General features: G+C 35.3%; 1 long non-coding RNA gene across 1 annotated transcript; it reads right to left on the bottom strand.

Moving 5' to 3' along the window:
• Window positions 1–28,719: 28,719 nt before the first annotated feature.
• Window positions 28,720–58,950, bottom strand: LOC118978651 (uncharacterized). Its single transcript, XR_005064766.1, has 3 exons — window positions 58,883–58,950; window positions 33,760–33,857; window positions 28,720–28,892 (listed from the first exon to the last, which is right to left on the bottom strand). It is a non-coding gene; the product is annotated as an uncharacterized LOC118978651 (long non-coding RNA).
• Window positions 58,951–72,089: the final 13,139 nt, after the last annotated feature.

The following is a 72,089-nucleotide window of genomic DNA, read 5'->3' as shown; positions in this document are numbered from 1 at the left end:
ATAAAGGTGGCTTTGGATCTATCTATGTCTATATAAATATTATTTTGGAGTATGTGTGTATACACACACATGCACACATATATATCCATACGAATTTTAGAATTATTCTATTTCTACTTGACACAATTGAAATAGATTTTATTTTTTCCTGAGAGCTTTTTATTAGTGTACAGAAATACAACACGTTTCTATGTATTGGTTTTGTGTTCTAAAACTTTATTGCATTTGTTGATTAATTCTAAAAAAATTTTTGTGGAGTCCTCAGGGTTTTGCATATATAATACCATGTCATTTGTAAATAGTTAAAATTTAATTCTTCTTTTTTATTTTGGTTGACTTTTATTAATTTATTTTCTAATTGCTCTGAGTAGGACTTCCAATACTATGTTGAATAAAAGTGGTGAGAGTGGGCATCCTTCTCTTATTCCTGATCTTAGAGAAAAGCTTTTAGATTTTTTCATCATTGAATATGATGTTAGATCTGGGCTTGTCATATGTGGCCTTCATTATGTTAACATACATTTCTTCTATAGGGAGTTTGTTAGTTTTTATTATAAATGATTGCTTACTTTGGTCAAATCTATTTCTGCCTCTATTGAGGCCATATAATTTTATTCTTCATTTTGTTAGTGTGGTCTATCACATTGTTTCATTTGTAAATGGTGACCGATCCTTGCATTCCTCTAATAAATCCCACCTCATCATGGTGTACAATCATTTCAATGCATTGCTGAATTCAGTTTTCTAATATTTTGTCAAGGATTTCTGCATCTATATTTATCAAAGACACTAGGTTGCAATTCTTTTCTTGTGGCATCCTTGACTGGTTTTGATATTAGAAGAACACTGACCTTAACAATTGAGTGTAAAATCTTCCTGAAGGAGACACTGGTGCTAGGGAGCATGGCCGGAGTGAGCAAGAAGATGGTGCCTGCTAAGAAAAAAATAAAAAAAAAGATGCTCCCACAGCGTTAGCAAGGTAGTTGGAGAGTATGAAAATCTCACCCATTCAGAGTTCTGTTTCTGGAGAATATAACAACAGTACCCTGGCCCTCCAACCTATGCTTAAAAATAAGTAAATAAGTATATTTCTTAAAGAAAGTCCAAGTACTTTTTTAAATGGTTGCTTCTGTATTGGACCCTGGGGCAAGTGAGACTGTGTGTGAGTCCTTTAAGAGCTGTTTCTCAGTTTGCTATAGCCCTTTGTGTCCTGTGGACAAAATTCTTGTTGGTTTTCAAAGCCAGGTATTTTGGTGGGGGTGGGGAGGCTTTTCTCAAGTGCAGGTCTTAAAGTTTGGCCTGCCTGATATGGAGTGCAAACTTTCACTTCTCAAGGAGAAGCTCTGGGTTTGTATATTTTCTTCCTTTTGCAGGTCATTGTATTCATGGTGAGGTTTTTAGCAGGAATTCATCCTAACCTCTCTGCTCTCTATATTGTGGGCCTTGTCTTACTTACTGATGTGAAGGAACTATTCAGCTAGTTTTCAGGGGGAATTTTTTCCATATGTATCTATAGACTTGGTATTACCATGGGAGGAGGTGAGTCCAGGGTCTTTCTTTGTTGCCATCAGGAAATCCCTCTCACCATTTATGTTTATTATGTTTAGGACAGGCACTCCATAGCAGAATTTAAACACTAAACAAAGCTTTATCAGACAATTGTGTTCAGAAATTTCTCTTGAGTTTAAATCTAAGATTTAGAAAGGTAGTAAACTTTCCTCACAGAAGTATGAAGCTTGCATATAAGAGAGTGGCACTATCATGTAGGAAGGTGGATATCTCCTATAGTTTGAGCTATACACTATAGCTTACGAAGAACAGTATGGTTTCTTCCCTCAAGGTCTTACCTATGTCTGTGGGAGAACCCTGTGGTCAACCATCCTGTGGATTCACAGGTAAGAAAATTAGATAAGAATCTGGCTTTCATGTGCTTATAGCAGGAATGTTTCAGATTACGGTACATTATCTGTATTTATTGGCCATTTAACAAGGCTTTTAAGTAAGTGTTCTGTTTTGTAATTTACCATTCTATTCTCCTTTGCAGTTTGCTATTCATGAGCTATAGGTGCCTATTCTTTGTCTGGAATCTTGCATTTTCTGCTTGTAGCATAGATGAGTAAATAAATATTTGGTGGGCCCCATTAGGGTTTTTGGTTAGATACACCTCTTGTCTCTTGATAAATAACTGCGCAAGAGGAATTAACAAAGGAGACTAGTTAACAGTCATGTGTACATAAACTTTGAATTGTTCAAAACCTTAGTCTATGTTCCTATACCTATAGAAAATGAAAATAAAAAGGGGTAGTCTAGAATCTTCTGTGCTTCAAAAAATGGATGAACAAATGTTGAAGTTAATCATCCTTAGAAATTGGGTGGAAATATTAACAAGAGACAGGAGAGCAAGTCTTCTCTATCTTGTTCCTTATTATGCTTACAGCCCTGAGCACACACTTTTCTCATAGTAAGGCCTTGCAAGTTAATTATTTAGTGGTTGACTGAATAAAGGAAGACCCTATGTACTGATTTGGGGAGAAATTTCATCCATGGAATAAGAGGCATGGTATTCACAGTTTGTGGGCTGGGAATACAGGAATTGGGAGTTCTGTCAAGAAGTTAGTATCAGTGAGATCTTAAAGTATGAAAACACAGCAGATTTCCAGCTTGTAATGATGGGATGCTGGTAATAGGCTACAAATACGGATATAGATAGGTCTGTAGCCATCATAAAGGTCTTGTAAGGTTTAGATTTTCCATCAAGTGGTGATATATTAAAAAATAGAATCAGAAATTTTAATTTGCTAGAGATATTGTGAGTATAATTTCTGAAGTAAGAAATCACAAGTTTTGCTGCTTTCTGGCAGTACAATTCTGGACAAGTTACTTTTTTATAATTCTCAAAATATGATTAATAAAATACTTTATACTAACACAAGGATTAGATAAATTAATATATCAATTAAAACAATTCTTAGAAAATAAAAAAACATTTGTTAGAGATGTTATTAGAAGAAGAAAGAGAAGGCAAAGAAGCAATAGAATAAGGCCAAGCTGGAATTCAGTGATGATGGAATTGAATACTAGACTGATTACCATTACAATGATTTAGATTCAGAACCACTAAAAGGATCCAGTAATTGTGGTAGCAAATGTAATAATCTTGGTTACAATAGTAGGTCAAAGCTTATATTTTGGAATTGGATCCAGATATCCGAGTTGGAAATACCATCAATTGTAATGAGTCATGTAAACATCAAAGTATATAAATGCTTCAGGATTTTTCTAAATTAAAAGAAAAAAGCTAAAGCAAATACCAGCTCTCAGTACTGAGGAACTCCTCAGTGGAGATCCAAGCAAATTATGCAAACAAGAACACTAACTAGACAGCAAAAAGTCATGTATAATTTAGTTTTGACCTCCAGACATTTTATTTTATTTATTTTTTTGATAACAGTAGGCAGTATTTTTATTTTTAAATATATTTTATTGATTATGCCATTACAGTTGCTCTATTTCCCCCCTTCATTCCCCTCCACCCTGCACACCCCCTCCCCCACAATTCCCCTCCTTTAGTTTATGAGCATGTGTCTCAAGTTCTTTAGACTCTATATTTCCCCTACTATTCTTGCCCTCCCCCGTATCTATTTTCTACCTACCATCTATGCTACTATTTTCTGTACCTTCTCCCCTCTTCTCCTCCCACTCCCCTGTTGCTAACCCTCCATGTGATCTTCATTTCTATGTTTCTGCTCCTGATCTAGCTGACCTCTTAGCTTGCTTTTGTATTACGTGTGGTTGTTAATAACTGTGAGTTTGCTGTCCTTTCACTGTTCATATTTTTTATCTTCTTTTTCTTAGATAAGTTGTTTTGGTTTGATTAGTGATTATTAACTTTAATATTCCAGATATCACTTGTATTGAAAATTCCTTTATATTCTTTACATATTTAGCTTCCATCATCAGTCTGCATATGCATGTAAAGTAACATATATGTATATAATTGGACATAAATATTAATTGTGAACATTTTTAAATTTTATGAATACTTAAATATAGAAATACTAAATATTTTCAAAATAAAAGAGTGATGACATTATTAAAACAGTATTATCTACATATGTAAAGAAAATATTCTCAAATCCATAAATCTCTTTGATTTTTTAAAATATATTTTCTTGACTATGCTCTTACAGTTGTCCCATTTCCCCCCTTCATTCCCCTCCACTCTGCACACTCCCTCCTCCACCATTCCCCCCTTTAATTCATATTCATGTGTCACAAGTTCTTTAGATTCTACATTTTCTATACTATTCTTGCCCTCCCCCCTGTCTTTTTCTACCTACCATCTATGCTACTTATTCTCTGTAACTTTTCCCCCTCTCTCCCCCTCTCACTCCCTTGTTGCTAACCCTCCATGTGATCTCCATTTCTCTGGTTCTGTATCTGATCTAGCTCTCCACTTAGTTTGCTTTTGTTTTAGGTGTGGTCATTAATAACTGTGGGTTTACTATCCTTTCACTGTTTATATTTTTTATCTTCTTTTTCTTAGATAAGTCCCTTTAATATTTCATATAATAAGGGCTTGGTGATGATGAACTCCTTGAACTTGATGTTATCTGAGAAGCACTTTATCTGCCCTTCCATTCTAAATGAAAGCTTTGCTGGATAGAGCAATCTTGGATGTAGGTTTTTGGATTTCATGACTTGGAATACTTCTTTCCAGCCCCTTCTTGCCTGTAAGGTCTCTTTTGAGAAATCTGCTGACACTTTGATGGGCACTCCTTTTTAGGTGTCTGTCCCCTTATCTCTTGCTGCTTCTAGAATTCTCTTCTTCATTTTAATCTTGGCTAATGTAATTATGATGTGCCTTGGTGTGTTCCTTCTTGGGTCCACCTTCTTTGGGACTCTTAGTTTTCTGGACTTCCTGGAAGTGTATTTTCTTTGCCAGATTGGGAAAGTTCTCCTTTATTATTTGTTCAAATAAGTTTTCCACTTGTTGTTGTTCCTCTCCCCCTTCTGGTACCCCTATAATTCAGATGTTGAAACATTTAAAGATGTCCTGGAGGTTCCTAAGCCTCTCCTCATTTTTTTTTCAAATTCTTGTTCCTTCATTTTTTTTTCTGTTTGGTTGTTTCTTTCTTCCTTCTCGTCCACTCCATTGATCTGAGTCCCAGTTTCCTTTCCATCACTATTGGTTCCTGTGCATTTTGCACAAATTAGATGTAAAAATTAAGGCTACACTAAATGAAATGAAGCAAAATGCACAGTAGTGTAGCCTTAATTTTTACATCTAATTTGTGACTAAAATCAACCAGTTCTGTGAGCATCCTCATCACCAATATTTTGAACTGTGTATCTGATAAGTTGGCTATCTCTTGGTTGCTTAGAAGTATTGGCTCTGGAGATTTGAGCTGTTCTTCTGTTTGAGCCATAATGTTTTAGTCTGGTTGTGTATGAGGTTATGTCTGGTTATGTATGAGGGGTGAAGCCTTAGGTGTTCACTGAGGTGGAGCAACCAAGGTTGCTGGGTTGTGATGCTGTATGTAGGGGTGGGGTCAGAGAGGGAGCAATGGCATTTGTTCCACTCTCTTTGAGATTTCAGTCCCCTCTGCTGCTTCCCACAAGCAAATTGGGCCCTTCTGATGCTGGTTCCTAGGTGAGTGGGCTTGTATATTTTATAGAACCTTGTGGGTCTCTCTAACAAACTTTCCTGTGAGGCTGGGAGCCTCTCCCCACACCTCAACCCCCGAAAGTTTTTCCAGTTGGTGCTTTTAGGCTTAAATTTCCATCCCTGGGGCCCCAGTTTGCATGATCTGTCTCGCTGCTCATTCTTTTACCTGGTTTATCTGCACACGAATGTGTGATTGTGATCAGCCAGTTGCCTTACACCCTCACTGGGTCTGCCCATTGCCACCCCATGCCTGGGATCTTCCAGCTGCTGCCTTTAGGCCTGGGTCGGTCCAGCTGCTTTTTCCTTCTGTGACTCTGCTACGCCAGCTGCCTACTCCCCCTCTCTTACCCATCTGGATTAATGGTTCACTGTTGTCGGACTTCAGTACAGTTCAGTTTTCTGTCTGTTTTGGTTGTGTTTTTGTTTCTAAATCTTTGTTGTCCTTAAACTTGGTTGTGCGAGGAGGTATAGTATTTCCACCCACACCTCTATCTTGGCCAGAAGTCCTGATTTTTAACTATTAATACCAGGCAAGATACAGTGACTATATTATATTAAAGTGAATTTTAGGTAATTGTTTGCAATATTAGTGTTTCTACATCAGAATAATTGTTGAAAATGATTCATTAAACTACACATTTCATGTAAGCTCTAAGCATTTCAATAAAAATCTGTTTAGAAATTCACATCTTATACGAATGTTAATTTTTTGATCTATGCGTTATTTGGAAAATCCCAATATCAATCACACATGCAAAATGGGAAAGAAGGGGAAGGGTCTAGTCTAGGAAGATGTATAAAGGACCCATGGTAATGGACAACAGGGTGGGGCTGACTGAGTGATGGGGTGAGGGGGCAGAGCTGAGGAGGGCAATGGGGGAAAATTGGGGCAACTGTAATTGAACAATGAAAACTAGCCCCAAATAAAATGTAACAATAATATGGAGAAAAATAGTTAAAAGAAATACTTTTCCAAGCCACATTTTATTCTCACTAATTAAATTTCAAGTAATATTTTAAATGCTTAACTTAAAAAGATATTTCTCTTTGAGATTTTGAAGATCAAGATTTAAAATAAAATATTCAAATAATATGCCAAAAACTGCTAATCATTTTCAGCAGTTTAAGAAGAATATTTAATATTTGCCTAAGTTATGGCCCCTAGGAAAGTTACTTTAAAAATGTTACGAGAACATGTTCTTTAATTATATGTTGCTATACCCCAAAGAGTTATTGAAATCATTAAATTTTTTACTTTATTCATCAGCATCTAGTCATATAGAACATATCAGAATTCTGCTTTAAGTCTGAAAGATTATTAAGTCATTGATTTTACTTGCTTGCTACAAGTTGTTTGGGCATAGCAAAGAAAAATCATGGTGACTCTGATTGAATAAATATTGATAGGATGGGAAGTCAGTGAAGGTAGTGTTTATGGATGTGCCAGTAGCAATGTAACAAATGTGGTGGTAGTTAAAATTTATTAAGTAATCAGAAAGGTAAGTTTTCCCCCAATACACTTCAATTGAATATTTAGGATGGAATCATAGCAGAGCAAAATATAACAGAATTCTAGACTACATGCAAAAAATTGTTGGCCACTTCCACTTTTCTTAGTCAACAAATTTTAAAGATTCTTACCAAGTACAAGTCATTTAAAAGTTGAAGTAACGGCCCTGGCTGGTGTAGCTCAGTGGATTGAGCGTGGGCCTGCAAACCACACAATCGCAGTTTGATTCCCAGTCAGGGCACATGCCTGGGTTGCAGGCCAGTTCCCAGCAGGGGACACATGAGAAGCAACCGTACATTGATATTTCTCTCCCTCTTCTTCCCTTCCCCTCTAAAGATAAATAAATAAAATCTTTAAAAAATAATAAAATAAAATAAAATAAAAGTTGAAGTAACTACCATTGGGGGAGATGGTGTGGGGAAGAGCATGGGGAAAAAGTCAGAACAAATGTACCTGAATTATATATATACACCATTTTGCTTATAAAACCAACCAATCAATCAATAAAAATAAAATTTTGAAGTAACTAATAAATCTGTAAAAGGATGCTTATAGCAAAGAATATCTATATAGTGTGAGATGAGATTAGTACTAAGTAGAAAAATGTTACCAATAACAAATTCTCTAAGTTATTAATCATGACTACTAACATTTTCAATAAATAATAGGGACTTTAGTGATTAATAAAAATAGTTTGCTAATAAACTCTTAAAAAAATTGTTGCAGTGCTGGGCTTTATAAGTAAAAATAATTCTTAATTGCTATAAAAATCCCCTTTCATTCTCTTACTGGAATGTGATGCAGATAAAACTTCAGAATTATTTTATTATTTGGAATATTAGTTAAATTTATTTATTGCCATATTTCTAGATTCAAGATTTAACAGCATATTTTTGTCAAGTGATTATGTAAAAAATGGGCATATATAAAATATGATAAATATATGAGTTAGGATAAAAATCTTGGTCTGCTTCAGAAATACTCAAATTCATATTCTATAGCATTGTATAACTACTCATTTGTGCTTCAGCAAACTTGAATATCATCATCATCATCCAATCTTCAAATCTAGGAATTGAAGAGGTAATTTGTTTTTATTTTAGTTGCTATCTGAGAAGACAAATGTAGTATCTTGTTACAAGCACCTTTTAGCAAAATAATTTACATGATAAAAATCAGCCAGACTATACCTGCTCTTTTACCAAATAAACAGGAACAGCGGTTTATAGCATAAATGTGCAGTATAATGTCCAATGGAACAATCCAGCCAATTTCTAATCTAAAAACGTATTCCTGTGCAAGAAATTCAAATTTTTTAAATATATTTTATTGATTATATCATTACAGTTGTTCTATTCCCCCCCTTCATTCCCCTCCACCCACACCCTCCCTCCCCCACCATTCTCCCTCCCTTAGTTTATAACCACGTGTCTCAAGTTCTTTGGATTCTATATTTCCCCCACTATTCTCGCCCTCCCCCCTATCTATTTTCTACCTACCATCTATGCTATTTTCTGTGCCTTCTCTCCCCTTCTCCTCCTCCCACCCCCCTGTTTCTAACCCTCCATGTGTTCTTCATTTCTATGGTTCCACTCCTGATCTAGCTGTCCTCTTGGTTTGCTTTTGTTTTAGGCGTGGTTGTTAATAACTGTGTGTTTGCTATCCTTTCACTGTTAATATTTTTCATCTTCTTTTTCTTATATAAGTCCCTTTAGCATTTCATATAATAAGGGCTTGGTGATGATGAAATCCTTGAACTTGACCTTATCTGAGAAGCACTTTATCTGTCCTTCCATTCTAAATGAAAGTTTTGCTGGATAGAGCAATCTTGGCTGTAGGTCTTTGGATTTCATGACTTGGAATACTTCTTTCCAGCCCCTTCTTGCCTGGAAGGTCTCTTTTGAGAAATCCACTGACAGTCTGATGGGTACTCCTTTGTAGGTGACTGTCCCCTTATCCCTTGATGCTTCTAGGATTCTCTCCTTCATTTTGGTCTTGGCTAATGTAATTATGATGTGCCTTGGTGTGTTCCTTCTTGGGTCCAACTTCTTTGGCACTCTCTGAGCTTCCTGGATTTCCTGGAAGTCTATTTCCTTTGCCAGACTGGGGAAGTTCTCCTTTATTATTTGTTCAAATATGTTTTCCACTCGTGGCTGTTTCTTTCCCCCTTCTGGTACCCCTATAATTTGGATGTTGGAATGTTTAAAGATGTCCTGGAGGTTCCTAAGCCTCTCCTCATTTTTTTGAATTCTCATTTCTTCATTCCTTTCTGGTGGGATGTTTTGTTCTTCCTTCTGGTCCATTCCATTGATTTGAGTCCCCGTTTCCTTTCCATCACTATTGGTTTCCTGTGCATCTCCCTTCATTTCAATTAGTTTAGCCTTCATAAGTTCCTCTAATTTGTGACTTTGTTCCTCTAATTTGTGACTATAATCTACCAGTTCTGTGAGCATCCTGATAAATAGTGTCTTGAATTGTGCTTCTGAGAGGCTGTCAATTTCTCGGTTGCTTAGAGTTATTGGCTCTGGGACTTTGAGTTCTTCTTGCACCATCTTTTGGGCTGTTTGTGCTGGTTCCATAGCAGGATCAGAGCCCTAAAATGTTCACTAGAACAGATTTTTGAAAAATCTGTCTAAGAAGGTTTAAAGACAAAATTGTAATAATAATTTCAAATTTAGATTTCTTTGTATTGTCCACTAATTCAATCTATATTGTTGGTATAAAAACAATGATAGATCATTGACTTTAAAACTCAAACCCTCAGTATTTGGTCAAAATATATATTTGGCATTCTTCTATAAGTGTGCCATTTTATTAAAAGCTCCACATCAGTCATCCTAAAGTACGACTTTCCCCCTCTCCTGATACATAAGATCTATTTAACATTGGTTATCAGGATAATTTATTCATAATGGGAAAGTGTAAATGACCATAAATGAAAATGTCTAGAAAACTGGAGATCCTTTGTTTAATGCATAAAGGAAAAATATTACAACATATTCAGAACTCACAGAAGAAACATGGGTGTTTACTCAAATTTTAAAGCAACAGTGAAGTGAAGCATCTGTGGCACCTTTTTTTCAAAGGTGCCAAAGGCTTCAGAACATATGTAGTTGTTTTACTACTTAGCTAGAAATTAGGAAGTTTATACCAGGTGGCCTTGAAAAATCTTGAACTTTTTTGATGCAAGTGATTGTTCATGAATAAACCTGAGAACAATTGAAGTTGCATTTCTTGGTTTTATGTCTTATCTTTCTCAGTGGTATTCAGAAAGAATAATTATAAAATTCATTAATAATTAACATTGATAAGCTCTTCTAAATGCTAATATCTTCATTTAGTGTTGGACTACAAGTTGCCTCAAATTTGAGAAGCCAATAGAAAATATAATAGAGGAATTATTCATACTTTTCACTCATCCAAATGGACTGGTACTTATAGGGTGTTCCAGCCAAAAAAAGGCTATGTGTCTTATTATATAATCTACAAAAATGAATTAAAGTATAATATCTCAACTTTTTTTAATGAAGAGACTTTTTTGAGATTTTATTTATTTATTTATAGAGAAAGGAAAAGGGCAGGAGAAAGAGAGGAAGTAAAACATCAATGTGTGATTGCCTCTTGAATGCCCCCTACTGAGGACCTGGCCTGCAATCCAGGCATGTGCCCTGACTGGGAATGAAACCAGCAATTCTTTGGTTCACAGTCCACACTCAATCCACTGAGCTACACTAGACAGGCTCAATATTTTTAAAGAATAAAGATTGTTTTTCTACTGAAAAGAAATACAATATTAAAATACTTTTATCATTTGGAGAAAGGATATTAATAAAATTTAATTACTAGACATTTTACTTACAAATAGATACTATCAAAGCTTATTTCATGTTATATGAGTTGGTCAGGTCCTTTTCTGCCCTGTCTTTATCTGTTTTTATGACCTTTCACTGTGAATTCTTTGTACTATTTTTAATGATTAGATGCACATGTACACAAGCACACAAACACTCATGAGAACTCTCATTTTCAGAGGATCTCTAAAAAGGCAAATCGTTCCTATTTCAAGTCATTTTAATTATTATCCTAATAGCAGTAGATGCACTGTTGCAGGTAAAATTAAGTAGAAAATTGAGAAATAAGTCAGAAGGAACTGGTAAAGGAAAAGACAGCTAAAACTAATGTTATAAGGGGAGTAGTACAATTTGCTTTGCATTTACTTTTTATGGTTTTTGTTTATTATTATTTTTTAATTTATTTAATTATTTTTCAAGTACAGTTTTCTGTCTATTACTCCCATCCCATCCCACTCCCCCATGCTCCCACCTCCCTCCCATTTCTGCCCTTCTTAGTTGTTGTCCATATATCCTTTATATTTGTTCCTCTAAATCCCTTCTCTATTTCCCCTGAATTCCCTCCCCTTTCTCCTCTGGTCACACTCCTTCTGTTCTCTATTTCAGTGTCTTTGGTTATATTTTGCTTGCTTGTTTGTTTTGTTGTTTAGCTTCCTGTTAAAGGTGAAATCATATGGTGTTTGTCCTTCAATGCCTGGCTTATTTAACTCAACATAATGCTTTCCAGTTCCATCCATGCTGTTGCAAAAGGTAAGAGCTCATTCTTTCTTTCTGCTGCATAGAATTCCATTGTGTATGTGTAACCACATAAACAAAAGCAAAGAAAAAAAACACATGATCATATCAATAGATGCGGAAAAAGCTTTTGATAAGGTACAACACCCATTTATGATAAAGGCACTCAGCAAAGTGGGAATAGAGGGAGCATTCCTCAATATAATAAAGACCATATATGAAAGACCTACAGAAAACATCATACTCAATGGGCAAAAACTAAAATATTTTCCACTAAGATCAGGAACAAGACAAGGTTGTCCACTTTCACCAATTCTATTTAATATAATATTGGAAGTTTTAGCCTCAACAATCAGGCAAGAAAAGGAAACAAAGGGAATTCAAATCAGAAAGAAGGAAACAAAACTGTCATTATTTGCAGATGACATGATAGTGTACATGGAAAATCCTATAGCCTCTACCAAAAAACTGCTCAAACTAATAAATTAATTTGGCAAAACAGCAGGTTACAATGTTAATATCCAGATGTCAAAGGCACCTTTGTATACTAACAATTAATCAGCAGAAGCAGAAATCAAGAAAAAAATCCCATTCTATATAGCAAAAACAAAAATAAAATATGTGGGAATAAATCTAACCAAGGAGGTAAAAGACCTGCATGCAGAAAACTACACAACACTGAAGAAAGAAATCAAGGAAGACACAAACAAATGGAAACATATACCGTGTTCATGGATTGGAAGAATTAACATCCTCAAAATGTCCATACTACCCAAAGCAATTTACAGATTCAATGCAATACCTATTAAAGTACCAATGGCATATTTCACAGACATAGAACAAACACTTCAAAATTTATATGGAACCATAAACTACCCCGAATAACAGCTGCAATGTTGAGAAAGAAGAACAAAGTAGGAGGGATCACAATACCTGATATTAAACTGTATTACAAGGCCACTGTAATCAAAATGGCCTGGTACTGGCATAAAAACCGGCACATAGACCAATGGAACAGAATAGAGAGCCCAGAAAGAAACCCAACTCTCTATAGTCAATTAATATTCAACAAAGGGGGCAGTAACATAAAAGGGGGTAAAGCAAGCCTCTTCAACAAATGGTGTTGGGAGAACTGGACAGCTACATGAAACTTGAGAACCAACTTACACCATACACCAAAATAAATTCAAGGTGGATAAAAGACTTAAATGTAAGGCGTGACACCATTAAAGTCCTAGAGGATAACATTGGCAGGAAAATATCAGATATTTCATGCAGCAACATTTTTACTGATATGTCCCCTAGAGCAAAGAATATAAAGGAAAGAATAAACAAATGGGATCTCATCAAAATAAAAAGCTTCTAAGTGGCTAAAGAAAACAGTGTTAAAATAAAAAGACAACCAACTGTATGGGAAAACATATTTGCCAATGACACCTCAGACAAAAGTTTAATCTCCAAAATATACAAAGAACTCACACAACTTCACTCTAAGACAACTAACCCAATTAAAAAAATGGGGAAAAAACTTGAACAGATACTTCTGTAAGGAGGGCATACTTTTTATGTTTTTAATAATGCAACTTAGTGTAAATATAAAATCATATGAAAAACACATTAAGGTCTTAGAATTTCAATCTTGCACTTACTAAAAGCAGATATTTGGTAGACAAATCTTAAAAGATTCATAAGATCAAGGAGAGTGGACTGGAATGCATATGAGTGAACAGTGATGATTTCACTGTACTATTCAGTGGGGTGTGGTAGACACAGTTGAGCGAGAATGTGTGCTGTGTGGCTGTAGCATTCAAAATGACTGAGCTAGTAGAGCAATGAACCTGCATTAAATTTTGTGTTAAGCTTGAATGTTTCTCTGCAGAAACTATTTTGGATGCTTCAATAGGCTGCAGCTACGGGCAACTGGTAATTGGCAGCTTCATCAAGATAATGCGCCCACTCATGCATCTTGTCTCGTGCAGACTTTTTTGGCAAAAACTTCAAATTACTGAGTTTACTCAGCCCCACTACAGCCCTGATTTGGCACAATGTGACTTTTGGCTTTCCCCAAAACTAAAATCACCTTTGAAAGGGAAGAGATTTCAGGCCATAGATGGTATTCAGGAGAACATGATGGGGCAGCTGACAGATATTGGGAGAACTATGTGAGGTCCCAGGACATCTAATTTGAAGGGGACTGAGGCATCATTTTCCTATGTGCAATGTTTCTTGTACATTGTATCTTCTTCAATAAATGTTGCTGTTTTACTTATTACATGGCTGGATACCTTCTGAACAGACCTCACATATATGAATTTTTCCTATGAATTCTAATGTGTCCTAAAGTGGAGGTACCTGGGTGATTTTGGTGAAGGAACTAAACTTTTCTAATCTTAATTATGAGGAGTAATGGTGGTATGTGCTTATGTGACTGTGGAAGGGTGATTCTACCAGAATCCTAGGAATAGAATTAGTTGTTCATGGTTTTACATTTAGTATCTAAGTGAATTTTTCATCTATGAGAACAGCACTATATGAATTAAAGATGATAAAAAGTCTACAATAGTTATCTAAAAATTACAAGACATATAGTGTATATATCTGTACTTCAGGATTATAGACATTTTTTCCTTCTAGTACTTGAAGTTTGATGTTAACATTCTTAGTTATAAATTTTCTTCTATTCTTTATTTTTAAGTTAAATAATTTAATATATTATTTAGTTTTTATCCTTCTTAGATGGAAAAATTTTAGTATGCAATGTACATGCCAACTTCTTTTTTCCTCCAATTTACTTACCATAGTTTTCAGAGCATAAGACGCACCTAGGTTTTAGAGAAGGGAAATAGAAAAAAAATTGAAGTGAAAAATGTGGTAAAATATTTAATAACATAAATAACATAATATTTCACCAGTGTAAATGTAAACAGAACTGAACAGCAGCATTAACAACCATTATTCCTCCCAAATTTGGCGGGTGGGTGGGGAGTGCATCCTATAGTCTGAAAAATACAGTATCTCAGAAATTGTTACCACTGTCTAACCAGTTGCTCAAGTAAAAAAAAGTTATTGTTGTCATTTTTCTTTATAATATTCATATCTTATTCTGATCTTTTATCTGAATTCTAAACCAGTGATGCCCAGCTGAAACTTCTAAAATAACAGATGTATGTTCTATGTCTCTATTTTTCAGTTTGTTAGCTGATAACCTCATGGACCTGTTTACGCTCTTGAAATGTAGCTAGCATAAATAAAAACAGAATTTTTATTTTACTTAATTATAATTAATTTAAATTTAAATAGCCACATGTGGCTAGTTATAACCATATTAGACAGTGCAGCTCTGGACATATGTAATCAAATACCTAATTTATATCTTTTCTTGGACATGCTGTAAGAATCTCAAATTTAACATCCACTGGACATAGGGCTCTTGATTTTCCAGGCAACATATCAGCTTTGTTTTTCTCACTTTTCCTATATAATACCTGTCATTACCACTCTTTATCTCTTTTCATTACTAAAATTTGATGGGCAAATAACCATATTATTTGATAATCCAGTAGATTTTATTGCTCTGTTTTCTTTGGTATAAGTTAAGAAAGAAGGGATCTTAATCATCTTTATCACTATTTGATTCACATGTGTAGCATAGGGCTAGCATATAATAATTCTTAAATAACTCATGAATGAATAACATGCATTGGAAAAGAAGAATCACAAGACTAGAGTTACAGACCAACATCACTGAGATTATGGGCAAATGTTTGTAGCTAAACATTAATGTTATCAGAGCTGCCTTTTATGAGTAATCTAACCTCAGGAAAATGGCTGGTTTAGGCCTCCAAGTTCCTTACTATGCATAAATCTGGCCATTCCTCAGTACCTGTGAGGGATTGGTTCCAGAACCCCCTACAGATACCAAAACCCACAGATGCTCAAAAACCTTTAGTAGGCCCTCCATGTCCTTGGGTTCTGCATCCCTGTATTCGATCAACTGCAGATTGAAAATACTTTTCATACTCAGGTGCAGAACTCATGAATGTAGAGGCCTTACTGTAGATTATTAAAATACCTACTTTATAAAGTTATTGCAGTGCCAGAATGATAAGAAGCTTGTATATGGCATAGAGTCAGTAAATATGGGCCACTATGAAAATAGTTATCATAATTGTTATTTCAGTTCTAACTTTGATGGATATTCTTAGTCTCAATTCTTACATTTTCTGGGATCTGTTCATTCATCTGCTTTGTAGAACAGTTGGATATTTTGATCTGATTTTAGAAGTAGCAAACCTCTACAATTACAAATATGAATTCATTCTCTGGTGCTTCTTTCAAATGAACAAAAATTGTGCTAAATATGAACATAGAATATGTTCCTCATTCAGTTCTTTGATCAGTATTTTAGAAAAGTGATTTTTTTACCCCCTCAGTTTAAAATGACTCAAGGAATCACAATATTGACCATTTAAAATAACCAATTACTATATATGTTTGCTTTGCTGAGTTCACATTTTAGACTATTGGCATTATTCAGTTTTTCTTAAGATTTTATCATATTTTTGTTTGGGAAACTTCTGTCCCCTTGACAGATTTAACTTGAAAAGAAAAAGGCAAGAAGACATAATGGAATCTGCATTCAGTCTGTATGTGACTTTCATGTAATTTATTTTTTAACTTCCATCTTTATATGCATATGCAGCACAATAATGCCAACAGAACAAAATTAAAATGACCTAAAATTCTGATGCATGATGGGTGGTGTATTTAGAAAGTAATAAAAGAAAAGTAAATTGGAGGAAAAAGATAGTGACTTTGCCTTGACCTGAGCAGCAGAAACCCTAACTGTTGCACGTGTTCATTAATCATCAAATTACAGTAGCAGGATCTGGCAGTTGGGGAAAATGGGCTATTTGCATTAAAATATGTCAATTTAAAATGCAATAAAAACAAAAAAAAATCAATACTAATGCATTTAAAATCAAACAGTTATCACAGCAATGCAATAGCAATCAGTCATATTTACCGAGGCCACGTATGTAATAATCTTCCTGATCCCTATATAATTACTAGCTTTGCCTCTTGAATTATCAACAGCTCTCATGGCTTATTGCCTCGTACTTGCTTAATAAGCATCTGCAATCAATAATCTTGCCACAGAGTAAGAGGCAACCAGCCAGCCAGGCTCAGGGTGTAAATGCTGCAGAAGTGATCATTATATTGTTGTGAATGACAACGAGGTGGCTGTGCTAATGGGTGAGGCAAGCAGTAAAGAGGTAATTTCAAAAAGCTGCCTACTGGTATGTCTGGGTCTTCCCATGGCTGGTGGTGTCTGGCTATGGGGAGCAGTCAGTCACCTTAAGAACACTTCAAATCCTTCCCAGAAGTGCCTTTATGCTAAGCATCAACTCTAGCAGCTGTCTTTTCTATCTTTCTATGAACACAACACATTCAGTTTGCCTCACACACTTTTTGTGAGACTGGGAAAGCCAACAGTTATTTTCTTCATTCACATGGCATATGATGGAGAACAGGGATTTATATGCAAATTTCAGTATTAGTGGCACTTGGATAATAAGAGTTTAAGAACCAATTGTAGTTGTCAAAAATATTTGAAAACTCCTATTAATGCTATTCATGTGGAAAATAAAATTGAAAATCCATAGAGAAAATGTGTTGTCTGGATAGCAAGATCATATTGTTTATTTTATTCAGTCTGTTGAATTACAAAAATTCTCGTGTTTTTGCAAAAGGGACAATTAAACACTATCATCAGAAATGTGTCATTTAATTTGTAATCTTGTAAATATTACCTCCATTCATTATTAACTATTACTGGACATTCACCATTTATCCACAATTTAGAAGACTTTACAAAATATATATAAAGCACTGCTTTTGCTCTTGCAGTAGTTGTATTAAGTAGATAACACAGAGAAATAATCACTGCAAAAGTAAGACTCAGGAAGGCTAATTTATATTAATTCTTATTTAGAAAGGGAATTATATATACACTGAATTATATTTTAAATGCATTATAGCATAGTTAAATATTGTAAAGTATGTTGTCTGCATAGTATTAGAAGGCACCCTAGGTCTTGGGTGGGGATTCTTTCACGGATCATTATCCACCAGAGAGGAGAGGCCTGCTATGGCCTACAGCATAGATTTCCTCAGGGCCCTACTGGGGCCTTCACCAAGGAAGGAACTGAGTGTGATAACCTTTCCATGTGGCTGGGAATTAAAGGGTAGAAGTGTGGGCTCAAGTCCCACCACCAGGTAGGTATAAAACTAATAAAATAAGAAAATTAGGGTAAGTGGTTTTTGTTACAGAGCACCTCCAGGGCTATGGAGTTTAAGTGACCAAGATTTCTAGTAGTTTCTAGAATAATAGTTTCTTTTACTTGTTATCCTTATACCGTTTCATAATTCTTTGTAGTGCTCACTGACATTTTATTTTAGGAACTTTAGGAAGAGGAGACTCAGGTATAGGGTGGGCAGAGTCATTGGAAAGGGAATGGATTCTCCGGGACCCGTCGTAAGGAGTTAAAAGGAGCACAGAGAACTATGCTGGGCTCACAATTGACTGTTAGATTAAAAAAGAGATACTCACATGTGTTTTAGAAACAGAGTAGACTTAGCATAGAAAAATATTTTTTCATTACTGGTAACAACAGGCTCATTATGTGCCCGGTATATAGGGCATCTTCATCATAGTATCTCATACTCAAAATACCTAGTACTAAATTTATCAACTTTTCTGATTCAATGTTTTTTTCTTATTTTCAAAAATTAGAAGTGAGCTTTTGCTGTCAGGAAAATATTATAGTATGCTTTCAGCAATTTTATTGCCTGGCTAACTAAAATATATATAAAAGTAAATAAATACAAAGCTTTATTTGTTCAAACTGAGGTTCACAAGCATACTTTTGAAAGTGTTGGATCTCTGATTTTTAAAATTTTATTTTAATTTTATAATAAACTGGAAGAGAAAAGTTAACTTAAACATAATTAGGTATATCTGTATTATCACCTTCTAACCATTACTGGAGGAAAAAGTCTCACTAACCATATATTTATGTGTCTGTGTGGCCAATACTGTTGACACGAAATCATGCCACTTTAATTTTCCTGAGCTAGTAGTAAAAACATTGAGTTAAATATTACACCTGTGTGATGCATTCAGCCACAGTGAAGGACAAATAATGTTCTGTGCAAAATAATGAGTGAAAAATGCTTTAGTAATAGTTCAGGTATAGAAAGGAAGTGGGAGGACTGAGGTGTGACATGCCACAGAGCCATAGAAGCCTCCAGAATTAAGAGTTCACAATGTCAGGTCAGTAGCAGTGAGTGACGTTCAAATGTACCTAGTTTGATGAGCACACACGTTTTGTTAATCATTGGAAAGTGGTGGATTTTGACCAATGTGTTTTCTTTACCAATTGAGTTTAAGATGATGTTTGCTTTTTAGTATGTTAGTGTATAGTACATTGATTACTTTCTGTGTTGAACTACCCTGCATTTTTGAAATAAATTTCATAAGTCATGCTGCATAACCCTTTCATTTGTACACTGTCCTTTTATGATTGATATTTTTCTTGCACAGAAATTTAACAATACTGTCAAATATTTTACTATTTTGTGTTTTCTTCTTAGTGACTAATGTGCTATAATCTAATTCACCTTAGTAGCAACTAAATTTCACTAGCATACAAAAAAAATTATTCCATGACATGTCTAATTCCTCTTTTCTCCTTTGCACTTTTATGTACATACATATGATATCTTTATACATTGTGTTTCCATAAACACATATTTCTTATTATTGCTTTATGCAGCTATCTTTTATATCAGATAAACTAAAAAGCAGTTACAAATAAAAAACAAGAGTTATACTGTCATTTATTCTTATCCATTCAGTTACTATTACCCATGTCTTTGTTTTTTCAAGTGGTTTTGAGATACTGTTTAGTGTCTTTTTGTTTTGTTTTGTTTTACAGCCCTTTTATGACACCACATACAGAAAATTTAATAGGGTCTATTTTTCTCAGTTTCTGTTCTTTTTTATATACCTTAATTTTCCTCTTCATTTTAAAAATATTTTGGGGGATATAAAATTCTTAGTTGATAGTTGTTCTCCTTTCATTTAATACTTTGAATATGCCCCATCAATTCCTCTGGCTTTTATAGTTTCTGATGAGAAATTAATTGTTAATCTTAGCAAGAAGTTCTTTAATGTGATAGGTTACTTCTCTATGCTTTCAAGATTATTCATATATCATGTCTTTTGGTAGTGTATATGGTGTGTCTAGATATGGGTCTCTTTCAACCTATCCAAATCTTAGGCCATTGAGCTCATGGATTTATAGGATAATATTTTTCACTGGATTTCAGATGTGTTTTCTTTCAACATTTTTTCTGTCTAATTTTCTCTTCTACTTCTAGGACTTCCATTGTGTACCTATTGGTACACTTGATTTTGCACAGGTCTCTGGGAATCAACTTTTTTTCTCTTAAAAAAAGGTTTTTTAGACTGCACAATCTGAAGTGACCTCTCTTCAAATTGCTGTTTCTTTCTTCTACCTTCTCAGAACTGCTGCTGTACCTTCTAGAGAATTTTTAAATGTCAGTTATTGTAGTTAACTCCAAATTTTATTTTTTGATTCTTTTTATATATTCTACTTTCTGTGACATTTTCTATTTGCTAAAGCATCACTCTCATATCTTCCCTTAGGTTTCTAGAGACAATTTCCTTTCATACTTTGGATATCATTAAAGTAGTTGATTTAAATGTTTGTTTAGTAAGCCCAATATCTGACCTTTCATAGACAGTTTATACTGACAGTTTTTGTTTCTGTGTATGAGACATGATTTCTTGGTTCCTTGAATGACTTTTAATTTTCTGTTGAAAATGAGATTCAGCAGTTCTCCTTGAATAAGTAAGCCTCACATTGGTGCAAGCCATTAGTTAATTTCCACAATTCTGAAAAAGTGGATGTGATCATTTTTTTCCAAGTTTTTGTTGCTTTTACAGATAACAGAATTTTTGATATGAAATATTTATTTACTTACTTATTTATAGAGAGAAGGGAAGAGAGGAAAAAAGAGAAGAAGAGAAGCATCAATGTGTGCTTGCCTCTCACTTGTGCCCAAGTGGGGACCTGGCCCGCAACCCAGGCATGTGCCCTGGCTGGGAATCTAACCAGTGACCCTTTGGTTCACAGGCAGCACTCAATCCACTGAGCCATACCAGCTTGGACTGAGATTCTTACTTTACTATTGCATTCACTGACATCATTCCCAAAATATTAATATAACTGAATTTAAGTTTCTTTAATCAAGCCCTGATCAATTTGGCTCAGTTGGGTGGGTGTTGTCCTGCAAAGTGAAAGTTGTAGGTTCAATTCCCAGTCAGAGGTCAGGGCGCATTCCTGGGTTGCAGGGTTGGATGCTGGTCTGGGCAAGTACAGGAAGCAACTGATTGATGATTGTCTCCAACACTGATATTTCTCACCCTCTTTTTCTCTGCCTTCTCCAAAATGTTAAATTCCTAAGTCAAGTTTCCTAAATAAAATTCCCACTCTTCCCTATGGCCTTACGCCTGGCACTTTACTATTTCCTATCATCTGATCCAGCCTATGATGACTTTAAATGTGCAGCCCTTTATGTCAATAAAAAGATGTCAATTTCTAGGTCAAATGTGGAATTATTATTTTGATAATTTATAATAAAAAGAACTATGAAAATGTGTACCTGCTTAAAGTTTAATACAATTTTACTGTTGCATCTTTATTCATTTGAAACTTTAAAAATGTTCCCATGCTTGCTCAAATTTGCATTTATTACAAGGAAGATTGGATTTCATGTGTTAATATGTAATCTGTGGTTTGCTTGTCTTAATTACTTAATCATAGTTCTCTTTCTCCCATAATCTTTTAATTTTTATTCTAGTTAGATTTTCTTGAGTTTCATGAAAGAAATTATATTAATTAAAAGGGATTTATTGAATGACTACACAGAAAAATGTTTGAGAAGCTTCAAAATAAACTTCTTGAAAACATGATTTTTAAAAAATATTTGGCAATTTATAGGGGATCTTTGAATATGAAAGTATAACATCCCTCAGTTTCTCTGGCATATGGCTATATTTATGCTCTGCTCTTCCACTACTTAGACCTTATCAATATATTTTTCTTCCTATTCTGTAATCTACTTACTATCTCTAGCACTCATTTCTACTGCATGGATTCTACTTTTCTGTTTCCCTGTGCTACCCTTTCACTTTGGGTCATTCTCAGCAACTCTTCATTTATTCAATTTAGTTGATATTCAGACTCACCAGGATATGTATATTAATTGAAGAAGACTCTATCAACTTATTATAAATCCTGTTACATAAAGCTTTCATACTTGTCCACCCCGTACATTATATGCCATTATAGGCTGCTGGAGTTGTTAATGTCCACTGCAGCTGGTTCTTGTTAAGTTGCTATGGTAAAGTTAGGTTTAAAAAGGCAAAAGAAAAATATCAAATGTGAGTAATAAGCAAACTGATAAACTTAAGATTTTTGTCGTACAATCGTATCTTTCATAGCACTTCTAATTTGTCACTTTATTTTCATAAGATTGTACTCATGTAACACTCAAATCAATACTACTATATCGAATCTGCATTATTTTGGTGAATAGTAAACTACCACAATCTCAGTGACATAAAATAACAATCATCATTATCTCAAAGTGTCTGAGGGTCTGAGTTTCTGTGAGGGTTGGCTGGGTCCTTGTCATAAGGTCTCAACTTGGTCATACCAAGATGTTGGCTGAGGCTGTGATTATATTTCAGATTTGAGGTTCCCTTCCAATGTCAATATATGTTACTATAATTCTGTGTTTTTTAATATAGTTTCAGTATTGAAGTCTCCATTTTGTTGCCAGCCATTAGCAAAGGACACCCTCTCTTTGCCCCTTCCCCCACCAGAAAAGGCCCTCTCATACCATGATAGCTTACATCTTTAACATCAGCCAAATAACTTTTATTATTTTGCTATAACAAGTCTTATATGTCATGACCTAATTATAGACATGCCTGTGTCAGTACTTTTTTCCAATAATAAAAGCTAATCAAGGAAGTGAGTATACCTTTAAATTCACAGGGCCCACCCAGACCCCTGGGTTAAGTGGTTAAACAGAATATACACACCAGGCATCAGGAATCTTGAGGTACTACCTTAGAATTCAGCCTTCTATGTCTACATTTTACCTCTCATAAGTTATTCTATATACAAGTTTAGATCATTCCTTCCCATCACAGTATCTCAACCCTGTTTAGGATGCCAAGCACATCTTGTCCTATATGCTTCATCTGTCACCCAACCTAGTAGGAATTCCAAAAGAAGCTTTAAATCTGCTTTTAACTGCAGCACTTATACCCAGAATGGCAGGTCCTCCCAGGGCAAAATAAAATATGTGGGGCAAGAGAGTTATAAAGAAAAAATTGAGAAGTTGAATATTGTTATTTTCTATCCCTTCCCTATTGATGTCTGTTTATAAAAATATGTACAAGTACATAAGCCAAAATCATAGAACTAAACCACTCTTCAAAAAGCAAATGCACTGATATAACCAACTAAATCAATAAATACAATTCAGAATATGTACCCCAGAAACTCCTTTTGAGGCCATCCTATTACTCTATTATCCAGAGGTAGACACTATTCTAAATTTAAAAAAATAACACAGTTCATTTTGCTAGGTACTTTGTGTAAATAGAGTATGTGCTCCCAAGCGTCTGGTTTCTTATGTGCCATTAGGAATTAGTGCTCAGCATTAGGTGTACAAGAATCTTCCGTGAGGTTGTACAGTTCACTGTTTACTACTGTTATAAGAGAAAGTATCCCACTGAGAGAATATACTACAACTCGTCTATCTATTCTGCTATTAAAATTGTTTTCTGTGGATGCTTTTGAATTGTATTTTTTCTCAGTCTTACTAACGTGACTTTATTCTTTCTTTTCATTCTACCCTCCCTTCCCTCCTTTGTCCTTTCCTTCCCTTTTCCTCTCCTTTCATATCCCTCTTGTTGGAGGTTGCAGGACTCAGCTCACTGGCCTGGTGCCTGTTTTTCTTTGAATTTTTTAAAACTGCCGGCTCCATTTCTTCATGCATTGTTCCACTCAACCCTCTCTCCTCTCCATATGGGGCTCAAACTATGCATATGGTAAATATTGTCATTGTGTCCTGCTTTTCTTTTATACTCTTTCCTATGGTATAATCATGTTTCCCTATATAGAAATTCCCTGTATATTTCCTATTGATCTGTCTTCAAATTGACTAATTCTGCATTCTATTGGGAAAGTTTCTTTGCATAATTTTGTTTATTTTCTGTTATATAAGTATTCTTTCTTTACTTATCAAAAAAATTTTTAAGGTTAGCCATTGGGTTTATGGAGAGAAGTCTCCATCATTTTGGTTTTGCCTCAGACTTAGGCATTCATCTTATCCTTATTCTCTTTGAACTTACTTCCATCAGGCTTTTGCAACCACAATGACTTCCAAAAACGACCCTTAATAAACACCTCCATTTAACAAATCTAGTAGTTAATTGTCAGTCCTAATCTTGCTTGAAATACAAGCTGCTCCGACACAGTTTAATACTCTCTTATCATAATATATTCTGCACTGAACATTTTTCTGGTTGTTTTTTTCCTATCTCCTTTGCCGTGTCACTTTCATTTACATATTCTATTAACACTGGAGTCCTCCAGAGTTCTATTCTTAGTTTTTAATTGTTTCTATAATAATGTCCTAAATTATGTCATCTAATAGTATGCCATTACATGCCTCTAGGTACTGATGACTCCTAAATTTATATCTCCAAGCCAGGCATCTGTCTACAAATCTCTGCAGTTACATACCAACTGACAGCCTGAAATTATCATATGAATGTCTAGTAGACCTCTAGAACTTCCTTTTCCAAAATAAAGTTATAATTTCCAAACAATTATGCTTTTCTTCTAGCATTTCCCCCTTAGTAACTCCCTCCTTCAATTAAAAAAAAATGACTTCCCTTATTTCTCTCGGAAATGCATTTCATCCTTCAGTTCATGCTGTTGGACTTACATTCAAAATATGTGCAGTTTGACCGTCTCCATTGAAATCATTCTGTTTTGAACCAGCAATATACTTCTCATAATGTTTTTAGGAGGCTCCTAATTTTCTTCCTGACTCCATCCTTACGCTTCTTTAGTTGATTGTCAGCATAGCAGTGAAATTGATTTTATTAAAATGTAAGTAAGATCATATTACTTCTCTGCTTACAACTCTAGTTGCTTTCTTATTAAGAAAAAAATCAAAGTTCTTTTATCCTCTAACACCCTGTGGGAATTGGTTTCCATGATTTCCTTGAGCTCACCTCCTACTACTTTATTCTTTTACACTATTCAATCCACACTTGCCTCCTCCCAGTTTTTCAAAGAGGGCATGCTCTTTCTTAAGAGCCTGTGAACTTCATATTCCCCAAAATCAGCAGGGGCTAGTCTCTCACTTGCTTAAATGCTTAACTCAAAGAACATTTTCTCCATAAGAACTTCTCTACCTACCCCAGCGAAACTTCAGCCTCTCTTCAGAGACACCACACATTGTCACATAAAACCTTATGCTTTTCTCCTTACCTCTCGCTTGTTTGATCTTTTTATTTAGTTTACTTATGTCATGTACCTTTCCATTATTAGAATAGAAACTGAATGAGTGTAGGGATTTTTATCTGCCCAGTTTACTGCTACTTCTCAAACAAACAAACAAACAAAAACAATGGCTTGTACACAAGATGGGAATATATCTTCACCAAACACATATTTGGTGATGGGAATCACCTAATATTCTTGGTGTAAAATAATGTATTTTACTCTGTGGTCCAATATAACACTTTCAACATTTTCAATAATGAAGGTCTCTTTAATGATGGTAAGTGATGTCTTTTCTACTTAGTTGTTCATGGCGGGCACTCTTCCATCCTCTTCGTACTGCCAAAGAAAGGGGGAGATCAAGGGTGCTTTTCCAACCCAACGTAAGCTAACAGCAGCACACTCTGCTCCCTGCAGGGAATAAACCTGGCTTGGAATGACCATTTTAATTTGGAATTAATAATTAGGAAGCTCACTGTGGCCATAAGTGTTGATAAACCAAGTATCTAATCCCCATTCCTCAATACATCAATACTAAAACTCTTACTATTGGAACCCATTATATACCTTTGTCTATCTCTCAGTTGGATTTGAATTTAGAAGGGGAAGATGGATGTTCAATATGGAAATAAAAAATGCGAAGCTCATTGAGAAGTTATTAGCAGAAATTTCCTGAGCAAAATAACACATACCTCATGACCACATGGATGGCTATAATTTGTTAGTACTTTTTAAAATATTATATTGATTATGCCATTACAGTTGTCCCATTTTCTCCCTTCATTTCCCCCCCACACACCCCTCCCCCACCCCCTTTAGTTCATGTCCATGTGTCACAAGTTCTTTAGCTTCTACATTTCGCATACTATTCTTGCAATGCTACTTCTTCTCTGTACCTTCTCCCCCCTTCTCCTCCTCCCACTCCCCTGTTGCTAACCCTCCATGTGTTAGCACTTTTATAAATATGGATCTTGTTATATTTTTACCTTGGTGGTTTGTAGCATTTTACATTGAGACTGGATTTTCACTACTGTAGATAAAATGTGTGGGCCCAGAAAGCACAGTCCAGGTGGGCTTCTCTAGTATAACCTGAACTTATCCACGCATTTATATCTTTTCAATAAGGAATTATGGTTGAGGCAAAGATTGTTATAGGGAAAAGAGAATAGTTAAAATTTACCTCCCAAAATGAGTGGGGTTGTATATAGGGTCTCTAAGGAATAGTAAAAAAGGATTTTCTTTTCTACAGTCTGGATCTTAATCTGCAAAGGCAGTTAAGTTCCACAGAGCCTACCAGAACATTGTGTTGTGTGTTTTGTGTCAGGCAAAGAAAACCAGTGTTATAAAAACTGCTTGAAATTGTGTTCCTATATACTAGGGCAGACCTCCAAAAAACTGGAATTATCTTCTGGAGGGTGGACCCCTTGTAATATAGGTTTCCCCTACTTGGTGAGTATTCTTGAAACCCATCTGTATCAGTGAACCAGCTGGCGTTGTTGTGAGAGGCTGTATTCAACTTCAGTGGATTTTTTTGAAGACCCTTTCAATGCATTTGCTCATTTTATGATGGGTGATTTACAAGTGCATCTGCCCACACTGTGCTGACTGTTCAGCAGTGTTTGACTGAAAATGGCATGATCCCTGTGCCTTATCTTCCCTATTCACCCAATCTCATTATTTCCCTGGATGAAAGAAGTCTTCTAAGGCAAATGCTTTGCCAATGTAAAAGGGTAAAATAAAAACAGCGGAAGCACTAAAAGGCATCACAATCCACAAGTTCAAAAACTGTTTTGAGCAGTGAAGAAAATGTCTTGATAGGTGTATTGCACTAAATGGAGAGTACTTTGAAAGTGACTGAAGTTTGAACATGTAGAAATAAATACACAATTTTTATAAATTTTATTTTGGGGGTCTCCCCTATGATGTGTTAATTTGTAATTTGGGAGGAAATACTGAAAAAAATTAATTATGGAATTTGTGTACTTATCCTTAGCCTATAAGTTCTTGTTGTGACCTTTACTACATCAAAGAGACACAGGCAACTTTTCCCATAGAAAAGCCATTAAATTTATTAGTCGTTTAATTGATATATCATATTATAGAGAGAATATTCTGCCCTTATGGGTAAAGATCTAAAAAAAGACAATTGTTTCAACTAAAATTTAAATTAACCTCATATGTTAAAAGACCAATTATCTTTTCTTAGAAATGGATTTTGCCTAGAAAATCAACTACATTTTTCTTTCATAATATCCAAACAGGAGTAGTTAATATATCTTTATGTTTCACTTTTTTCTCAAAAGAGATATTTTGCTTACTACCATTCAAATTTTATCACTAATATATATACCTTCTGCAGCATTGCAGACTCACAGATAAATAATTGTTGTGTATATTAAAGTACAGATATGTTACATATAATCTCTTATTTCTGCACTTCCCTAGCAGGTTGAATATCCCCCAGCTTGACTGTGATATAAACAAGCCCAGAGAATTCAAAATAATTGTACTTGTCTTCAATCGACAAGATTATGGAAGACAATATCCTTTTCTAATTATTTCCTAAGATGTAACTCTAGTCACCTGTGCTGTGCTGTCCAGTTTTCACAAAAGCAATCCTATTGTGGAAGCGTTTGGTGACTGAGATGGTCACTACTGTACTTGAATGCCAGTGTCCAATTCCACGAAACTTTTAAATAGATCATCATGTTTTCCAACAGGAGAGATTTGGTGTAAAACCTTTGTCAGGTGCTCTCAGAGAGACTGAATGACTCCACACCCATGACTGACTATGAAGCAGGGCAGATAAGTAACGCATGAAAAAAACCCAAGATAAGGAACCTATAAGTGCTTGATTAACTGCATTAGTATTTCTGCTCTACTAATTCTTCACTGACATTGTTAGAGCAAATACATTTTCTCTAGTTTAAGGTACAGTAAAACGAGACGCTACTTTCTTTGAAAGCAATCCCCATAGTCAAATTCTGTTAGTCACTGCATCGACTCCCTAAGTAGAGACTTCTTGTCACCATCCTATTGTATAAATGTCCAAGAAGCATTTCTCGTGTGACTTCTTCTAAATGTGGTCTACCTTATTTCAAATTACCTTGCAGATTTTAAAGCTTCTCTTCTATTCCAATCATAACCATTATCATTAATGTGCAATTGTTAAGAAGTTACTACGTATAAAGTATTATAGCCTACTGTGTCGTTTGACTTCTCTTTATTACAGAAAAAAAAACTTGTATTTTAAAACAAATCATGAGTCTTCACATTCTTTCATTTCACTTTCCAGGCAGTTCCACATTCCACAGTCTCCACATAAAACTTTCTATTCTTCCTTGTTATCTCTTCATGGCATGACAGTTTTCATGTATTATAGCTCCACAGAGATGGTTTTGTATTTTTGTTCTTCAGGTACCTATTACTTGCTTGACACAGCATTTCTAAATCAAAAAAGTACATTGCATATTATCAGTGTTTCTTACAGGAGAGGGAGTTTGTTTGTTTTGCATTTTGGGTGAGACAGTGTATCTTTCTATAGGAATGTTCCCCTTGTTTTAAAAAGATTACTACTCCTGATTGCTGAGGAGAAAAAAAATTATTCCGTATATATTTAAGTGCAACACCCACATCAAAATGTCTTCATTCTTTCCCAAATGCCCTTTAGGAGAGTGATGATATTGTTGCTTAAGAACTGCTGCGTCTGAACATTAACTAAATCATGAGCTGAGCTCCAGTCTTCTACTGAAGACGTATACACTCCAAAATTCATATATTGCTATTTAACAGAATCTGGAGACAATGTTTCTACTAACATATAAAGATGCCTGTTATACAGTTCCAGCACAAATAACACCCTTTTATTAATACAAAAGCATATAAGCATCTAATTCTGTAACATAACAATAGCACACTCAAGCACACCATATGACATTTTAGGTGAAATGTTAAAATTAGAACTATAAATTATTATACCCATAGTATTACCCTACCAACCATACTCAAGCAGGCCTTACTTCTGCCAGACCCTGTATTTTGCAAAAGCTAATATATTGTTTGATTAGATTCGGACTCATCCAAATTCCTCAACTTGGAAAAATCTTGCTTCACATTGGCAACTTAAAACAATAGTTAAACTCTAAGATTGTTTCCCCTTGAGAGTCCAGATACCAGAAAATAATGTTACCAACATCAGAAAGAGAATATGTATATTGATCAAAGTCATATTAAGTATACTTGATAAATTTAACTTTCAGACTTCAATTTTTAAAATCTAATGTAAAAAGCCTGAAAGTTGATAATGGGAGGGCTGTGTTGAATTGTCTTTGGTTCACACAAATGACAGTGTGGTGAAGGCCAGAGAGAAGGGGGAGTGCACTGAAAGGAGAAGGCCAGGGCGGAGGGGCGGAGGGACCTCTGTGACAGAGTCAACAATACAAATATAAATTTGGTTCAGTTTGGTTGGTTTTATTTAGGGGAAAAAATGACAATTTGTATTTTTTTCTGCCTTTTCTTTATTACAATTGGGGGGTTATTTCAGAGATAACTATTTTTTCAGTATATTCTCCTTTTGCTTTATGTTGTTAACATTTTTGCAAATTAGTTTTGGGCACTAAGAAATTGAAGGGGAAGTAAAATAATCCATAAACCTGCTTCCTTAAAATTCCAAACAACTTCTACTTATTAACTGTTCTCACTTTTAAATGTAAAACTTGGAATGCATACTGATAGAGCAACATACAACCTGACTGTACCATGAGCAAGGCATTAGCTTGCAGCCAAATGCATTTCCAGTTAAGGAGAAAGACTACAGGCTTTAAATTTCAGTAGATTCCAGGTTTGTATTTTGTTAGTCTCATGGTTGTATTTTTATATCTGCAGTACAATAGCCTTAACACTATTCTAGAAATATTTACATAAATATTTATGGAGATAAAACATTTTAGAAGACCTCTAAGTTTAAATTTAAAAATAATATAAAGAGCGACTTTATATTTTTTAGCTATAGTTTATTTAACACTACTACGTCCTAGGCATTATTTACTTCTTATTTATTTCTATTATAATTATTTCTTGTATTTTTACAAGTTTCTCATTTAATTTTTACTGCAACTTTTAAAGGTGTCTGTCACGTCTCCACAGAGCACAAAATGAAGCTGAGAATAATTAACTTCCTAAATATCATACACGTAGTAAATCACAGAGCCAATATTTGTGTGTAGATTTGTACATTTCTAAGTATTTTTAAACAATATCTAATATAAACTTTAGATACATAATTATAATAGAAAATAAGTACATATTACATCATAACACAGATTAGCATTAGTTACTTATCTGGAGTAATTATTCCACGTAGCTAATTGTGGAAATATTTTACTTTCATGCTTCCTTTCTTTCTCTGTGGTCTCCATATTTAAAGAGCCTCGAAAGTTCTGATATCGTTGAAACTAGAGAGTCTGCTATTTAAGAGAGTAATTTCTACTGATTTTATTATAATCTGCATATGGTTATTATGATATCCTTGGAAAAGGCTGATTTTTAAAAAAGTATAAGGTCAAAAACCAGCAAGTGTCTTTCAGCTCTAATCCATGTGTATATGTTGACAAATGTATACACTTCCATAAAAGAACTGGGTTATAACATCAGGCAACTTTGACAGAGTCTGTAGAAATGCTTTTTTTGGAAGGGGGGGGTGGATAAAATATTTTACAACACTAGAGCGTTAAAGTGTTTAATATATTTGCATCATAGTGACTGACAATTAATATCCTGTATCTTTAACACACATGCATAAAAAACTTTGAGGTTGAAATTTTGTAAAACATACAAATTTGGATCATTTCAAAAATTATGTTAGAACTATTGCTAGAATTTCATTCAACTTGTTTACATTGCACTGTTTAAACTTTACATTGCACTGTTTAAACTTTTCTTTTGCCCTGGCTGGTGAAGCAAAGGGTCACTGGTTCGATTCCCAGTCAGGGCACATGCCTGGGTTGCAGGCCAGGTCCCCAGAAGGGAACACACAGGAGACAGCCAAACACTGATGCTTCTCTCCCACTCTTTCTCCTTCCCTTCCCCTCTATCTAAAAATAAATAAATAAAATATTTAAAAAGATAAAAATAAATAAACTTTTTTTCTTGACATGACAAAAATAATAAACATAATGTCTCAATAGTCAGCTTCAGAGATTCTAAATATATGAGTGCCTATATTAGTGTAGTAAAAACTTTTATTTCAAAATTTTATAGATAGTATAGTTAACTTCAAGTTTTAAAAGTCAATAATATCTCAGTGAACATTTCTTCTAGTATACTCAATTATTAATAGCTTTTAAAGCAAGAATGACATTTCCTTATCCCATATTTTTAATATTTCATAAAACAATTTTAAAAACTGTGGTATGCTTACAGATTATTAGTGTTTCATATTTTACTTTGTTCTTACTGAATTAAATAGAACAAAGGACATATAATTTTAGAATAAGGAGCATATAATTATGAAATAATCACCAATATTACTTTCCTGATACTTTTTAATATACTGAAATGATTGTTACACTGTAAATTATTTCACAATTGATTTTTAACATGCTTATTAAATTATTTATATTACCTTTCTTTAAGAGTGTATTTGTATTACCTAAACTTATTAAGAGAGCTTTATAAATACAAATGTTTTATAATCAAACTATTTTAATTCTTTATCTATTTGGCCTATGTCTTAGCCTCCCAAGTACTTATATGTATAACTCTAACCTTTTGGTCATCCAAGTTAAATTTGTTGATTTTCATTTAGCAAAAAGGTGTTTTGGCCTAGACAAAGTGTTTTTTGAATATAAATGCTATTACAAGAAAAATTAGTATATAATATTCCTATTATAAAATGTATACAAAATACATTTGATTTATTTGATTTTCAAGTTTGATAAAAATATTGTATTTGCTTGTGCATGATATAATTTTTACAGATATTCTGTAATTTACATTGTTGTCAAATTGGTTCCTGCTAAACATATTTTAAATTAAAATATGGCATCACTTAAAAAATGCATTTAAAACAGTTTAATAATAATATCACTTCTAGTTAATAGGGCTAAAATTTTCATCAAAAGTAAAATATTTTCTTAGCTATTGCATTGATATTAATATTTAGTTAGTCTTGCTAACTCAGTAGAATAAGTTGGACTAGATGGAACATTCAAACTAAAGGATAATATGACAATGCTGTCACATAAATCTAATTATAAATAATTAGTATCTGTATGAGTTAATATACTGTGTGCTAGTGCAGTTGCATATTTCCCCCTAAAGCTTAGAATTTTATCAAAAACACACTTAAAACAGCACTGTATTAATACATCCATCAAAAAAGAGACATTTAAAAATAGATAAATCTTAACATATTGTGTTCTCTTGGTGCCTATAGTAATAAATACTTCTGTTTAGAAAACCTGATTCACTATAATAAGAAATCTATAAAGGCATTCATGTGAATGATATTTTAGTTTATGAAAAGATGAAATGTTTTTTCTTTTTACTATTTTTTCACATTCTAACTTCTCTATCATAAAAATTCTATATCAGAAATACATATGAAAAGAAAAATGGTGAAATTTTAATGGAAACAGGGGATTTGAAAATTGTATCGTGTCAGTGATAGATTCCTGATCTTGATGATTTTACTTTGGTCATGAAAGAGGATGTCTTTGTTCACAAGAGATGCACACGGAGATATTTAGAGATAAATACAATATTGTAATCTTCCCTTCAAGTTGTTTAGAAGGAGAGAGTTTGCTACAGCAAGCAATTGGAGTAATTGAAACAGTTTTTGAATCTGGAAAAAGAGTACAGAGTAGTGCCTTATAGTACCGCAGTATTCTCACTTGTGGTACCATAGTCCCTTCTCGGTGATTCTTTGTGCTTGAAATACTAGTCAAAACAGGTTTTAAAGCCTAGTTAGAGGTGACGAACAAAAATACCCTCATTATCCTGAAACAGTATCTTTTTGCTGGGATATAATGCTTAAAGTTTCAGGCATTCCTTAAGCCCTCAGTCAGATTTTCTTTTTCCTACAGTAACAAGGCTATCTGACCAATTTATGGCATATGGAACAATCACAGATTTATTAGCAAAGAACAGTTGAAAGCTCTTGAAAAGTAGTTACCAAATTAATATTTTAAAGGCCAATTATAGTAGATGATATGATACAGATAGCAAAACACCCACTCCTGGGTTTTCAACAAGGTATACTAAAGTGGTATATGAGAGGCTGGTATTTGAGCCCAAATGGTGGAACTAGACTACCTGAGTTCAAATCCACGTTTTTACTCTCAGAAGCTCTGTGCCCACAGGCAAGTGACTTAAATCCTCTTCTTTCAGGGTGCAAATCTATAAAGTGGGTGCTGTAAAACAAACAATGAAAACTAGCCCTTTGGTTGTCACGAGGGTTAAGCAAATAAATACGTAAAACACTTAGCAGCAGTATACATGAGTACAGATCCCACACAGTACCAGTTATTATTATTCTTGTATAACCTCACACACAGAAATGCCTAAAATAAGAGATATGATTCATTTGGTTTCAGCAAAGAAATTTAAGAATGCTGTGTGGGAAGGTTAATAGAGAAGACATACTGAAGGTTTGGTTTGAAGGGTAGGGGTTTTGTAACTTGGTATCATATAGAAAAGGATTCCACATTACATTGCTTTCATAAAAATAGATATCTAGCTGAAAACATGCTAAATGGATTTTTAAAGCCACAACTGCATTAAAAATTTTGCGTTTGTTTTTAAGTTATATTTGAACCATCTTTCTTTTATAGTCTCCTTAAAAGATTCTTCTGCTCTTCAGATTTGTTTTGATTTTCATTACAAATACAAGACCTTTTAGAACAGAGGTGGCAAGATTAATGTAGTCAGGATGAGGACCCATCTAACTGCCAGAAGACCAGTGAAAGGCGGTGCCAGTTTGAGACATAACTGTAAGGCAGGGAGGATCTCATCAGTGACAACGGGAAAGAGTTTGGTTACAGGAACCATAAAGTGCTACAGAATAGTTTTAACAGGGAACATGACAAAGACACATACACTCTATAAAGAATGCTATAAGAGTTTATTAAGTGATATAAAAGAAGATTTAAATAAAAGGAGAGATACATCATGTTTTGGGGTGAGAAACTGTATAATGCAAAGATGGCTAACTCCTAGGTTTAGTGTATTTTAAGTCAAACCTTACAGAATTTTATCTCTAAGATTCTCCATAATCATTCTGACGATAATCTAGAAAGAAGGATGAAACCACTCTTTAATCCAAACAAATGAGATTGTTTTCTGAGCATTTCTATCAGATATTGTTTCGAACCACTCTGCCTGGTTTCAGGAATTGTAACTGCCTCCCATGGCTAAGGATGAGTGAGCGACCTCTGGAATGCGAGCTGCAGGAGACAAAACTTGTCTCTGGTAGCAAACACTGCCTCAGTTTCCTCTCCCTGCCCCCAAAGCTTGGTCAGAAGTCAATGATGGGTAAGACCCCTCACAGCGGGGGGGCAACCTAAGCCAGACACAATCACCTGGGAGGCCTTCATGGAAGGACTCAGAGGCTGCAACAAAGAGGGAGTGATGGACCCTCGTCCCCCAGCTATTTTGACATAGCCCAGTCCCTACATCCTCTGGGAGAAGCGCTTCCTGGCTCTAATCCACTTAAGCCTGAAAACCTATGATGGGGGAGGCGGTGCAGCCTCTTGCCAGCTAGAGCGGGATCCGGGGTGATTGGGCATACGAAAGAGTTCCTAAAAGTCCTGTGGAGCCTGCTTTGCTAGGAGTGCTTTCAGTCATATGTTAAGGGTCTGAGCAGGAGATAAGTATGTCTCCCAAAGTTTCTGCAACCCCCTTACCTGACAGATACTGACTCAGACTAAGCCCTCAGATTTCTTTGAAATGTTATCTACTGTTTGATCCTTGCCACCTATATTCCTGTGTATTACAACCCAATAAAAGCTGTTGAGGAAGGGGCTCTTGCCCTTTCTCCTCTGAGAGATTGGCCATCTCTCCTCCCCAAGCAGATCATGTCTTGGTAGTGTTACTTTCATCCCTGGCAGATGGGGGGACTTGCTGGCAAAGTTGCCCCCACAAGATATAAATCTTTAAATTCCACCAAAATGAAAAATGTAGTATTAAGAAACAAAGAAACAGATAACACACACATACAAAGAAATAGATGCTATTACTTCTATGATTATAATTTAGAAAAAGAAACAAACAATGTATAATATCAGAAAAGATTCACAGAGAGGTATTTGAATAATAGCACCTTTGAAGAGATTAGGCAAGTGCCTCAACACCATGTATTTGTATATGTATATGTACATATATTCTTTCAAGAATAAACCATAGCAATATTAGAAAATAAAAATAAATGTTGCTAATTTTGTAGAGAGAGATAATTAGTCTAAGAAAAACATCATTGCATAGAAACAATTAATGATTATAATTACATAATAATTTTGCCTTGGTATACCTAAAAATACACAGATGACTGAGAAAATACAATATAAGTATTTATTTTTTAAATTGATAGTAGTATAATAGGTAAATAAGCAAAAATATAAAGTCATGAAAGAAAACAAACTAAGGTATACTATACCATTCCATTGCCTACTATACCATTCCATTGCCTATTCAATTAACCATATTAAAAACTTAGAATAGCAAATGTTGGTTAAGTTTTACTGAAAAGAGTTGGCATTGTAAGATTAGACTATGTCCATACCCTTTAACCCATTCTTCTCACTTTTGGAAACCTATTATAAAGAAAAAGTCTAAAATTTGGTATAAAAGCTATTGTGATGATAGTCACTCTAATACCACATATGACATTCTCAAATTATACAGAAAGCTACAATGTAACTATAAAAATGACTTACTTGTTCCTTTGAATCAGTCAAAAATGAGTTACAAAAAGAAGGAACAATGAGACACTAACTACAATAATAAATGTAAAAATGCATATATAAGTTCACATCAGAGAATCTGTAGCAAACATAAATTACCTTTTCCTATATTTTTCTTTAGCAAGCTTATATTGTATACCTCTACACAACAATTTAGATTCAAATAGAAGTAATATTTGAAATATTTTTCTGTTTTGAATAATGCATATAATGTACATATGGGTTGCGGGCCAGGTCTCCACTTGGGGGTGCAGGAGAGGCAACTACACATTGGTGTTTCTCCCTCTTTTTCTCCCTCCCTCCCCCTCTTTTTAAAACACATGGGGCAAACACAAGGCCTGCAGGCCTAATCTGGCCCTCCACCATTTTTTCTACCCAGCCACAGCGCCAAGCTCTCACTTAACTATTAAGGAATAGTTATATTTATACGGTCCTAAAATTACATTTGGCCCTTTGAAGGCAACAGCAAGGCTGGTGTGGCCCCTGGTGAAACTGAGTTTGACACCCCTGCTCTAAAACCAAATAAAATCTTAAAAAAAATAAGAATTTATGAAACATGCTTCAGCACCAGAAAAGCATTTATAAGACCACAGTCTCTTTTTCTCAATTTCTAACTCATTAAGCGAACTTTTGATTAAAATTCGATTTTCGAAGTACCTAAACACTGAGAGGGGAGTACATTAAATAATATAAACTAGTGTTTAAAAATTGGAAGTATGTAGGCCCAATCATAATTTTTAAATCTCAGTCTTGTCATTTTGAGTAGCATGAGTCCATTCCTAAAGCCTAATGGAGTTGAACATTCAAGTCCAAAAATGTGAAAGCCATAGACTGGCCTCTCAATGCCAATGCCACTCAAATGCCTTGGAGGGAATTCAGGGGTAGATGTTTCAACCCATCACCAAACACAAATTTTTGGTTAAGTGCAAATGGTATTGTCTAAACCAGTGGTGCAAAGTTATGTAAATGAACTTCAAGCTCCCTACCTCCACCCTCTGACACCTCCAAACCATATATTTGAGGAAAGCCCGGAATCCATTAGTTCACAGACCATTGCTAGATCTCACTCACCTTCTAGGGTCAGAGAGGACACATTTTTTAAATGTACAGATTATTTGTATTTCTTGGGCTTTGGTATGTAAAAAGTTATCTTCTTCATATCTCTTCCTCAGACCTTGTCTTTAGAAGCAAAGGACTTAGATGGAAGCAGTTACAGTCAAGAGAGACTTGTTTTATCACAAGAGTTATTAAGATTAAAATCCTACCTGTCTGCATGTAGAATTTTGCGCATGTACTGATAGCCGCTCTATTCAAGCTATCTTCACACAATATAAATTAAAGTCAATATAGATAAGCCCAATAACCAATCTCAATTCTTGATGTCCACATTGAATGATAGTAAATCTAAATGAGGATTTGATTTGTTTATGTATTACTTCACCCACTGAAGTGTTACAAGATAATGGGATGATTTTCCATTTTACTGACCTCTTCTTATCTCTCCTTCAATAATTACTAGTTGTTGTTAATTCATATATAGGCCTATTAATATTAAATTCTACAAGACACATAGAGTTTCATGTATTTTAAGTATATGTGAAGCCAGAACCTAAAATTAAGTGTTCAGGGAGCTGACCCAATAATTACGTAGATTTTAGCTGGAGAAAAAGAAAGAAAAACAAAACAGCTATGCAATTCTGTTCTGAGGGTAAGAGAAATTATTTTAAATTCTTGGAAATATTAACTAAATTGAATATGCTGAAAAGCTGACCAATATCTTGGGAGACTAATACAGGAGGTTTATGAAAATGCCTGTACTTCTTTCCAGTTATTAAGTATGTTGATTAATATAAATGGTACAATGTTATTTTTCACATAATTTTAAACTGCTGTTTATATTATTAAATATTTATTTAAAGATTTATTGTATACATGATTCTAAAATATCTTAACAAAATTAAACAATAAAACCAATTATAATTTATTTTACATCATGTCATCTATTAGGATTGCTATTCATAGCACATCTCAGAGAATATTCAGTTTGCTTCTAGAACTTTAAGTACAACCTGAATTTGTCTTACACACAAGCAGAGTAGTTCAAAGTTGCCAATTTATTATACTCATAACATTAAGGACCATAAAGGTACAGCTCAGAATATTTAAATCAGTCTCAGTAAATGAATGAATTAATAAAGAAATCAACATATCGATCATAAAGATAAAGGGAAAAGAAATACAATAACCTAACAATCCAGCTCAACTATTCATTTTTAGAAATGGAATAAAATAATTATTAAGTCTGGGTTGAATCCAGACACTTTTTTTAATTTGACAATTTTAGCACATTAAAACAGTCATTTATTGTAAACAAATTTCTATACATGTCTATAAATCTTACTTCCAATGCAGATATTGTAGGTATGCATGTCTGTTGGACAGCCTTCAGATCTGCATTAGCTAATTATTTCTTAGTCTAGGCAGTGGTTTTTTTCTGGAAATAACCATCAGGTTGTATAATATTATGCATCAACCTAGAAATAACACACATAAAATTTTTTTGGAATTACAAAGAAAGAACTGTATTAAGGCTAAGAAATTGCATTCACATTGTCTATCCTGAGAGAGCATGGACTTTCAATTTTATTTATTTATTGTTGTTTTTTAAAGATTTTATTTATTTATCTTTAGAGGGGAAAGGAAGGAGAGAGGGAGAGAAATATCAATGTATGGTTGCCTCTCGTGGGTCCCCTGCTGGGAACCGGACCACAACCCAGGCATGTGCCCTGACTGGGAATCGAACCACGATTGTCTGGTTCACAGGCCCACGCTCAATCCACTGAGCTACACCAGCCAGGGCTCAATTTTATATTAGATAATTAAATGTATTGTTATAATAAAGAAGAAAAAATGTAGTCAAAATAAAGATTATTTGCAACACTGAGTTTTACCTTATTAAAATTTAATTTGAAAAGGCAGACTAAAAGTCATTTTTTTAAATAAAATTTTGCCTTATTTTTTCAATATTTATTTGGTAATTTCAGGATACACAACTTCATTATTTTATATCAAATATTGTTCATATGTGCACATAAATGTGTATGTATACAAGGTATGTTGAGAAGTTATCCAGCCATGTAATATGAAAAATATATTTATTGAAGAAATACAAGAAACATTGTACATAGGACAATGATGCCTCAGTCCCCTTCAAAGTAGGTGCCTTACACAGTTCTCCCAATCACCATCAGCTGTCGGAAATCTCTCCCTTTCAAGGGACATTTTAGTTTTAGGAAAAGCCAGAAGTCGAGGGACACCAAATCTGCGCTGTAGGGGTGCTGAATCACCTGGGTGATTTACTGTTTCACAAAAACTCTCTGCACGGTGTGATGCATGAGCAAGAGTGTTGTCATGATGAAGCTGCCAATCACCAGTTGCTCATACTTGCAGTTTTCATTGTATTGCATCTCTCAACTGACAGAGAACATTGTGTCAGTACTCCTTATTAATTGTTTGGCCCGGTGAGGCATACGTATGATGGATAACACCTTCCTCATCAAAAACACAGTTAATATTGTGTTCATCTTGCTGTGACTTTGCCCTGCCTTCTTTGGAAATGGAGAACCAGCCAGCTTCCACTGAGATGACTGGGCCTTCACTCCCAGATCACAGCCATAGACCCATGATTCATCTCCGGTTATGACCTTCTTGAGAAAATCTGAGTTATTGGTAGCAGTTTGAATCAAGTCATTAGCAATTGCAGCACAATGCTCCTTCTGCTCTGATAGCTGAAGCCACAGAGCAAATTTTGGCACAACATATTTCATGGCAAGATCCTGCGTCAAAATCCCAGACACAGTAGTTTTTGGAATTCCCAGATCAGCTTCTATTTCTCACACTGTCAGCTGCCAATCTTTTTTTTATTGCAACCTGTACATGTCCAACATTCTCAGGTGTTCTGCTTGTTGTAGGCCTTCCAGAACGTGGATCACTTGCAACAGATTGTTGCCCGTTTTTGAAGCATTTGTGCCACACTTTTATCTGTGCTGCACTCACTGCTTTGTCCCCTAAAGCCTTCTGAATCATCTGAATAGTTTCTGAAGAGGAATGTTTAAGCTTAACACAAAATTTGGTGCAGGTTCATCAGTCTAATCGCTTAACGGTTTGAATGCAACAAACACACAGGACAGATGCTCACTCAACAGTGTCTTCCGTCCCCACTGACCAGTAAAGTGAAGTCATCATTATTCATGCTTGCACATCCCAGTCCACTCTTCTTGGCTGCCAGGTTACATTGATGTTGTACAAACTGTTCTTGTTATACTAACAATGGCCAGATTTTTCCCACACAGACCTCATGTGTGTGTAATGGGAAGTATATATATTTTTATTTTTTTTAGAAAGACAGTTATTTTGTTTTGTTCTTTTTGTTTGAAATTTTGCTCCACTTCTCTTCCTCCTTTCAGCCCTAGCAAGGACTGCCCTCCATATTAACAACATTTTCTGAATATATCCCAATTTTTCACACGTATATATGAAAATAACTTAGAGATGTGTGCACACAAATGAGCCTACATGTATCCTGTTTCTATATCTAGGTTTATCCTTATTTCGTATCATGAAAACCATAAGTATACTTTTGTGTCTGTTACATACTTTATGGGCATCAGTGCCAGGAAAATGAGAGGGGAATATGTATATCCTGGTAATAAAAAATTCTGTGGGGGCCCTGGCTGGTGTAGCTCAGTGATTTGAGTGCAGGCTTGCGAACTAGAGGGTCGCAGTTCGATTCCCAGTCAGGGCACATGTCTCAGTTGCAGGCCAGTTCCCAGCAGGGGATGCCCAAGAGGCAACCATACATTGATATTTCTCTTCCTCTCTCCTTCCCTTCCCCTCTAAAGATAAATAAAACATTTTTTAAAAATTCTGTGGAAGACCAAGGTACTGCAGGTCTTAACAGGCCCATGCACAGAATTACTTTGATAGCTGCAGCTAAGGGACAGCAGCTCAAAAAACGCCAGGAGTATATAGGAAAGTACAAAATTGACTAACCTCAGGGTGAAGGGCTAGAGGGGAACGAGTCAGGGCAGCTATCTCTTGGGGAAAAAAGTGCTGGCAGATGCCGTTGTTTCTTCGTTAAGACCTCTGCCATCCAGCCTGGTGGGCTCCAAAGCTCTGCTCTCTACTAAATGGGCCAACATTGTTTACCTCACCCCACCCAGCTTGCATGCTTAGCCAGAGTTCTTCTAGCAGGTTTTCCACACAAGAGACATATCTTATTCATACTGTGAAGTTTCCTAAAACTCTCTCAGGGTCCACAAACCCTGTATAAGCAACAGCTGGTCTCTGCATGTCCTGTACCTCTTTCTAAGTGTCCCCAAGCCAGGCATAAGTAGCTACCAGAATCAGCTTGCTTTTTAACTCCCAGTAGGTGGCTCCAAGTCTGGCATAAGCTGCAGTCAGTTTTAGCTTAGAATAGTGTTTTTTTTTAACCTTTTCCATTTTATGACACATATCAACTAATTACTAAAATTCTGTGGCACACCAAAAAATATATTTTTTGCTAATCTGACAAAAAATAAGTATAATTTCAATTCATTCACACCATATGGCTATTATTGTTTTTTATTTGACAATCTAAGGAAAAAGAGGTCAGTACCTCTGAATAGTGGTATTGTGCATTTTAAATTTCTTGTGATATATGAGGGTGCCTCTTGCAGCACACCAGTTGAAAATTGCTGGCTTAGAGCATAGCTTCAATTAAGTGACCACAAGACCAATACAAGTAGTGGCCGGCATCAACTTACATTGGGTGACCACTAACAGGTCCCAAGCCCAGCACTAGCGGCAGATGAACTTAATTTACAGGGAAGCACTGCCAAGTCCAGCACAAATAGCAGCCACTTTGTAGCTCTCACTATATAGACCCAACCCAGGGACATCACTGGCTGACTTGTCCAGCATTAGAGCCATTCCTAAGGGGCTCCAGAATAAAGTACAGCCAGTGGCAGGCTTGAGACCTGAGCCACACCCAAACAGCCCCATGGGTGACACATGAAGGTGACACTCAGATGGTACCAGAGACTCACTAAAGCAACGCTTGTCTCATGGGGTCAGCTTCCATACAACAGCTTCCCTGTTATATTCACAGTCATCCCTTCTAGTCATCCAGGCTGAAGGTGAATCCTATCCACTGATTTGTCAACAATAATCAAGACTTAACTACAAGAATAGTATACATACAACCCACACAAGGGACCCCACTGAGCACTCAGCTCAGCTGAACCAACAGACTGCACCGCTGGGCCTCACAGCACACCCATGACATAAAGCCCTTCGGCCAAGATGAGGATGTAGAATGTCTACCTAATATAAAGAAACACAAGTTTTCTACTAATATTAAGACACCAAGAAGCATGCTCCAAGTTAAAGAACAGTACTCCATAAAAAGAATTAAACAACACGAGGACAAGCAATCTGTCAGATACAGAGTTCAAACCCTCGTTATAATGATGCTTGATGAACTTGGGAGAAGAATAAATGAACTCAGTGAGGACCTCAACAGAGATAGAAACCATTACAAAGAACCAGTCAGTTATGGAGAATACAATAACTAAAATGAAAAATTTTTAAAGGGTATCTGCAATAATACATTAGAAGGTATACATTAGAATACATCAAATGGTATCTAGCAGATGTAGATGAAGCAGAGGACTGACTGAGCAATCTGGAAGACTGAGTAGTAGAAGTTGCACTATTAGAACAACAAAAAGAAAAAAATTCAAAATTGAGGCTAGTTTAAGGGATCTTGGGGACAGCACCAAGTATACCAACATTTGCACCATAGGGGTACCAGGAGAAGATAGACAGCAAGGGACTGAAATAATGTTTGAAACAGTAATGGATGAATACTTTCCTAACCTGGCAAGGGGAATAAATATATAAACCTAGAGACAGCACAGAGTCCCTAATAAGAACCCCAAAAGGCAAGTAACAAGACACATCATAATTAAAATTCCAAAGGTTATAGGCGAAGAAAGAATCTTGAAAGTGTCAAGAGAAATGCAGTTAGTTACACACAAGGTAGCACCTTTAAGACTGTCGGCTTATTTGTCAAAAGAAACTTTATAGTACAGGAAGGATAGACACAAAATGATCAACACAATGAAAAGCAAAGCCAAAATTACCATACACAGCAAGGATAGCATTTACAATAAAGAGTCCACACTATCCAAAGCAATTGGTAGGTTCAAGGCAACTTATATCAAAATACCAATGGCATTTTTCAAAGCCTGAAAAAATAATCCTAACATATGAAACTGTGAAAAACCCTGAAAGGCCACAGTCATCTTGAGAGGGGAAAAAAAGGTTCGAGATACCATGCTATCTTATATTACTGTACTATAAGACTATAGTACTAGCAAAAAAAGCAGATCTATAGATCAATTAAACACAACAAAGAACCAAGAAATAAACCCACACCTATATGGTACATTAATCTATGCTACAAGAGGAAAGAATATACAGTGGGGCAATGACACTTTCTTTAATAAATGGTTTTAGGAAAACTGGACAGACACAGGGAAACAAATGAAACAAGCCCACCTCACACCACACACAAGAATAAACTCAGAGTTGCCCTGATTGTTGTGACTCAGGGAGTTGAGCATCAACACACAAACGGAAAGGTCACTGGTTTGGGGCATGTGGTAGGCAACAGAATGATATTTTTCTCTCACACATCCATGTTTTTCTCCCTTTCTCCTTTCCCTTCTCTAAAAATAAATAAATAAAGTATTTAGAGGAAAAAAACACTAACTCAAAATGGATTAAAGACTTAAATGTAAGACCTGATACCATAAAACTTCTAAAAGAAAACATAGGCAATGAACTCTGACATTTTTCTTAGCAATATTTTTCTTGGATATGTCTCCTCAGGCAATGGGAACAAAGGAAGAAAAAATATACAAAGGGAACTACATGAAACCAAGGAGTTTTTGCACAGTAAGGGAAACCATCAACAAAAGAACAATTTAAAGAATGGAAGAAGATATTTGCTAATGATACATCCAATAAGGGGGTTAATACCCCAAATATATAAGGACTTAACTACAAAAGAACAAACAATTTGACTAAAAGATGGGCAGAAGACTTGAATAGACATTTATCCAAAGAAAACATAGCACATGTTAATTGACATATGGAAAGATGCTCAATATCACACTGATCATCAGGGAAACGCAAATTAAAACCACAATGAGATTATCAGTCCCCTACCTGGTAATTTCTTAGTGTCATATATCACGTGATTCCCTCTTTTTTCTCTATCTAATTGATCTTATCTATCTATCTACCTATCTTTCTATCATCTATTTCTCTGAACCAACCAAGGACCAACCAGTAATTAGCAACATTCATGAGCTAAACTTTATCTTACTTACCTTGTCTTTGATGTTGGCCCTCACTATATTCTTTAACAGTCAACTTAGGGTCATAATAGCAATTCAAACCAATGTTCACTTGAACTCAGCCTAGCATAGGTTTGGCTTCAGACTATTTATAGAAAATACCCAGGTGAACAAAGAGATGGCATTCTCAAAAATGACAAGTTCATTTACAAATAAGACAGAAAGGAGCATAAGATGCAAGGGAAAAATACCAATGTACTATGAGAGCCTAAACTTGAATATTTATACTGAGACTAAAGTAGAATGACATAAAGAGAGATGAAAAGGATGTGGCCAGGTAGTTAAGTTGATTAGAGTATCACGTGGCCATGCCAAGGTCGTAAGTTTGACCTTTGATTAGGGCACATACATGAAGCAATCAATGAATGCATAAATAAGTGAAACAACAAAATGATGTTTCTTTCTCTATAAAAATAGACAAATAAAAAGAGAGATGAAAATAGGGCACACACCTTCATTGAGAATAAAAAGGTGTGAAAGATTTAAGAATCTTCAGTTCATTCACAAAGGCAATTTTATTTCCAAAACAACGAAGGAATACAGGATTCTCCTGCTATCGAAGAGTAAAGAATACTTAAGAAACATTTTGTAAGCCAAAATATCATAAAAGGAAGCATACCCACTGCTCCTTGAAAGCTTGTGTTATGTCACTTCACTTTATAAAAGACCTACATTATTATGGAAATGGCTCTTTTTATAAAAGTAAAAATCCTCTTTGAATTGCTTTGGTTAGAAAAACAGATTCTAATAAAAGTCTTTTATAAAACTGAAGTGGTATAACATAAACTTGTAGAACATGAGGGATACCTGTACAGGAAAGAAAGATTTGGTCACTGAGCAGGTAATGCAAAAATTATAAACATAGAAAATGTACTTACGAAATGAAAATGTACATTAAAACAAATGAATGATTCTGATTCAAGGTGATGACATAAGAGGATCCTGAACCCACCTCCTCCCATGAACACCCTGAATCTACAGCTACATGTGGAAAAATATCCTGTGGGAAAAACCTAAAAACTGGCCGAGTGACTTCTATGTGTGGGAGAATAAGAGAAAAACCATACCAAATTGGTAGGAGAAACTAGGGGACAATCTTTCTATAAACCCCACCTATGATGTAGTGAACCACAGTTGGAAGGGAGCTGGAAACATAGCTTTACCCTGTGGAGCAAAAGGTATGACCCCTAAAAAATGCACCCCAGCTTTTAAGAATGCTCCTGAGAAATGAACCACTGAAACATTTAGCTTTGAAAGCCAATGGGTCTTGTGTTCATGAGGCTTACAAGAGTATAGGAACCTGAGAAAAGGCATGTGTGCTAGGACTCACCTGCTCCAGGGCCAAATACAGAAGTGTCTGATCGAGGGGTTGCCCTGACCTCAGGTGGGAGAAGCTCATTTGCCTGTATTAGAGCATCTGACCTGACGCCGGGAAACATCTTTACAGTGCCTGGTTCTGGGGGCATGTAGGGCTCGGGTACCTAGTTCTCTTTGGACTGAGGATAATGTAGAAAGTCTTCTTAAATGGCCATGACCTCCAGGGCACAGTAAGAGGTAACAGACCCAGGAGCTCAGCCTTTATGTGAAGGAGGCTTATGAGCTTATCATCATAACCACAGCTGGAAGGGCAAGTATGTAATTAAACACACATCTAAGCATTGACTATAATTATTTCCAGAGACCTCAGAAGGCAGTGTATCTCACTTTTTCCTGTAGTATGGTCCAGAACTCCAGTATCTCACAGAAGGGAAGTTTTACCCGTGTTTGGTAACATATGTTTTAGTTCTGGTTCTCCAGTCCTGTAGCTGCCATACAGGGAATGTATCTTAATCTCATGGCTCTGGTGGGAAGGGGCTTGTGTTCCTGGATGCTGTGGAAGGCCACCACCCCCAGGGTACTTCACAGATAGCAGATTTAATTTATAGGCCCACTATTTCCATGAAAGAGGCCTATTCTCTTTTCCTGGAGCTTCATCTTATAGCAGCTAGAGAAAAGCTTCAAGTCTGGCAAACATCTTGACTCTTAGGGAACACAGATCTGCGCCTGCCGTCTTTGCATTTTGCCTCTGCCTAACTATAGCTTGTCAGAATCTCACAAAGGAGCTTATAGGCTTGTCTGGAGCCCTGATTTTTGTAACTGCCACCCAGAGGACACCTATCAATCAGCAGACACTGGTTATGAGCAGGATTTATGCTTGTGAACCCATGAGACTGTATACTTTGCACACTTAAAAAGCTATTTATCAGAGTCTAGTTTCCAGAGTCTGGCTCCATTTGGCCTGAATTTAGGGGCTAGTTAAGATCCTTCCCTCTGGGGCATTCACAGGTCTTGGCATACACTCAACTACTGGGAGCCATTACAAATAAAACTACCTCCTTGGACAACCCCCAAGGTTTGAAATGGAGATAAGCAATTTACCTGTTAGAGGGTTCAGAGTAATAGTCATAAATATACTCACTACATTAGGGAGAAAAAATGAACAAAGTGAAAACTTCAGCAAAAAGATAGACAATTTAAGTAAGTACGAATAGAAGTCAGAGAGCTAAAGAATATGATAACTACATTTAAAAATACAAAGGAAGGGCTCAACAACAGACTAGATGAAGCAGAAGGATAAGAGAACTCAAAGACAGGAAGTGGAACTCATCCAATCAGAGAGGAAAAACAAAAAGAATGAAAGATAGCTGAAAGAACATAGTGGACAACAACAAGTGAACAAACATATGCAGTATAGGCATCCCAGAAAGAGAAGAGAGAAAGAGAGAGAGAGAAGCAGAAATTTATTTGACCTAGCAATTTCACTGTTGATACTAAATCTTAAAAATCCTGAAACACCAATCCAAAAGAACCTACACATCCCAATGTTCACAGCAACACAATTTACAATTGTGTTGTAGTCAAGCGCTGGGAACAACATAAGTGCCTGGAACAACATAAGTGCCTGGAACAACATAAGTGCCCATCGGTAAATGAATGGATCAAAAAACTGTGGTACATTTACACAATAGAATACTACGCAGCAGAGAGTAAGAAGGAACTCCTATCCTTCACAACAGCATGGATGGATCTGGAGAACATTATGCTAAGTGAAATAAGCCAGGCAATGAAAATAAATACCATATGATCTCACCTATAAGTGGAACCTAATCAATAAAACTAACAAGCAAGCAAAATGTAACCAGAGACACTGAAATAAAGAACAAACTGACAGTAACCAGAGGGGAGTGGGGCCAGGGATGATAGGGAAAAATTGGGGAAGGGGTATCAAGGAACATATATAAAGGACACATGGACAAAGCCAAAGAAGATGAGATGGAGGATGGGAAGCAGGGGTGGGTGGGGAGGGAGCGGTGGGGGAAAATGGAGACAATTGTACTGAACAATAATTTTAAAAGAAATTAAAGGTTTATTTGGAAAAAAAAGGACTATACACTTCCTTAACCTGGGGGAGAAAACAGACATCCAGATTCAGGGGTTCCAGAGAGTTTCAATCAAATAAACTCAAAGAGACCCACAAATGCACAGTAGAACTAGAATATTAAAAGTTAAAGACAAGTAGAAAATTTTAAAAACAGTAAGAAAAAAGCAACTTGTTAGGTATAAAGCTACCCAGTAAGACTTTCAGCAGAATGTTGTAGGTCACAAACAAGTGGAGAGTAAAAACATTAAAAAAAAAAAAAGAAGAAGAGCAAAAACATAAGGTGCTAAAACCAAAGAAAAAAGCACCTACCAACTAATAATTCTCTTTTCAGCAGTTATTCAGAATTGAAGAACAAATAAAGAGTTTTCCAAACCAGCAAAAGATAAAATAGTTTATCACCACTAACCAGGCCTTATAAGAAATGTTAAAGAAATTTTTTAACCTGAAAAGAAGGGGTACTAATTGGAAAGAAGCAAACATATGAAAGTATAAATCTCACTTATAAAGGTTAATACATAGAAACAGTAGTGGATTAATCACTCACAGTTAATATGAAAGTTAAAAACAAAACTAGTAAAAACTGTAATTACAATTTGTTAAGAGATACATGAGGTTAAAAGAGGTAATATCAGACACAGAAAATATGAGGAGAGAGAAAAAATGTAGAGCTTTAGAATGTATTCAAAGTTAAGTTGTTATCACCTTAAAATAGACTGCTATAAATATAAGTTGTTATAGGGTAACAACAAGGCTAAAACCTATAGTAGGTTCACAGAGTAGGGAAATAAATCTATGCATATGACTGAAGAAAATAATCAAACTACAAAGAAAGCAAGCAAAGAAATGAACAGAGAAAACTGAAAAACACTAAAAAATTAATAGTTACAATAAGTATATATCTATCAGTAATTATTTGTATTTATTTTATTGGTTTTTTATATTCTTCTTTTTAAGATTTTTGTTTATTCTTAGAGAGAGAGGAATGGAAGGAAAAGAGAAGGAGAGAAACATCAATGTGTGGTTGCCTCTCACAAGACCCTCACTGGGGACCTGGCCCTCAGCCCAGGCACGGGCCCTGACTGAGAATTGAACTCGTGACCCTTGGTTTGCAGGTCCATGCTCAATCCACTGAGCTACACCAGCCAGGGCTCAATAATTATTTTCAAAGTAAATGAACTAAATTATCCAAAGACTACATAGAGTGGTTTAATGAGAAATAACAACAAATATCTATAAGAGTTTCTCCTCAGATATATTTTGAACACACAGACTAAAAGTGAAGGAATGTAAAAAGATATTCCACAAAATTAGAAGTCAGGTGACTCAGCCCTTCCTACAGCCCAGATTTGGTGCCTTGGGACTTCCAGCTTTTCCCAAAACTAAAATCACCTTTAAATGAGAAGAGATTTCAGATCATCGATTAGATTCAGGAAATTAAGATGGTGCAGCTGATGGAGCTTGGGAGACCTGTGTGAGGTTTTAAGGTGCCTACTTTGAAGGGGACTGAAGCATGATTGTCCTCTGTACAATGTTTCTTATATCTTGTATCTTTAATAAATGTCTATTTTTCATACAACATGGCCAATACTTTTTGAACATTACACACACACACGCAATATACACTCCATCCAAAACAATAGAATCACACTCATCTCAAGTGCACATGAAACATTTAGCAGGATAGATCATATGTTAGGCCAAAAACAAATCTTAAGGAATTTAAAAAGAGTGAAATCATATCAAGTGTATTTTCCAACCTCAATTGTATGAAAATAAAAATCAGTTCCTACAAGAAAAGTGGAACATTTACACTTTAATATGATTAAACAACATGGTTCTGAATATCCAATAGGTCAAAGGATAATCAAAACATAAATTAAACATTAAGACAAATAAAAATAGAGATATAACTTATCAAACCTTATCAAAGCAACAAAAACATTTCTAAGGAGTTCATAGCAAGAGCACCTTCTTACAACACACACAATAATAAATTCAAAATGGATTAAGACTTAAATATTAGACCTGAAACCATAAAAATCCTAGAAGAAAACATAGCCAATAAAATCTTGAACATTGCTCACAGCAATGTTGTATCTGATATACCTCCCCAGGCCAGGGAAACAAATAAAAAATAAACAAATGGGACTTCATCAAACTAAAAAGTTTTTGTACTACAAAAAAAATATATCAACAAAGTAAAAACACAACCTATGGAATGGGAAAGTATATTTGCCAATATATTTGATACAAGGTTAATATCCAAAAATTATAAAGAACTTACAAAAATGAACATCAAAAGGGCAAACAACCCAATTAAAAAATGGGACAGGACCTGAATAGACACTTCTTCAAAGAGGACATACAGATAGATGGCCAATAGACATGAAAAGATGCTCAGTGTCACTTATCATCAGAGAAACAAATTAAAACTGCAATGAGATCATCTCACACCTGTCAGAATGACTATCATCAGTAAATAAACAAGTGCCAGTGAGCCTGTGGGGCCAAGGGAACCCCTGTGCACTGTTGGTGGGAATGCCGTTTGGTGAAACTACTGTGGAAAGCAGTATGGAGTTACCTCAAAAAAGTAAAAATGTATCTGCCTTTTGACCCAGCAATCTCACTTCTGGGAATATATCTGAAGAAACCCAAAACACTAATTCAAAAGAACACAAGCACTCCTATGTTTATTACAGTGTTTTTTATAATTACTAAGATATGAAAGCAATCCAAGTGCCCATCAGTAGATGGTGAATAAAACAACAATGGGACATTTATATAATGGAATATTACTCAGCCATAAAAAGAAGAAAATGTTACCCATTGAGACACCATGGATGGACCTGAAATAAGCCAGTCAGGGAAAGAAAAATACCTATAATTTCACTTATATGTGAAATCGAATGAACAGACTGAACAAACAAGCAATACAGAGACAGACTCATAGATAGCACTGTTGGGAACCTCCATGCCTGGTTTCAGAAAACGGAACCCCCCTATGGCTAAGGCTGAGTGAGAGGTCTTGGGACTCTAAGCCACTAAGGAGACAAAGCTTATCCCCCTGGCAGGAGCACTGCATCTGCCCACTTTAGTTCACCCTGTTTGGCCTCCAGTGCATGACTGGTTAGCCAATGATGGGTAAGATTCCTCAAGGGAAGGACCACCTTAAACAGGTAGGGTCACGAGGGGGCCCTCAGGGAAGGACTTAGGGGACTATGGAAAAAGGGGGTGATGGACCCTCACCCCTCGGCTTTGACATAGCCTGAGTCCTCATTCTGTCTGCAAGAAGTCTCCTAATCTCTTGGCTGCCTTATTTCCCCTTTTTGACCTAAGGCTGAAACAATGCCAGAGGTGGGTGCCACCCTGTGCTGGAAAGGGTGGGTTCCCTAGAATGATCATGCCTAAGAAAGAATATGTAAAATTAGCAAACCTGGTTTGCTAATATCCTCAACTTAAATGATAAGGGTCCAAGCATGAAATCAGTTTGTTTCCCCAAAGTTTTATGGCCCTTTAGCTATTTGATTCTGACTCAAAATAGGCCTTCAGGGTTCTTTGAATGTTATCTATTTGATCATTACTACCTGACAATGATTGGTGAGCTTTCCATATACACCCTGTATTCCTATGCAAATTAAAGCCAATAAAATCCTATTAAGGCAAGGGTTGGTGTGCTCTGTTCTTGAGAGTGGCTGAGATGCTCTGAGGCGCTCTTCCCTTGAGTGTATGGCTATGCTGTCCCTTTTCCTCCACAGGACTTGGTAGTCAGTGTGAATTTGTCTTGTCTCAGCCATAATGCCTTGGACACTATGGGGAGTGAGTTCCTGTCACAGCAGGATGACGGCTATGAGGCAGGGGAGGTTAGGGGGTGGAGGGATAGAGCAAAATGGAAAATGCACTCATAGACGTGGACTACAGTGTGGTGATTGCAGGGGAGAGGAGAGTGTAAGGGGGTTAAATGGTAAAAGAAAAATATAATTAAAAAAGAAACAAGAAAAATCTCAAAAAATCTAACTTTACACTTAAAGAAACTAAAGAGAGAGAGAGAGAAAGCCCAAAACTAGTATAAAGGAAACAATAAAGACCAGAGCAGAAATAGATGAAATAGACACTGAAAAGGGAGTAAAATCAGAGCTATTTGAAAAGATAAACTTTAACTTAGATAAAAAGAGATAGTATAAAATAAAACCAGAAAGAGAAGAGACATTACAAGTGATGCCACAGAAATACAAAGGATCATAAGAGAGTACCAGTAACAATTATAGCCCAAAATTTGACAATCTAAAAGAAATAGATACATTCCTAGAAACATACAATCTCTCTGAATCATGAATATAAAATCTGAATGAACTGATTACTAGTAGAATTTTGGTAAATAATTAAAAACCTTCCAATAAACACAAGTCCAGGACAAGACTACTTTGCTGGTGAATACCAGCTTGATACCAATCCTTCATAAATGATTTCTTTTTTCTTTAATTACTTCCTTACATTTCTTTATAATACCATCAACGTTTTAAGATTTTATTCATTTAGTTTTAGAGAGGGGGAAGGAAGAAAGAAAGGGAAAAATACAACAATATGCAAGAGATACATAGAACAGTTGTATCTTGCACGCCCCCAACCAGGCGCCCAGCCCATAACCCAGGCATGTGTCCAGACCAGGAATCAAACCATCAACCCTTTAGCTCAGAGACTGGCATTCCATCCACTGAGCCACACCAGCCAGGGCTGTAAACTTTTTAAATATATAAGTGGAAAGGGAGTACTTCCAAACACACTTTATGAGGCTAGCATTACTCTGATACCCAAACCAGAAAAAGAGCACTGCAGCCCCGCCCCCCCAACAAAAGAAAATTACGGTCTGATACCCCTGATAAACATACATGCAAATATCCTTAATACACCATTAGCAAACCAAATTTGATAATCATTATAAGGATTATAGACCATGATCAAGTGTGATTAATTTCAAGGATGCACAATGGTTTAACGTTAGCAAAGTAACAAATGTAATACGCCACATTAAAAAATGAAGGATAAAAATGTGATCATCTCAACAGACGCAGAAAAACATCTGACAGAACACATTTTTTATGATAAAAATTCTCAACAAAGTGGATGTACAGGGAATGTACCTCAACATAATAAAGGTCAGATATGAGAAGCTCACAACTAAATCATAGTCAATGGTGAAAAAACTGAAATGGTTTCTTCTAAGATCAGGAACAAGACAAGGATGCCTTCTCTCAACATTTTATGTAAAGTAGCATTGGAAGTCACAGTCTTAGGGATTAGGCAAGATAAATAAGAAAGCATCCATATTGGCACAAATAAGTAATTTTTCACTATTTGAAACTTTCACTATTTGAAAACGATATTGTATTACAGATAGAAAAGCCTGACAACTCTGAAAAAAATAACTGTTAGAACAAAACAACTAATTCAGTAAAATGGAAGGACACAAAATCAATATAGAAAAATCTGTTGTGTTGCTATACTCTAGTAACAAACTATTGCAAGGAGAAATAAAGAAAGCAATCCACTTACAATTGTATCAAAAATAATATAATACTTAGGAATAAATGTGAAAGAGGTGAAAGATCTGTACATTGAGAACAATAAGACAATGAAAGAAACAGGAGGAGACACAAATGAATAGGAAAATATTATTTGCTCATAGAATGAAAGAATTAATACTGTTAAAATAACCATGCTATCCAGAGTTATCTATAGATACAATGCAACCCTACCAAAATTCCAATGACATTTTTCATCAAAATAGGACAAAATATCCTAAAATTTGTATGGAAATATTAAAAGACCCAGAATAGCCAGCCAATAGCCAGTAAGCTTAGAAAGAAGAACAAAGCTAGAGTCATCATACGCCCTGGTATCAAATAATATTACAAAGTTATAGTCATTCAAGTAGCATGGTATTGGCATTAAATCAGACACATAGATCAATGGAAGAGGATAGACAGCCCACAGATAAATGCACACATATATGGTCAGCTAATTTATGACAAAGGAGCCAAGAATATACAATGGACAGTTTCTTCAATAAACAGTGTTTGGAAATATGGACAGCCACTTCAAAACATGAAACTCAACCACTATATTACATCAAAGAGAAAAATTTACTCAAACTGAATTAAAGACATGAATATAAGACCTTCAACTATAAAACTCCTAGAAGAATCCATAAGGGGTAAACTCCTTGACATGAGTCTTGGTGTTGAGTTTTTGGATCTGACACCAAAAGAAAACACAATAAAATAAAAAATAAGCAAGTGGAAACACATCAAATTAAAACTTCCATGGAGCAAAGAAAGCCATAAGCCAAATGTAAAGGCAACCTACTAATCAGGGGAAAATATTCACTAATCATATCTGATAAGTGGGCCAATCTACAATATATAAAGAACTCATACAAATCAATAGCCAAAAAATAACACTGTGATTAAAAAGAAGGCAGAGGATCGGATAGACTTTTACAGAAAAGAAATACAGATGGCCAACAGATGCATGAGAAGATGTTCAACATCACTAATTATTATGAAAATGCATATTAGAACTACAGTGAGATGTCACTTCACAACTGTTCCAATAACAATTATCAAAAACATAATATATAACAAGTATTAGGGGAAAAGTAGACAAAGAGAACCCTGGTGCATTTTTGGTGGGAGTGTAATTTATTTAGTCACTATGAGAAGACAATATGAAGGTTCCTGAAAAAATTTTTTAAAAATAAACAGTGACCAGAGGTGATGGGGGAGGGGATAACAGGGAAAAGAAGGGGAAGGACCAACCAAAGGAACATGAACAGAGGACTCATGGACACGGGCAATGACAGAGGATTGCTTATAGGAGTGGAGGGAGACAAGGTTGGGGTGAACAAGGGGGAAAAAGGCAGGACAACTGTAACTGAACAACAATTAAAAACACAAACAAATAAAAAATAAATAAAAAATAGAACTGCCACACAATCCAGCTATTTCACTTCTAGGTGTTTACCTAAAGAAAATGAAATGCTAATTTAAATACAATTATATGCATCCTCATGTTTATTATAGCATGATTTACAATAACTAAACATGAAAATAGCTTAAGTGTCCAATAAATGAATGGGTACATACACTGTTATCATGTGTTTGTGTGTGTACACACACAATACATACATACACACACAATGGAATAGTACTCAGCCATAAAACACCATGAAATTTTGCCATTTGCAATAACATGGATGACCTTGAGGGCATAATGTTAAGTTAAATAAGTCAACCAAAGAAAGGCTAATACTGTTTGATTTCATTTATATGTGTAATCTAAGCAAACAAACAAAATGAAACTCAGATGCAGGTAACAGGTGACTAAAGGTGGGGGGTTTAGGGGTTGGATGAAATGGGCGAAGGCATCAACATGTACAAGTTACTAAGAGCAGATGTTCAAAGTTCTCATGAGAAAAACAATTTGTAACTATGTATGGGGATGGCATTGGCTAGAGTTGTGATCATTTTGTAATATGTATTATGAAATACACAGTATGTATTATGAGAGAGGGAAGGAGGAAGGAGAGGTAGAGGAGAGAGAGAGAGAGAGAATAGAAATAGAGGGAAACAGGACAGAAACAGAGGTGATAGCCTGGTGTTCCACAATAAAGTTTCCATAATAAAGGTAGACCGAGTTTTACCTGATTACTTTCAAGATTCATCAACCAAGGTGAAATTTAATCATCAGTTGTATAACCCGACCACAGACAACAAAAATACAATGTATCCCAGGGAACTTATCAGCTGGTGAAGAAAAGGAGTTTAAATAATAGATTCTGGTTCTACTTCTGTCACTAGAGTTAACATCTGAAGATTTTCATATGCAGTTTAAGTAGTAAATATCCTTTAAGTGTAGTGCTTAAAGGCATCTAAATGCCAATGATAATAGACATTTTTATTTGTTTATAACCATGATGATAATTAAGTTTGCATTAAAATTTAAAAAATTATGTAGCAAATAATAGATTTATTGTGAAATAAATCTATTTTAATACACAATGGATCTTTAAACAAAGTCGAGCATAATAAATTTGAAGCAACAAACAAATGTAGCCTTCCTTTAAATATATTCCCTCACCTCATCTCTTATTGTGTTGGCATATACATCTAGATAAGTTGGATCTTTCTAGTTATTTAAATTAATACAATAAATGTTGAATGAGTTAGGCTATCTAAATTTCCACTTCTAATAAGCAGTAGTTTCATCATATAATTTAAAGTTATGACTCTATCCATTGAATACAAATTCATTTTGCTTTCTGTCCATGGCATTTAGTATAAATCTCCGCCTCCAGAACTTGATGAATGTGTGCTTACCCACAAAGCACGGCCAAGCACCACCTCATCTGCCACAGTGTCAAACTCTTCCTTCCACCTTCAGCTAAGCGACGGTTATTGGAGAGAAACTGCGATACAAGTTTTTCTTCTGCCTCTTTTTCTTACTCCCTCTATATTTGATCCAACATAGTCCTCTGAATACTGTTATTTCCTTTTCCTAAAATTATGTAACTTAATTCATTAAAATCTAGAAACCAGCATTGTAGTACGTAAGATTCAAATTTTAGTACTACTTTAAGAGCATGGAAGACGCGTTTTATGACACTCTGACAGGAAGAATGGTTAGCTAAATCCTTTTCTCCATAAAATAATTTGGGCCTGAGCCTATTTTCTGAGGATGACACCGTCCATTATACATATTTTGCAGAATGTTCTCATTAGACTTTCCTTTTACTGGCTTGAAGCTTGAACGATGCAGTAAAGCTTATGTCTGCCTGAAATCGCCAGGCTTTTTCTTTGGCCTCATGTAAACATGAGGTGGATTAGAGCTGAGGAACCCAGCAGAAGTGCAAAGAAAGGATTTTGCTACACACATACCCGCAGACACACATACCGACATGTGCACTATATTTAGTTTTTCCCTGTGCTTTCTCTCTTATCTATTTTTGAGGATTTCCAGAAATATCAGAATGAAATAGGCAATTGTGATTTATCGTGTCTTGTTAAAATCTTGTCATACTACTTTCAATCACATAAACTTTCCTTCAACTTCTACATACCCAGAGAATAAATTTATCATACAGTCACAGTCTCAGTGAAAACTGGCCTAACACTTTAAATGTTTCTCTGGGTTTTGCATGGTTATTTAAAAGCTAAAATTGTTCTCGTGTATTGCTCTCTATTTTATTGATTATCTTTTTTATTTTTATAGCACTCAATACATCAGAAATTGGTTTGAATTTTCCATAATTATTAATTTATATGCGACTTTCTTCAGAATATATTCACTTCTAAAATTAAAGAATGTATCATGTTAATCCATTAGTCAATGAAAACAAAATAATTTTTACTATTTTTTTCTTTTTATTGTGGAATCTTTTATTGCGGCTATCTTTTCAAAAACAGTAATATTATTAGTTATTATTTAATCTTACAATCACATATGCAGTATTCTCAGAAATCTTTCAATACTCTTGTGGAACAGGTCAAAGCAATTGTGATCAACTTATTTTTTTGAGTGGTAAAACTAGTTGAAGTGTTTGGCTCCTGGTTACAAAACTGTATGTGATTTTTGTTTAGACCTGACATAACAGGCAATCACAAAGTCTATATCTATCAGGCCTGTCTAGGGAAAGCTGTCCTTCCCACACCACACTGGGTGCAGAGCCAGCACACTTGACGTCTCTGAGGGTGTCTCAGGCGCCCCTCTCTGGTCACGACCTTTGCATGTTCACATTCTTAGCCTGGATAGTTTCATCTCTATGTCGCTGTATCCTTTCTCTGAAGATTTTGGCCACAGTCCTCTTCAGCTGCCTCTGCCAAGACTTCGTTTGGGGAGTGGGGTAGAACATGAAGGCCAACACTGAAAACACTGTCCCCCAATCTGTCTCAGCAGCCAGTATTTTCCCACGCCCACCCTCACTCCTTTGCTCACGTCCACCCCAGGATTCAGGACTCCACAGCTCATAACACCGCCAGGGCCTTTCATCCATGGTGCCCTCAACGGTGCAACACCCCCACACCTGTGCTGATTTACCAGACACTCCACCCATCTGTCTTTCTTTGGGGGAAAACAGCTGCGATTACTTCAAGTTTTAGATTTTTGTTTGTATCATCTCAGTAAGCGATTAAAGGCCCAAATTTTTCATTTTTACTTTGTTGCTTTAATCGTCTACTCCCTACCTGGCAGTTGTGTTGTCTGTCTCCTAGCTCGGCTGAGCTCCTGACACTGGTATACAAAGGTAGGCACTCCAGAGTTTTGGTAAAGGCCTAAGGCTCTACAGAGGGATTCGGACAACTGGGCTGTATCTTGGAGGAAATGAATGTGTTAACTTTGCCCATTCTTAAGGTGGCATTGTTAAGGTACTCCCTCTACAGAGCTTCCACTAAAACATGGACAATACAATTTTCACCTCTAATCCGTAATATCTCTAACTCAAAGCACAACAAAGCCTGTTTTAGCCCCCTCAGCTCCTATGACACAAAAATACCATACACCGAGTAGCTTAAAAACAATAGAAACTCATTTCTTACAGTTTTGGAGGAAGAGAAGTCCAAAATCATGGTGCTAGCGTGGCAGGGTTCTGGTGAGAGCCCTCTTTCAGGTTGCAGCTTTTCAGAATGGCAACTTCTCACAGCATCCTCACAGGGCAAAAGGAAGCAGCCTCCCACCTGACTCCTATAAGGGCACTGGTCCTATTCCTGCTGGCTCCGCCCTCATGATGTAATCTAATTCTAACAACCTGCCAAGACTGCACCTCCTAATGGCATCGCATTTGGGAGGAGGGTTTCAACTTAGGAGTTTTAGGAGAATATACACATTTAGTTTATCAGAGAAGCTAAAAAACCCTTTAAGGAAACACCCTCAGTATACAGCTTCTTCTCCATCCCCATCCCTTCCCCACACACTTATCTTAGTTCCCCATTTTTTAAAGATGGAGAAAGCAAACCAAATACCTTGATAACCAATACCTTGATTTTATTCGCCTCTCTTAATATTGCACTGCCAAAATATGTGCTTTAGCTAAAAAATGTGTTTTACTCTTCTGTTTTTGTTGTCTAAGTCTGTTTTCCCCTTCGCACTTTGCCAATGAGGACTCAAAATTATAAACTACAATAACTGACATAGGGATGGATGATTCTGCTTTCCAGTACGTTCTGTTGACTCCAGGATGAATTTTATTTTTTTAAATTAAACATCTTTTTTCATCTCTAACTCTTCTCAAGAAACTTAAAATCATTTGTGATCAAATCAAAAGTAGTTATTTTTTTGTTTGTTTGTTTGCTTGCTTTAAGTACAAATAGAAAGATAGTTGTAACGGCTTGTTAGAACTCAAGCACTGCAACTGCTCGCCTGAGGTGAGTTCCTAGGGCAGTCGGTCACTCGCAGATTCCGGGTTTGTACCCAGAGCAATCAGAGTGCTTACCCAGGGTAGAGTGCAGTGGGGACTTTGTTACCCTGGGACAGGCCAGTCCTTAATTCAGATATGTCATCTCTGTAAATGTTTTGTAAACAAATTTTCCTGAAGATTCGAGGTGGAGGCATGTATCATACCTTATGAACTCAGCTTTCTACCACCCCACTTTAATTTTTACTTTGTCAGTATTTTGTTCAATTGTATGAGGAATTCAAAATATTTGGGTTTTGTTCCATCAAAGAGCTGACCCCACACATCCATCCCCAGCTCAATGAACACACATGAAATGTTGGAACTAGCCCATTAGAATGGTGGCGTAAAATCTTTTTTCTTTGGATTATAGATAGTTCCGGTATTGTAAAGTCCTCCTCTATCAGTGTGGCAATAGAAATTTGAGGGTGAAGAAACCATCTTATGTGGGTCCACTCAACTGATTTAAATGAGAGGAAAAAACAAAGTAAGCAATATTCCTGATTCCTAACTTAATAAAATTTAAAGAATCCACATATGTCAACTCTGTAAATGAGAGTGTACATGGGGCAATAAGGGAGGAGAGGAGAGATATCAATAGTGTCAGGTATCCAGAATATAGTTTTAAAAACTTTCATTTTGTAATCCAATTTATGCTCTGNATGTTGGAACTAGCCCATTAGAATGGCGGCGTAAAATCTTTTTTCTTTGGATTATAGATAGTTCCGGTATTGTAAAGTCCTCCTCTATCAGTGTGGCAATAGAAATTTGAGGGTGAAGAAACCATCTTATGTGGGTCCACTCAACTGATTTAAATGAGAGGAAAAAACAAAGTAAGCAATATTCCTGATTCCTAACTTAATAAAATTTAAAGAATCCACATATGTCAACTCTGTAAATGAGAGTGTACATGGGGCAATAAGAGAGGAGAGGAAAGATATCAATAGTGTCAGGTATCCAGAATATAGTTTTTAAAAATTTCATTTTATAATCCAATTTATGCTCTGTTTCAGGAATAGTAGTTTCCTCTACTGACTGGTCAAAAAAGTGAAAACATTTCTGTCCTGAGTAGAAAATTTGAATACAAGACTTAACAAGACTTTCACCTTTAGGAAATACCTATGTGAAGAAAAATCCCTAAGTGAAAACTCCTGTGGTACCTATGTTTAATTTGGAAGATTCCACCTGGTTTGGTAAAAGTATTGTTTACCGTATAATGTGGTTCATCAGCCTTTACAAGCCTCAAAGTATTTTTTAAATGTTTTTTTAAAGATTATTGTTATTTCACACAGCATTGCTTGTGGTTGCTTGGCTTGGTGCTTTTTGGATCCACCTTTCAAACAAGCACAATACAGGGTCAAGCACAAACAACACCCCTTTTTATTACAAAATCTTTTCTTATAAAATCATACGGGTTTTGTCACATAACAATATCACACTCGGACACACTATATGCTATTTTAGGTGGAATGTTCAAATTGCTGTCCATCTCCTGTAAGACATCCTGTCCCCTACCAAGCACCCTCAAGCAGGCATTACTTTGGCTGGACCAATACAGGCCAACTTTTTCCATGACTTATTATAGCACCAATTTAAGACACTGGTTTTTCCCTTATTCAACTCAGAGTATGTGCTAGATTGTTTATAATTTGCCGTCCTGTACTTTATATCCAGCCCTGTGTAAGTTTCCTTCTTGCATTACTGATCTTTGTGGTCATATGTACCTCCTGGGGACTCAACTCCATTATTAGCCACTAGAGGGAGAATTGGTTTCTGTGATTAGTCACTACTAGGAGGAAACCCAGTGTTCAGAGAGTCTGATTAGTAGTTGCTTATCAAATGAAAGATATTAATTTTAATCTATTTAGAAATATTTTTTCAAATAAAGCACTTATTAATATGATTTCATAGTAGACATTTTCAGGTAAACTAATTAATGCCATGGGATTTCCCTTTCTTGGTCTCTATTTCATGTATATATATATAGATAGATATGTATATATATATATATATATACACACACACAAACACACACACACACACACATATATATATATATGCACACATATTTGATTGATTTTAAAAAGAGAGAGGAAGCGTGGACAGAGATGGAGAGAGGAAGAGGCCAAGAGGAAGAAACATCCCTTTGTTATTCCACTTAAGTATCCGTTCACTGATTGATTCTTTTCTGTGTCCTGAACAAGGGTAAACCCACAGCCTTGGCATATCAGGACAATGCTCCAACAGGAGGAGCTATGCAGACAGGGTCAATACTATGATATGTTCAATTGTTTCTGTTTAGATTCAGACTCTCAGGGTAGGAGACACACGCATGTACACATATATACACACTTATTTTAAATTACTACTTTATCTGAATTTCTACCATTCATTAATAAGTTATTTCCAATCACTTTTAAATGCTGAAATGTGAGCTTGCTTCTCCCTTCTCAGAGTCATCAGAGCTGATGCTCTCCCCCTAACCCTGGTATTAGACTGACAGTATGACCCATTTCTCTTGTCATTCTATGTCCAACACAGGAAGGTTTTGAAACCACTATGAATCTAAACATTCAAATGCAGCAGAGTTAATACAGATATTTGAATGTTTTGTATCATTATGTAAGGATCATATAAGGTGATTTTATTTTTGGGTGGATTTTCTTATGAGGGCTATTCTGGAGAATTGACTGCTGATAGACTGATCTCCTAAAGGCAGACTGCTTCTTGAATTGCATATTAAAAGTCTGGCCAAAACCGGTAATGTTTCGTCTGTCTCTAATTCTTTCTGTTCTAATTAATTAATGTTCTTTTTATAATAAAAAAAATCTGTTCATGTCAGTTTTCCATTCCAAATCCTCTGTAAAATCCCCACTGCCTGCAGACTGAAATGTTACTTAATAAATTGGATATTCTAGGCTCCCATGTTCTGACCATTGTCTGGTTTTCCAACCTCTGGTCTTCATCTAAACTGGAGGTGTCCAACCAGTGGCCCACGGGCTGCGTATGGCCCAGAATGGCTATCAGCACAGCACAACACGGAATTGTAAATTTACTGAACACAATGCTTAGTTTTATTACTTAGTTTTATACTGTTTCATTACTTAGATATGTACATTTTCTAAATAAGTGATCACCAACTTGGGACCTTCTCCACAATTTTAAAAGATTATCAAAAGGGCTGCCACATCATTAGGGTTTTTGGTTGAGGACTTTTTTGCTTATCTGTGGTGGTGGATATCACAAAAATCATACATAGAACTTCTTGCTCATCAGTTTTCATTAATGTTTATATGTTTAATGTGTGGCCCAAGGCAATCCTCCTACCTGTGTGGCCCAGAGATGCCAAAAATTTGCACACCCTGATCTAAACTGAGCTGCATAGTCCTACTGTTTTGCCCAGTGTTCCTCATTTGAGCTTTTCACAGGCCAATCCTTAAATTAAAAGATTATCTTTTTTCCAACATATGTTTACCATGATTCCTTTCAAAATTTACACTTAGAGGCAATCTTCTATAGATGTGATGCTCCTATTGTACCCATCTTGACTTATGTTAATTCACCCACCCCTAACCCCGCCTCCCATTAGCAAACAAACTGCTTGTGGGCAGGGAGCACATTTTGTATTCCCAAAGTGTCTGACGGTAGATAGTAGTAAATGCACAATATTTTTACCCAAATCCATTACTAAGTATTTATTTAGAGCCACATAATAAAATCATAAGTATATACTTTCAAAAATATATGAGCAATGGTTTCAGACTAAATTTACAATTTACTTTGAAACTAAATCAAAGCCCCTTTATTAAAAACAAACAAAAAATTACAGGTAATTTTGAAAGTCATTTTAGTATTATGAGCACTGGTATAAAAAATTCAAACATGCTTTGAGTCAGAGGTTGTATTTTAAATCATGTGCAAAATTTTATCTTAATTATGTGAGTAAATCATGGTTATCATTTTATAAATAAAATGACTGATGAAAAAAAGAAAGTATAGAAAGTAATTTTCCGAATCCAAACTACAAATGCACTTTTAAAAAATGCAAGATCAAATTATTCGCACGATTTATATTCAGATATATTTACTTTACTGAAGAAAACCCTTTCATACCTTGTAAGCATATCCACATTATTTTAGTGGTGGCATCACATCTCTATATGAATGCATTTGCATTATAATCAGTGTAATGTGAGTATTTACATTGCTTCCGTTATTTTAATACTATAAATGAAGGGAGCAAAAAATATTATTATACATTTATCCTTATCGTAGGAACAGAAGCACCAAGAACACTGCCTGGCAGACAGCAAGAGTTTCATAAGTGAATGAGAAGGTAGTGGTGATTGATAGATTAATTTTAAAAAGTAAATCTTAACATAGTTGGATTTTTCAAGATAAAGGGCTGAGCAACATTTATGTATATTTTGTAAAGAAATTAAATATTGTTTTTCAAATATTATATTTCTCCTTTTCTTGTGGGAGACAGGTAAATATTTGCATGTATTTCTACACTTGCATTTCTAACGCTCTGTGACAAGCAGTGTTTGACAGTACTCCCTTGCCTCTGCTGTAGACTGAATGTTTGTGTCTCCCTAAGAGTCATGTGTTGATGCCTAATACCCAATGTGGGATGCAGAGGTGGGCCTTAGGGAGCTGGTAGGTCCTTAAGTTGGAGCTCTCATGAATGACATTAGTGCTCTCATTAAAACAATCCCACAGATGCCTAGCTCCTTTTGCTTTACGAGGTTACAGTGAGAAGATGGCCATCAATGAGGAAGGGAGGGGTCTCTTAGACACCAAACCTGTTGCCCCAATAATTTTGGACTTCCAGCTTCCGGAACTATAAAAATAAATATTTGTTTTTTATAAACCACCCAGTTTATGGTATTTTTGTTCATCTCAGCTTGAAGAGACTGACACCCACACCTTCAACAAAATGTATATTGTCATTCATTTTAGTCTTTGCCAATCTGAGAAATCAAAATATTTCATTGCTATTTAAATTTACATTATTTTGATCCCACAGATATTTGGATTTTTCAATTTTTATGTATTTTTCTTTTATAATTTATGCTCTGTACCCAATTTTCTGTCAGAGATCTAATCTCACTGACTTAAAAGTTTTACTTAAGAAAATATTGACATTTTACTTTGTAAGTGTATTTTTCCAAATTGTCCATTTCCTTTTATTTCATATATAATTTTTGGATGTATTACTTATTACTTGCTATATTTCAAGGTTTGTAGCTCTGGGATCACACTTAAAATTATAGGGTTTCATTATAAACTTACTATACATAAACTTCATTTAAAATTGCATAAATGCATTAATCATCCATTTCCTTTTAATTTTTAAGTTAACTCCAATTCTTCAGAGTTAAGATTGTATTTCATCCATGCATCTCCTCCTACTTCTTTTAAATTTATGTAGTTAATAAATCTTAACCATTTCATTCTATACCAATAACTGTTTTTCATATTAGAGAATTCCAACCTATCATTATTGTTCATTCTTTCCTTGGTTTTTGCCAATCTTCTTTAAAGGACAATTATACTAATCCCCAATCACTGAAACAGGTTATGGAAAAGGGGAATACTCATTGTGTGGGTTGGGTGCTGAATTGGGAGCTGAGCACATAATGGTGAGCCTAGGAGACATGTCCCTGAGCTGTGGAGCCTACAACCTCTGATGCGTGAGAGGAAATTGACAAGGCAGAATCGTGCATGTGTGGGCCACTAAAATGGAACCAGGAGGCCATGAGGAAGTTTGTTTTACAAAGTTTCCACACAGAATATTTTTCAGAAATTTTGAACCTTTGAGCTATGCCTGAACTTTAATCTCCTGCCCACTATGACAACCGGGTCATCTACTCTTTTTTCTTTCAAAGAAGCTACCCATTTTGTTTTATCACCACCCTTTATTTGCAAATTGCGCTGAACTACTCACTACCAAGTAGCCAGAATATTTCATTTATGTAAAGATGGTCCCTTAAGAACAGCACTGCTCAGTCCAAGCCTTTACAAGCCCTGCCTTTCTTTGTTCTCCCTGGAGCACAGTTTTGGTTGCTACCTGCATCTGTGGGCTCATTTGGAATATTCCATTGCTCAAATAAACGTCCTTTATTTTTTCATACAGCCTGAATACATTTATATTTTTGTTAACAGATATATCATTCTTTAGTTTATTAATTTCACAATTCCACATATAGTTTTCCATGTATATATATCTATATCATCTATCTATTTATCCATCATGTATCTTTGCCAAAGGCTTTTTATATGTTCTATACCAAATTTAATAGGGGAGATAACATAAAGTTACCTCACATTATTTGTTAATGTAAAATAAAATACACTGCTGGAGTTATATCTCAAGAATTCTGAAAACACCAATTCAAAAGAACCTATGCACCCCAATGTTCATAGCATCACAATTTAGCCAAGTGTTGGAAGCAGCCTAGGTGCCCATCAGTAAATGAGTGGATCAAAAAACTATGGTACATTTACACAACAGAATACTAAGCATTAGAAAGAAAGAAGAACCTGCTACTCTTCAGGACAGTATGGATGGAACTGGGGAGTGTTACGCTAAATGAAATAAGCCAGGTGTTGAAAGACAAATACCATATGATCTCACCTATAAGTGGAACCTAATCGACAAAACCAACAAGCAAGCAAACAGAACCAAGGTCATGGAAATAAAGAACAAAATGACAGTGACCAGAGAGGAGGGGGAAAGAAGAGGATAGAGCAAATCAAGGAAAATGTATACAGGACACATGGACAAAGACACCAGGGAGTGGGAGGAAGATTGAGTGTAGAAGGTGGGGGAGGGTAAGGCAGTGTAGAGTAATGGGGAGAATGGGACAAGTGTAATGGAACAACAATAAAAAATTTAAAAAACAAATAAAATATAATCCATCAGTGTTTTACATGATATACATATGTTTTAAAATCATTCAAGGCATATATGACTATGTTAAATATGGAAAAGTGAAATGTATTATGTATAATATCAATGTATACATGATAAAATATACAACATTTATGTGACAATATTACCTTCTTTGATATTATTAGGAGTCAGGATAGAAGTAATATTGTGTATCGATTCCCAGTCAGGGCACATGCCTGGGTTTCAGGCCAGTTCCCAGCAGGGGACTCAAGAGAGACAACCATATGTTGATATTTCTCTCCTTCTCTCCTTCCCTTCCCCTCTAAAGATAAATAAATAAATCTTAAAAAAAGAAATAATATTGTGTAGATCTTTTTATTCTTACTAGATTTTTTCTCCACTTATTTTATTTTTAATTAATGAGAGGAGGGTGTTGAAATCTTGATCTATAAGTGTGGATTTGTTATTTTTCCTAATTTTCAAATGTTTCAACATGAAAATTAGGGTTTTTTGCTTGTTTTAGTTTTGATTTTTTGTTAATGATTACACGCACATTTAACATTTGTATGTCTTCTTGATGAATAGTTCTTCTCATCATCATAGAATTATCTACCTCTATTGATACTTTTTCCCCTCAGGTCAAATTTATCTACTATTATTGTGTATATTCTGTCTTTTTCATGATTAGTGTTTGCATGGTATAATTTTTTAATTAAAAAAAACTTCTGGAACTTCATATTATATGTGCATCTTTTATAAATAGCATATAACTGAGTCTTGCTTTTTAGTCAGTATAATAATTACTACTTTTGAGAAGAGTACTTACTGCTTTTATATTTTCACTTATTAATTTTACCATCATAATATTTTCTTTAATAGAAGAGAAAGTATTAGTGCATATTGCCTATGGTAAAAGTAAGTAATATTTTGTAAACTTTTTTATTTTTTAATTTTTAAATTTATTTTTGTACTGAACTATTGGGATGACATCGGTTAATAAAATTATATAGGTTCCATGTATACAGTTCTATAATACTTCAGCTGCATATTGTATTGAGAGTTTGTCACCTCACATTAAGTCTCCTTCCATCACTGTTTATCCCCGCCTTTACCCTCTCTTATTGGGAACCGCCGTACTGGAGTCTGTATCTGTGAATTCACACTTTGTTGGCTCAATCCCTTCACCTTTGCCACCCAGCCACCTGTGATATTTGTTTTATTTCTGCTGTTCTTTCTTCTATCTATTTTCATGTTGGCCATTAATTATGCTTTAGTATTCCACTGTAACTCCTCTGTTGAGTTAGTAACTCTACAATTTTAATTAATGTGTAAATGGCTATACTAGAGTTTATATCTTTAGCTTATCATTGTTTACCTTGAGTAATACCATAGCTAACCTAAGAATGTAACAATAGGTTGTTTAAATGAATTGCTGAAGTTCTCTCAACTAGCTTATGGAGTGGTGAAGAATAAAACTCAAAATGTATGACCGCAATTTTTAAGTTATCTTTTAAGAGATTGCTACTATATGTGCCAATGATAATAACTGTATTGTTATATAATAAAATAAAAGAGCACTCACTGATTATCAGGTATCTACTGTATAGACGATCAACTTGTCCAAGCTATGAATCATGCAAAACATTTGGAACACATTCGTTGTTTTAAAAAAGGCGTGGTTTTAAAATTAGGCTATACCAGGTGCTACTTGTTAATTACTAACTTGCAAAGTTTATCTTTAAGTTTCATTTTCCTCATCAAGAATCAGAAAGAAGTGAATTCACTTCACATAAAAATTAACTGAAAAAGAAATATTGTGAACAATATATAGGTCTATAAATATTCACTCCTTTCCTGGACTTGGGACTTTTTTTTTCTTTTCTGCTAGAGTATTTAAGTGTAAGAGAAAAGAAATGCATTTGTGTGATTTCATTTTTTACATGTTTATTTGTAACCTGTTGTGAGGAAGATTTTATAAAACAAGGATTAAACCTCCTTCCTGAAAGGTGAAATTTGATTTGTATATGGACTAATTATCTTTTTGCAAGATATATAATTAAAATGTTATGATTGTTAGAAGAACATACCAAATCTGGGATGATTTATATTTAGCATTATAATGTCACAATAAACATGTATTGAATTAGACTGCCTCTATTTTACTTAAGTACTTTTTATTATTTTAAAACAGCAGAGAAACCAATAACAAGCCTATATTATTTTAGTCAGAAAATTTGCAGTATCACAAATGACTAATGCCAGCTATATTCTGCTTCATTTTTTTGTGCGTGAAAAATTTAAACATTATTTTTAAATTTTAATAGCATGCTCAAAGTGGGAAAGCTCTAGCCAGTCACTTAGCTAATTGTTTATCAAATCCATCAATCTTCTGAACATCCACATTTTTCACTTGAATTAAAAGTATTTGAATCATTTTATGGGTTTTCTGGCAATGAGCTAACAGAGACTATCCTAAGTAATTGGCTCTGGTTAGTATTACTTTCTGTATGCTATTGTCTGGTTTTCATTCCAAATGGTTCACTTTCTTAACCTACAAGGTCCAATCTATGGAAATAACCAGTTACTTAGTACTAAGTCTTAGAAATATGTGCATTTATGAGAATGATATGTGGAAATTTGAAGTTACTCTGAGATTCTCTGTTTTTAATTTATTTTATCACTTTAAGGCAACCAGGTCAGCAGTGAGTAAAATTCTCTGTATACTGCTCTAGGTGCTTTTGACATTTTTGAATACTGATAATTTTGAGCATTACTACTTATCCTTTCTAAATCCACAGAAGTTTGCAGCATTAAAACTCCAAATATAGCACTGGCTGGTGTGGCTCAGTGGACTGGGCATTAGGCTACAAACCAAAGGGTTGCTGGTCTGACTCCCAGTCTAGAGCACATGCCTGGGTTGTGGGCCAGGTCACCAGTAGGCAGCGTATGAAAGGCAACCACACATTGATATATCTCTCCCTCTCTTTCTCCTTCCCTACCCCCTCTCTAAAATTAAATAAATTAAATCTTTAAAAAAGTCATATGTATTTGTCACAAACAATTGGAAATGTCATGCAAAGAGTCGAAAAAATACTTTTCTGGAGGAATAAGTGTGGGATCCTAAGCTTACAACTGACCCGTGAAAAATATGGGGTTATGGACATTGACCACATGTGAATCAAAAACTCATGTATAACTTTTGACCTTCTGAAAACTTAACTAACAGCCTATGTTAATCAAAAGGCTTACTGATAACATAAAGTTGATTAACACATTTTGTGTTATATGTAATATATACTATATCCTTACAATAAAGAAAGCTAGAGAAAAGAAAATGTTATTAGAAAAGTCATAAGGAAGAAAAGATATAGAGTACTATGCTGTATTTAACAATACTGTGTTTACATTGTCTGTTTCCAAAATGAATCTTCTATCAGTGCCTACATCAATATTGCCTTATACAATACAAAACACTGTAAATATTATACATTTACTGACACTACACATTAAAATTTTTAAAAATGAGACAAAATTCACATGAATCAGTATAATGATTCATGCATTAATGAAGCAACAGCAATATAATTGTTCTATGGTAGTCTACTATAATTGATATTATTGCTTTGTGGTAGCCAACCCCATACAGTAATGGATAAATTGTTATGTAATTTTTTTGGCATACAGTATTAGAGTCATATTCATAATACAGTACTAGAGACATTATTATATTCACTTACCTGTGATGATAGGCTGATATGCAGTTTATCCAATTATGAGAGACAAGCATACTGTAATCTCTAAAAAGTATAGTATAAAACAGTACAAAGCTATACAAAAACTAATACACTGTTAATTTTATATTTAATATCACTCAGCTGTACCTATGGAAGTATAGGCTGGCCATTTCAATACCAGTTTTGCACATGACATTCTCTACAATGGATATTTAGTCAATGATGATGCTAATGCCACAAACACGTCTCTCACCATTCTTGCCACATGTTAGATTTTCACATGAAGACACTCCTATACATACTCCTATACATACACAACAGATAAGCTTGATAACGGTACTGCATGGTGACTATTTCCTACTCACTAAGTGAAAGTGGCTCACCGTAAAGGTCTTCTTGCTTTTTTGTTTCCCACCAAGTAGACTGAGCAAGTGGAAGAAGAGGAGGTCTCGCTGTCTCACTGTCTTGCTTTGGGTGTGGAAGAGGTGGAGAAGGGGCAAGGGGAGGCAGGAGAGGCAGGTACGCTTGGTGTTAACTATATGGACATTATACCGCAATTTCTGTCTGAATAGAATGCCTTTTCATTTCCCCAAACTGTTACTGATCTATGGTATCAGTGTTTCTCCCACCATTCACTCTAGTTGCAGTGCTGATATTATAGAAGGGTTTGCGTCATGAAAGTCAAAGGCAGTCTTGAACAATCAGAACCCATCTGCCAGATTGTCTAATGTCAGTTTGTTCTCTTGCATGGTTTCTTCTACATCTGCTTCCTCAACATGTGGCAGAGGCTCAGAAGTGCTCATCGCCATCAGGCGGTCCTCTGTCAGTTCCTCTGTTACGGCGTCTGTTAGATCTGTGTAAGTGTGGATAAATTTTAACTTTTTGTAATAGATTTGTGTATATTTTATGGCAGCAAGTGTCAAATACACTAGTATCTATATATATTTTATGCATTCATGGCATACCTAAATTTTCTTATTTTTGATATTTCTACTCTTATGTAGTTTGTCATATTTTCAAATAGTCACATATCTCCAAAATATTCCAATATATTTATTTTTTTAAATGTGCATATAAGTGAACCCAAATGTTTCAAACCTGTGTTGTTCAAAGGTCAACTGTACTTCCTCTTGTTTGTATCCTTTCCTTTGTATTTAAAAAAATATTTCCGTTTTGACCTCTGAAGGTGTTTGTGGAGTTCTGTAGAAGTTACAATAAAGGCCAATAAAGGCCTTTATACAATAAAGGCCATTACTGGAGCCTTTTCTGATTTCCACACATAGAGATGTGAGTCGTATAGGAGGTACTCTGCGAGTATCATAGTCACTGTTTAGCATAAATGCCAACATTTTATCTGAAGTTCTATTCCTTTCTTTTTTTAGAAGGTGTGGTGCAGGGCAAATGACAAAATATTTGGAAGCAAGAGTGTCAGACTGTGACAAGAGATAAGAAGTCCACAAATACGCTTCTTAGTATATTCCAGACACTGGATTCTTTGTCTCTCAAATATTTAAAAACAGTGTAGAAATAAGGTTTTTTTGGATGAAAAATGCATATTCAGAAGAGTCCTAAGTGCTATGTGAAATAATAGTAAATAATCATAATATATTATAACTCATTACATACTTGTAGAAAGTCTTGTAGTTTTAAGAGATCTTGCACATGCAGGCTCCAATGAGTAAACATAGGAAAAGTGAGGTTGTAGAATGGATTGACATTGT

This window comes from Sturnira hondurensis, unplaced genomic scaffold, assembly GCF_014824575.4.
Source record: "Sturnira hondurensis isolate 20B ecotype Veracruz unplaced genomic scaffold, ASM1482457v3 Scaffold0022017, whole genome shotgun sequence".
NCBI lineage: Eukaryota > Metazoa > Chordata > Mammalia > Chiroptera > Phyllostomidae > Sturnira > Sturnira hondurensis.
This window is presented reverse-complemented; position numbering and strand designations above follow the sequence as displayed.